This window comes from Nyctereutes procyonoides, unplaced genomic scaffold (assembly GCF_905146905.1).
Source record: "Nyctereutes procyonoides isolate TBG_1078 unplaced genomic scaffold, NYPRO_anot_genome, whole genome shotgun sequence".
Classification (NCBI taxonomy): Eukaryota; Metazoa; Chordata; class Mammalia; order Carnivora; family Canidae; genus Nyctereutes; species Nyctereutes procyonoides.
In genome coordinates this window covers 11,583,862-11,655,950 of record NW_026575140.1, presented here as the reverse complement: position 1 = coordinate 11,655,950, position 72,089 = coordinate 11,583,862, and the positions used below count along the sequence as shown (strand labels likewise).

The following is a 72,089-nucleotide window of genomic DNA, read 5'->3' as shown; positions in this document are numbered from 1 at the left end:
GGTCCGGAACCCCATTGCCCGGACTGCACAAATATATGAATATGTGAGATTGAAATTCTTGCCTCATCTCCAGACCTGGGTGTACAACATCACTCGAGGTGAGGGCATGGGTAATCATGCCTTCCACACTAATGCCAGGAATGCTCTCAACGTCTCCCAGGCCTGGCGCTGGACTTTGCCTTACAAAAAGGTTTCTCGACTTCAGAAAGTCTGCAGTGATACCATGACTTTGCTGGGCTACCAGCTTGTTAGATCAGAGCAAGAGCAGAGAAACCTGTCACTGGATCTTCTGTCTACATAGACTACCTCCAAGTAAGTCTACCAAGAGGGTTGAAGAGGCTGTGTGTCCCCACTTGGCACCAGCCTTGGCCACATTAACAAAGGCTTCTTAGTCTTAATTACATCTCTTTTGGTGTACATGTGAGCATGAGTTGTGCCTATATGTGCTTAAGCTGAGAAATCTTCATGTCTCCACTCAGGCCTAGAAGAGATTGAGAAACATACGAGCAGCATGTTCCACCACCTAAAAAGGAGTATTGCCTTTCTTCTCTTCTTGGTCTTCCCATCTGCGTGTACCTCAAAGACTTTGTGGCCTGGGGTCCTAATTGGCACCACACAGTATCAGTGGGATAAATCCATAAACTTCTCTATCCACATCTTGCCCAGTGGGAAAGGAGAGAGACAGGAAATGGGTCTTCTGCCAAAGAGCCCACCAGCACATTCCACAGGGATATGAACTTTGAGCCCATGGAGCTCCTGGTGGATTCACAAAGGGAACAGAGAAAAGAGTTGGATGCTTACGGTGGGCTTGGCCATTACAGTTATCAGTTATCACAAATACAAAATAAGATCTCTGCATAATAGAGCAAGCTCTTAAATTCATGGAGTGGCTAGGCCTGATATGGACATTGTTTCCCCTCAGTGTTTTCCTATCGCATAGAAGATTTTGATTTGTGAAGCTGCTATCCATTAACACTAAAATTCCAAATAGGATTCTGTTTGGGGTTTTCCCTTTTATGCTTTCTAATTACTTAGTAGTAAATGCTAATTCTTATGGGATCCTAACCTGATAGCATAAGCATCTTTAGAGACTTTTTTTGTGTACTTTTACTATTATCTATTACCCACACACAAAAATTTCTAAGACAATATTTGGTGTCAGATGATGAGCTGAGTCTAAACTGATCAATACTGACGATCACATTGTGCTCTTAAGAATCTGTAGAAAGTAGGCAACTAGCAACACGCCCTTTCTTTCTTGTGTGAGGTGTGAGTTGCAGTAACACTCTAGGGTCTGGGCAAAGGGTTCTTCTAATGTGATCCTCAGCCAGAGGACCTCAGGGTTAGTATGGCTAGTGATGTTCAGCTCTTCCTGGGTCACCTCTCCACCTGATAGATGCTGTTTCTACCAATCTTTGCAGTACTCCCCAGGTCTACTTATGCATCAGAATCCACTGTCAGAAATTCATTTTGCCATGCCCAACCTCAGATCTACTGGAATTGGAATCCACCAGGGTGGGGGCTGGGATTCTATACGTTGATCAAGCAACCCTGGTATTTCTTTCAAGACCAGCCTAATAACGCCACACCCTCCATTGGGCAGCAGCACTGTGTGCCTTCCCACTCCAGAACAGATGCCTTTTCAGCACATGCCAAGTATCCATGCTGCTTGCTCCTGACATTGGTCCTGTCGTCAGGTTAGAAGGAATAGGAAGAAGGGGATCCCTGGGTGGCTCAGCAGTTTGGCGCCTGCATTTGGTCCAGGGCACGATCCTGGAGTCCTGGGATCGAGTCCCACATCAGGCTCCCGGCATGGAGCCTGCTTCTCCCTCTGCCTGTGTCTCTGCCCCTCTCTCTCTCTCTCTCTCTCTCTCTCTCTCTCTCTCTCTCGAATAAATAAATAAAATCTTTGATTAAAAAAAAAAGGAATAGGAAGAAGGTCTCTATCGGTCTGGAACTCCAGGGACCTCTGAGTCCTGACTTGCTTAATATTTCACTGTCCAAATCTGAAAGATATCATCATTTCATCTTTCCTTTTGTTCCCACTCTGGACATGGTCCTTACCTCATAAAGTGCTCTCAGTGTCAGATGGGAATTCTCATACTTGATTCTGCCAAGGAGCTCTTGGGCTGTGGCATCACTTAAGATATGTGAGCAGCTACCTTTGCCAGCTGGGTCTAGCAAAGTTAATTTATATGTGAATCTAAATGAGTGGATTTATTCTAACACATAAACCTAAGCCACTCCTCAAGAACCTAGCCAGGATCTCCCAAGCAAATGTTTCTTGCTTCTACAAACCTTCCAAAACTGTGAAAAGTTTCCCCAACACTGAAAATAAGGCCAGGGCAGCAGGTATGGTGCAAACAGTGAAGAAGGCAAGTGAGGGGGAAAGACAGTGAGAGACTCAACCACCTCTGATTTCCCCTCTGAAATTCCAGCCTCCACCTGAATTGTCTTAATGCTAGCAACTTCCTTAGGAACCATTTTTATGAGATGCTGGAGTACAAAGCTGTTTGCTTTTCTATCTCCAAAGGAATCATTATGTGCTCATGAGCGCATGGGCTCTGGAATCCTGCTGCCTGGGTGACTCTACTATTACCAGCTGGGCAATCTCCAGCAAGTCCCTAAACATTTCCATGTCTCTGTTCCCTCAGCTGTAGGGTGGGTTGAATAATGGTGGCACTGACCTCTTGGAGTTGCTGGGAGGGCTGATGAATTAATAAATGGAACATGCTTAGGAATCATCTGGCTCATAAGCAAGCACTCACTAAGTGGTAGCAGTGAATATATTGGTAACAACACTAGTTTTAGCTCTCTCAAGGACCATCTTCCATCATTCTGGTAATATCCTCATTAAGGTGATACTCAACAGCAGATTACAAGCCGTTTGTGGCATGTCTGATCATACTGAAACAATTAGATTTACAGCTGTCTAATATTCCAGTTTATCCACATCCGTTGTTCTCCACCCAAGGTGATTTTGTTCCCTAGGGAACATTGGGCAATGTCTAGAGACATTTTGGTTATCACAACCGGTAGAGTGTTAAATCTCCTATAGTGTACAGGAAAACCCCTATCCCCAACAAAAATTCTCTGATCCAGTATGTCAACAGCACATCTGTTAAGAAGACCTACTCTAGGGACGCCTGGATGGCTCAGCAGTTGAGGGTCTGCCTTTGGCTCAAGGTGTAATTCCAGGGTTCAGGATCGAGTTCTACACCAGGCTCTTTACAGGGAGCCTGCTTCTCCCTCTGCCTATATCTCTGCCTCTCCCTATGTCTCTCATGAGTAAATAAACAAAATCTTAAAAAACAAAAACAAAACCCTATTCTAGGGGTGCCTGGGTAGCTTAGTCGGTTAAGCATCTATCTGCCTTTGGCTCAGATCATGATCTCAGGGTCCTGGGATCAAGCCTCACACTGGGTTCCCTGCTCTGCAGGGAGTCTACTTCTCTTTCTGCTGCTCCCCTTGCTTGTGCTCTCTCTCTTTGTCAAATAAAATCTTAAAAAGAAAGAAAGAGGAAGAAAGAATCCTACTCTACGTTCATCAGATGATGCATATATGCAAGATGAAGAGTCAATGATTAAAACAAATTTCTCTTCTCCTTTTTCTCAGTCTCATACAGTCTTAAACAGTATACTCCCAGGCCAAGCATCCTGATGGGGGAGATGTTGCAACCAACCAGTGATCTGGCACCCACTCAAGTCATGTCAAAGGGAGTAAGTAGTGAAGCAGACATTATCAAAATTCAGAGCAGAGGAAGCAAGCAAAGCCAGGCTTCCTGGGACCAGTCATGCACTGGCCAATCTGTGCCTTAACTGATCTCGGCTTATGTCCACCCTAATTCAGTCCACTGTGGCCAGAAGAGGAGTTTAAAGTGGGCAAAACATGGGATCCCTGGGTGGCTCAGTGGTTTGGCGCCTGCCTTTGGTCCAGGGCGTGATCCTGGAGTCCTGGGATCGAGTCCCACGTCGGGCTCCCAGCATGGAGCCTGCTTCTCCCTCCTCTGTGTCTCTGCCTCCCTCTCCCCCCCCCCCGTCTATCATAAATAAATAAATAAATAAATAAATAAATCTTTAAAAATATAAATAATGTGGGCAAAACATAGTCATTGAGGGTCTTGGGGAAGATGGGCAGGACAAATGAAGCCAGAAGCAGACACTGCACTAGACAAATGAGCTAACATTTCTGGAAACAAAAGAATCACTCATGAATGTCAAAATATTCCACAGACACTACAAGATTTAAACCATGGCTCCCCAATATTTTTTTCTGTTATCACCTCCTTCCCTTAGCAAGCCTATGGTAGATATTTTTGTTCGAATCGTCCTCTATCATGAAATGTTAATACCACAATAAAAACTGCATAAAAATATATGTAGCCCTCCCAAAAGCTACAAATCACAGTAATGCTTTCATTCCCCCCCCCCCACCCCGCCCCAACAAACCACTTTTTACTGTCGGTGGTAACAGCAGCTCCACTGAGAATGTATGATCTTAGCTCCCTCCCTGCTCCTATTTTCCTCATCATGCCTTTTGTCATGCCCCCAAACTATGTTCCTTGCTCTCACCAATAAGACTTGTACCTTGCTCAACTGTAATTAAATGTGATCATGCAAAATAACACATATGAGAGCAACTTGTAAATTATAAAGACCTATGAAAGTGTTGCTTATTATTATTAGAATAATAATAATAATACAAGTAACTCTCATTGCCACCCTCTTAGCCCCTACTCCCACTAGCACTAATCTTAACTATTTGGGATGGCCACTGGCCTTGTTTGCCTTGCCACGTTTTGAGAGGACTTCTTATGATCCTGGAAGAACATTTTGTTTGTGTCTTAAGTGTATGATAAGAAGTGAACAAGTAGAACAGGCACATAGGGCTACTGTCCATAAAGAATGAGGTGTGTTTCAGGAAAAGTAACCTATTGTTCCACCCTAAATCAATATGGATTTAAATGGCTAACGACAGATAATGTAAACATGTTGGATGAAAGGGATAAAGACTCCTGTCCTTTTAGGTAGGGGTGAGGTAAAATCCTGATTACCTGATCAAACAATGAATAAACTAAACGATGAGACTTTAATAGATGTAGTACACACATACATGCACGCACACACACAGCATTCTGGAAACAAGCTTGAAAAAGTTGACAATACTAAATTTAACCAGGTTTTTAAATGCAAGACCCTCAGAACTTTCAAATATGTTTGTGCATATTAAGAATGGGAAAGAGCAGAAAGTGATTCTCCCATATTTCTTTGACCAAGAGGTTTTTTTCTTCAATATACCTATTAACATCTGTCAGGATAATATCTGGAGAAAGGCCAATCTGGGAAATGCGGAGTTGTCTTCAGCAATCCTAACTCTGGATGATGACCCCAACACTTTGGTTTCTTTTTGCCTCCTCCTGAGCACAGGCAGGTGAATGCTGAATTGAGGGCATTGCAGGCAGGCATGTAATTCACAGGGGCTTTATGATAGTCCATATCAATTTATGATCACTTCAACACAACTCTTTCCCTCTCAGCATAAGAACTTTCCCTACTCATCTTCTGGCTGCATACTTTCCCAAAGAAAATAAAAGTCATCTAATATTAGACTTCTCTACTCCTCAATGCAAACATCTGAACCACTCCATGCCAGTATCCATTCTTCCTCCTTATACTGTATTACAAGATTGAGATTGTTCTGTCTTCTATTGAAGGCTAGCCTCCCCTCTATTGGAGCTTTGGATTCTATCCACTCACCTTTTCAAGAATTGTATATTTTTAGTATTCATTCTCTTTCAACTCAACTTCTCTTCAACTGAATCCTTCTCTTTGCCCTTTTAACTTAGTATACTCCCATTTTGAAAAAACTCTTCTTCTCCAACTACAGATCTTCTTCCACTTATGATGGAGTTAAACTCATCCTAGGTCAAAAATATCATAAGCCAAAAATGAATTTAATACCCTTAACTAAATGAACATAGCTTAGCCTGGCCTACGTTAAACATTTTCAGAACACTTACATTAGCCTACCATTGAACAAAATCATCTCCCACAAAATCTATTTTATAATAAAGTGTTGAATACCTCCTGCAATTCACTGAATACTGTATTGAAAGTGAAAAATAGAATGGTTGTATGGATACAGAATGGTTGTCAGTATATCAGCTCTTTACCCTTGTGATGGTGTGACTGATTGGGAGCTGCGGCTTGTCCCCCTGTCCAGGCTCACAACAGAACTGAAGCACATATCCCTAGCCTGGGAAAAGATAAAAATTCAAAATTTCATGTATGGTTTCTACTGAATGTATGTTGTTTTCACACATTATAAAGTCAAAAGATAATTAGGTTGAGCCATTAGAAGCTGGAGACCATCTGTACTAGCTTCTCCTCATCTCACAGCCAAATTGCTCTTACGAGACGTCTATAGTCATTGGCTTCTTATTTTTTCACCTTCTACTTCATATACTTCAATCTGGATTTTGTCCCCTTTTCTAACTGTTCTAGCTGGTAACAAAATTCCATGTTATTCATTCACTCAATGGACATTTTCCAATTCTCATTTCACCTGACTCAACAATAAACTTGATTGAGAATTTCTCCCTTCTTGAGACACTGTATCCTAGTTTTCCTCCTATTCTCTTCTTTCTAGCTATTAAATGTTGGAGTTACTTAAAGCACAACACAGATCCTCTTCTTTTCCCACTTTATACTTTCTCTCTAGACTATCTCATTTATACCCATGTAGTTTTTAAAAAACACCCACATATAGATGATCCATAATTTTATATCTTTGATGTTTATCTTCTCTGATCTCCAGATCTGTAAATCCAATCACCAACTGACATCCCTAGAACATCTCAAAAGATGTTTTAGACTCGGTATGTCTAAATATCACATTCACAATTTTCCCCTCCTCCACCCTAGATGCCAAACATCTTCGTCCCTTCTGGGTCTCTTCCCACCTTTTCAACCTGTTGCCAAATAAAAAAAATGGACTTTGCCCTTGACTTCTTCCACTAATCAATCAACAACTGTTGACTCTATCCCATCGACATTTTTTTTAAGTTCATTTACTTCTCTTTTCCTGGTCCCTCCAAATCCTCACCCCTGTTTTATTCATGCCATCACCATCTCTTTCCTGAAGCACTGACTGGTCTTCCTGCCTCCAAGCTTCCCACTTCAATACAATCTACACTGTATTGAAAATTCAGAAAGTTCAAATTTCTTATTATAGTTGAGATAGCCTTTCATGATCTGGCTCTTGCATCTTTCTCTTGTCACTCCCTCTTAGACTGTACTTTCCTAACATCTCAAATTTGTAGTTTTACCAATGTGCCACATATATGTCTAGATCCTAGATCATGCTATTTCTCCCACCTAGAATATGCTATTCTGCCCCATCCCCAACTTCTCTGACTCATTTTTTAAATTCCTTCTCAACTAAAATATCTCCTCTGGGAGTTTTTCCCATCTTAACCTTCAGTGCCACTTGTACAGGCTTTTCTATCATCACAGCACATATTGCAATATAATAAAACCACCCAATGTATGTGTCTTTGAGCTCTTTGTTTTTTTTTTTTTTTGTTTGTTTGTTTTTTTCTTTGAGCTCTTTGAAGGCAGAAACTATCTTTTTCACTTATTATAACTGATGCCTAGCACAGTCCCTGCTACAGTCTCTGGCATTCATTAAATGTTTAATAAATGAAATGTTAATCTTATCTGCATTATATGTAAAGAGCTTATTCTTTATGTAAGACTTAGGAAAAAAAGGCTAATCACAGAACCTTCTATTCTGAGAAACAGAGTTATATGTTTAAAGATTCAGATAAGAAAGAACCAACATTTAAAAGTTTCCTGTTTAAGAAAAATAAAGGAAGTTGAATCTCAAAGCCAACATCTCAGAAGTGCTGGGTCAAGTGGGGTGGCAGATGGGAGGTAGAGGATAAAGCAGAGATTCAGAAATTAAGTTGACATGTATTTCTAATAGTGCTTTACTATGGCAAGAAGAGATGCAAATTATGCTGGTTTCTAAAGAGTTGCATGTGTTCACAGGGTGTAGAATATGAAAGAATCAAGTGCCACCTGGAAGCATTTGGCAAATACTTGCTTAGTGGTTGCCTTCTGACTGATTTTTAGCCAAATCTCCAAGCAGAAAAAGTTACCAATCTTAAGCCAGATGGAAAAATAAAAAAAAGACTAAAATTACTAAAATTGAGAATGAAAGTGGGGATATTACTACTGACTTTATAAAAATAAAAAAGATGATACGGGAATGCTATCAACAACCATATGCCAACAAATTAGATAACAGACAAAATGAACAAAGTCCTAGAAAGACACAAATTGTCAAAAATAACTCAAAAAGAAATAGAAAGTCTGGAAAGACTGATAAGTAAAGAGACTGAACTGGTGATTTACAACTTCCCACAAAGAAAATCCCAAGCCCACATGGCTTTACTGATAGATTCCACCAAACATTTAAAGAATTAATATAAATTCTCTTGAACTCTTCCAAAGTAAAGAAGAAGAGGGAATACCTCCCAACTTGTTGTATAAGGCCAGTGTTACTCTGAGACAAAAACCAGAAAAACTTGTTACAAAAACCCCTACTTACCAATACCTCTTATAAGTATAGATGCAAGAGCTTCAACAAATAATAGTCGGGCAGCCCGGGTGGCTCAGCAGTTTAGCGCCACCTTCAGCCCAGGGCCTGATCCTGGAGACCTGGGATCGAGTCCCATGTCGGGCTCCCTGCATGGAGCCTGCTTCTCCCTCTGCCTGTGTCTCTGCCTCTCTCTCTCTCTCTCTGTCTCTCATGAATAAATAAATAAAATCTTGAAAAACAAATAATAATCAACTGAATCTAGCAACATGTAAGAAGGACTATATACTATAACTATGTGAGAATTATCCCAGGAATGTAATTTATGTCGAAAAATTAAAAAATGCAATACACCATATTAATAGAATAAAAAACAAAAACCAGGGCACCTGGGTGGCTCAGTCAGTTAAGCGTTCAACTCTTGATTTTGGCTCAGGCCAAGATCTCAGGGTAGTGAGACTGAGCCCTAAATTGGGCTCCATGCTGAGTGTGGAGCCTGCTTAAGATTGCCTTTCTCCCTCTGCTCTCCCTGCCAGCTCCTGTGCATGCTCCTGTGCATGTGCACATGTGAACACTCTATTTCTCTCTAAAAAACCAAAACCAAATAAACAAAAAAACATTTGATCATCTCAATAGATGTAAAAAAAAAAATAAGTACTTGACAAAATCCAAAAACCTTTCATGATTAAAATACCCAATAAACTAAGAGTAGTAGAGAACTTCCTCAAACTGGAAAAAGTGTATCTATTAAAAACCCAGAGATAACATCATACTTAACGGTAAAAGAATGAGTGCCCCCCCCCACCTCCAAGACCAAGAATAAGACAGTGATGTCCATTCTCATCCTTTTATTTGATAATGTATTGGAGGTTCTATGCAGGGCAAGTGGGGAAGAAATAAAAGGTAACCAGATTGGAAATGAATAAGTAAAATGATCTCTATTTGCAGATACCATAATCTTATATATAGAAAATCTTGAGGAACCCACTAAAAATATTAGAACTAATAAAAGAGTTTAGCAAGTCTGCAGGATACAAGATCAATAAACAAATAACAAATTCTGTTTCTATTACTAGCAAACAATCCAAAATGTCATCAGGCTTCTTTGCAGAAATTGACAAGCTGATCCTAAAATATTGTTGGAGAAGAAGTCCCAATTTCAAAACTTACTATAAAGCTACAGTAATTAAGACAATATGGATGGCTCAGCCAGTAGTAGAGCATGTGACTCTTGATCTCAGGTTTGTCACTTTGAGCCCCATGTTGGGTGTAGAGATTACTTAAAAATAAAATCTTAGGAGTGCATTGGTGCACAGTCAGTTAAGCATCCAACTCTCAATTTCGGCTCAGGTCATGATTTCAGGGTCATGAGATCGAAAAAAAAAGTATTCTAAAATTGATAGTGGTAATGGTTACACAATCCTGTGAATATACTAAAAGTCACAGAATTGTATAATTCATCAGTTTTTTAAAATATTTATTCATTCATTCAATATTTGACAGAGAGTGTGAGCACAAGCAGGCAGAGTGGCAGGCAGAGGGAGGAGAAGCAGATTCCTGGCTGAGCAGGGAGCCCCAAGTGCCAATCGCAGGACTTTTAAATCATAACCTGAGCCTAAGTCAGACACTTAACCGACTGAGTCACCCAAGTACCCCTACACTATTCTGTTTTAAGATTTTATTTATTGGGACACCTAGGTGGCTCACAGGTTGAATGTTCACCTTCAACCCAGGGCGTGATCCTGGAGTCCTGGGATCGAGTCCCACACTGGGCTCCCTGCATGGAGCCTGCTTCTCTCTCTGCCTGTGTCTCTGCCTCTCTCTGTGTCTCTCATGAATAAATAAATAAAAGCTTTTTAAAAAAAATTTTGAGAAAGAGAATGTGCTCAAGTTGTGGGGGAGGAGGGGGTGGACAGGCAGAGGGGGAAGGAGAAACAGACTCTCTGCTCAGCAGGATCCTGAGATCATGACCTGAGCCAAGGCAGAGGATTAACCGATTAACAAACTGAGCCACCTTGGCGCCCCTGAACTGTAGACTTTAAATGGATGCATTGTATAGGAATTATATCTCAAGAAAGCCATTAGAACAAACAGAAGAGAAACCTCCAGGGGTTTCCCAGTCCACACAGTACTTCTCCCTTCATTCATTCACTTCTATCCATGCTCTCTTCTTTGTACCAATTTTCCAACCTTTGCATCTGTGGTTTCTACTTAGAACATTCTACCCCAAATTATCAGAAGCTGATCTCTTTCTCATTATTTAGCTTCAATTCAAATGAATCCTCCTCAGAGACATTTTCCCACAAGTCTCTCTCTCTTCAAACGATGTCTTCTATATTCTGTCAAGGAACAAAAATTAGTTGAAGTGACTCAGGTTAAAGTGACTCAGGTATTTATTTAACTGATTGTATCAGGCAGTCCCTCAGGATGACAAAACTCCCTGAGCTGAAGCAGGATTGGAGTTTTTACATAGAGGGCACAGAGAGAGGGGCCTATGGTTAGGATATTGTCCCAGTTGCAATTTTCTTTATCTGTAACTGCTGCAAAGCTTTGCAGCTGGAATTATGGGTTATGTTGGGGTTTTTCATGATTGTTGTTGCAATCTTACTTTGGTAGCTGTTGAAACAGTTCTTTTGAGAGCTATCTTTGTAAGTCCTGTGAGTCATCTAATGCTAGTTAAGGTTCAAGGGAAGAGGAGGTAGAAAGGGGGAAACAGAGGGAAGGAGAAGAGAGAGAAAAAGAAAGAAAAAAGAAAGGAGATGAAGATTAAAACAAGGAAAACCAGGGTCTGTTTTAATTCTTTCATAATTCTTTAAGATTCTTCTCAGTACATAAAAGTTGTCTTAGTTATTTGCATGTTTATCTTCCATCTTTCATCCTCTGACAGGATGTTTCCACCTTGTTTGTCCACATAGCAGGTGCTTATTAAATATTTGATGGCTGAAGGGACAAATTCCACATCGACATGATAAATCCAGGATGAAACATGAGCAAACTATTTGACTTTTTCTAACCACACCTCTCATTTCTCCTGAATATAACTAACTTCTAAGGAAGCTATGGGCTGAGTCTCCATCATCTGGGTGCTTGTTAAAGCTATAAATTCTTGGGCTGCACCTCCACAAATAGGTTCATCTGTGCTTTTTTTTTTTTTTTTAAAGATTTTATTTATTTATTCATGAGAGACACAGAGAGAAAGAGAGGCAGAGACACAGGCAGAGGGAGAAGCGGCTCCATGCAGGGAGCCCGACATGGGACTCGATCCCAGGTCTCCAGGATCATGCCCTGGGCTGAAGGCGGCGCTAAACCGCTGAGCCACCTGGGCTGCCCCTCATCTGTGCTTTTAACTACACTTCTGCCTTGCCTGGAGAAACAAATATATATTAAAAAGTTAAGATCAAAGTCTGTGTAATAGTCTGTGCAGTGCTTCCACTTGGGGACCTGTGTGTTAAGAAAAACAAGAAAGACTCAAAAAATAAAACTCAAAAGTAATTCCAAAGCTTTGAGTATGGTTTTACTTTCAGATAATATGAAGAGATTGTATTTTTTTTAAAGATTTATTTATTTATTTATTTATTTATTTGTTTGTTTGTTTATTTATTTATTTATTTATGATAGACAGAGAGAGAGAGAGAGAGGCAGAGACACAGGAGGAGGGAGAAGCAGGCTCCACGCCGGGAGCCCGACGCAGGATTCGATCCCGGGACCCCAGGATCGCGCCCTGGACCAAAGGCAGGCACCATACCGCTGAGCCACCCAGGGATCCCCGAAGAGATTGTATTTAATTTTGTTAGACATTATGACATCATGGTTGTGTTGTATGTATATATACATTTATACATACATATATTTTTACATATATACAGTCTTTGTTAATGATGTACCACACTGAAGTACTTATGGATGAGTTTATATATTTTGGATTTGCTTTAAAATGCACCAGAAAAAAAAGGGGGGAGGGGACAAACTGACAAAATGGTGATCATTTGATGATGAATACACTGAGATTCATTATACTACCCTGTATGTGTGAAATTTTTATAATAAAATATTCTTTTAAAAATAGTCTCAAGTCAGTGATAACTACCAGTTCCTCCCCCCCCCCCGAAAGGCACTTATGGTGGGAAAGTATAGTTAGAAAAAGTATAGTTAGAAATGTTGTGTATTTGTCCCAAAGTGAAAGATGAAGGGGAAGGAACAAGAAGTAAGGTTTATGGGCCAGACCCTTTGGGTACATTCCTCCATTGAATCCCCCCAACACAACTCTGTTACAGTTAACACCCCCTTAACTGTGTGATGGAATTTAGCATGTCTCATCCTGTGACAAACTGGTATTGCATGCCTCCTGGTGGAGTATATGGGGAAGTACAAATCATCTTGAAGTGGTCCTCTTGCCAAAAAATGTTTAACTTGAATCTAATCATGAGGCAGCAGTCAAGTGCTGAACATGGATATTCAACCAGACAATAGGCCTGGACTCTTCAAAACTGTCAATATCACCAAAGACAAACATTTCTTAAAGACAAGTATATTGCTTAAAGAAGACTAAAGACATAGGACATCAAAATGCAATGGGTGAACTTCAATTGGATCCTAGATACAAAAAGGCAGAAAAAAGACACTTATGGGGACAATCAGAAATTTTCAAAATGGACAATATATAATATTTTTGAAAAATATTAAATGTAGTGACTGTGATGGAAAAAAAATAACCTTATGAAGTAAGTGGTAACCCTCTTTTCCAGACTAAGGTTCAGAGAAATAAAGGGACTTGCCCAAGAATCCAGAGCTAGCAAATGTCAGCACCCAAACAAGCCAGATATCCCTGCCTCCAAACCATAAGCTCTTGGCTAGTGGATGCTTCTTCCTCTGCATCATCCCCAGTAAGTAAGAGATAAGACTGTGATCTACATTACCTCCCAGGGTATGGTAGTAGTGAAAGGTGGTAAAGAGGCACCCCTCACTCTTGTCACCAGCAGTAATTAATTTATTCAGAATTTAATTGGTGTGTGACAATGATAAGAAAAAAACACAAGCCAGTCCCTACACTCAAGATACTTCCAGCCTAACGAAGGAGACAAATGTTAATCAAATATTGGAACCACCGAAAGGAATATATAACGAAAGAAGGTAAAAACAATGAAGAAAAGAAAGCTGATCAAAGCTGGGGATCTATGGAAGACTTCTATGAGTTGTACTTTGAAAAATGAATAAAAATTAATGATACAGACAGAGGGAAGAGTGTGAGTAAAAGGCCGATGGCAAGAGGGAACAGGACTTTACAGTAGGAAAGCCCCAAAAGCTTGCCTGGTGCAAGGTGAAAATGGAGGAAAGCAGGCAGAACAGACAACATAGGACCCCAAAGGCCATGCCAGGTATTCTTTTTTTTTTTTTTTTTAGATTTTTTGTATTTATTTATTCATGATAGATACAGATAGAGGCAGAGACAGACAGAGAGAGAAGCAGGCTCCTCACAGGGAGCCTGATGTGGAACTCAATCCCTGGACCCGGGAACATGCTCTGAGCCAAAGGCAGAGGCTCAACCACTGAGCCACCCAGGCATCCCCTTGCCAGGGATTCTGTTTGATCTTTAAAGCAATGGAAATTGATAAAACCAAAAGACAACCAACAGAATGGAAGAAGATGTGTGCAAATGACATATCAGCTAAAGGACTACTATCCAAAATCTATAAAGAACTTATCAAACTCGGGATCCCTGGGTGGCGCAGTGGTTTGGCGCCTGCCTTTGGCCCAGGGCGCGATCCTGGAGACCCGGGATCGAATCCCACGTCGGGCTCCCGGTGCGTGGAGCCTGCTTCTCCCTCTGCCTGTGTCTCTGCCTCTCTCTCTCTCTCTCTCTCTCTCTCATAAAAAAATAAAAAAATTAAAAAAAAAGAACTTATCAAACTCAACACCCAAAGAAAAAATAATCCAATCAAGAAATGGGCAGAAGACATGACAGACACTTCTCCAAAGAAGACATACAAAAGGCCAACAGAGGGGATCCCTGGGTGGCTCAGCGGTTTAGTGCCTGCCTTCGGCCCAGGGCATGATCCTGGAGTCCCCGGAGCAAGTCCCGCATCAGGATCCCTGCATGGAACCTGCTTCTCCCTCAGCCTGTGTCTCTGCCTCTTTTTCTGTGTCTCTCATGAATAAATAAATAAAATCTTTTAAAAAATGGCCAACAGACACATGAAATAAATGCTCAATATCACTCAGCATCAGGGAAATACATACCAAAACCACAATGAGATCCCATCTCACACCAGTCAGAATGGAGAAAATGAACAAATCAGGAAATGACAGATGTTGGTGAGGATGTGGAGAAAGTAGAACCCTCATACACTGTTGGAGGGAATGCAAATTGGTGCAGCCACTCTGGAAAACAGTATGTAGTTCTTCAAAAAAGTTGAAAATAGAGCTACCTGGGCAGCCCCAGTGGCTCAGCGGTTTAGCGCCACCTTCAGCCCAGGGCCTGATCCTGGAGACCTGGGAGGGAGTCCCAGGTCAGGCTCCCCGCATGGAGCCTGCTTCTCCCTCTGCCTGTGTCTCTGCCTCTGTGTGTGTGTGTGTGTGTGTGTGTGTGTGTCTCATGAATAAATAAATAAATAATCTTAAAAAGAAAAGAAGAAAATAGAGCTACCCTACTACCCAGCAATTACACTAATGGGTATTTACACCAAAGATAAAAATGTAGTGATCCAAAGGGGCATCCACACCCCAATGTTTATAGCAGCGATGTCCACAATAGCCAAACTATGGAGAGAGCCCAGATGTCCATTGACAGATGAATGGATAAAGAAGATATGGTGTATATATATATATATATATATATATATATATATATATATATATAATATATATATTATATAACACACACACACATACACACAATGGACTACTACACAACCATCAAAAAATGAAATCTTGCCCTTTGCAACAACATGGATGGAACTAGAGGATATTATGCTCAGTGAAATAAGTCAGTCAAAGAAGGACAATTACCATATGATCTCACTCATATGTGAAACTTAAGAAACAAAAAAAGAGGAAAAAATAAAAATAAAAATTTATGGCAAATAAAGATGAAATCAGAGAGGGAGACAAACTATAAGAGATTCATAATTAAAGGAAACAAACTGAGGGTCACTGCAAGGGAGAGGGGTGGGGAGATGCAGCAACTGGGTAATGGACATTAAGGAGGGCACATGATGTAATGAGAACTAGGTGTTATATAAGACTGATGAATCACTGATCTCTACTTCTGAAACCAATAATACATTATACGTGAATTAATTGAATTTAAATTTTTAAAAAGACAACAAAATCAAAAAGTAATAAAATAAAAGCGATGGAAAGTTATTATTTAAGCAGATGACAAAATCAGATTTCAGGTTAAAAGACAACAACTAGACTTCAGCTGCAATGTTGAGAGGATAGTGGAGCAGAATAGATGTTGTTAGACCAGTTAAGAGATTATAGTAGCCGGTGGTAATTTGGATTAGAGTGAGCAGTCTGCAAAGATGGAAGAGGCCAGATCTAAGGGATAATTGGAAGTATATAGGGAAATGCAAATGAAGGAGGTGTTGAAGAGTTTCTTAGGTTTCTAGATTGTGCAGTTGGATAGAGATGCCATTTTCTGAAAGAGGGAACAGTGGAAGAAGGCCAGATTTGGGAAGATACGAGTGGAATTGAGGAATTGATGTATTTCTTAGGTCTCCAAGTGGATGGGAAGAGGGAGTTGGATGTGCAAGTCTGAAGTTCAGAAGTCTAGACTGAAATGTTCATTTGGGAGTCATCAACTTATAGTTACTGAAATAAGGGTAAGATGGCCTCAGAAAGGGAGGAGTTAGAAGTTAATTCCAATTCCCTGGAATTGGATGGTTCTTAAAGAGAAGGCAGCTGAGACAGAAATACTGGAAGGTAGCTGTGGAAGGGAGAAGGTTGAGTGAGGAGCCTGAGGGAGAAGTGGTGGGCTGGAGAAAAGCTTTAGTGTCATTCTCACTACTTCTACAAGTGCTGCCTTCTGCCACCAATGGCAGAAGTGTTTCACTAGTGTTGGAGGATGGTTTCACTAGAAGTTGGAGGATGGTTGATGTTCTTCTCCACCTGGTGGGCTCTACCATTCACCCTCCAGGTAAACCTCTGGTAGCCTCCACATCTGCTGCCATTGCTTCATGGGGAAAGTTGCTCTATCGCTGGGCTTCTCTCCTGGTATCCTCCAAATAAGCAATTAACTTATTTATTAGCTAATCCCTTAGTGATGTGCAAAATTTATGGGCAATAATTATGGTATAATCATACTATGGAATACTATGTAGCAGAAGAGAGAGAGAGAAATTTCTCTGTGCACATATATGGAGAGCTCCCCAATTCATATAATATATATTTTATATATTGTACATTACATTATACATTATATACTTATACACAAATATGTATTTTTAAAAAATTTTTAGAAGATTTTATTTATTTGTTCATGAGAGGCACAGAGATAGAGGAAGAGATATAGGCAAGGGGAGAAGCAGGCTCCCTGCAGGGAGCCCGATGTGGGACTCATCCAAGGACTCTGGGATCATGCCCTGAGCTGAAGGCAGACGCTTAACTGCTGAGTCACCCAGGTGTCCCACATATATATATTTTTAAAGAAAAAAAATCAAAGCACAAGATCCTGATTCATGCTTTTATATTTTTTTCATGCTATCTTTTATATTAAGGGAAGAATATATAAATCTATATTCGAATGTGTTTGTATACACCTACACACCATGGAGAATACATGAGACACTAAAAGCAGTGACCCCATAAGGAATAAAGCAGGTTGGATTGGAGATGAGGAATAAGGATGAAAGGACAACTTTTACTGTATGACTCTTTATACTTGAAATTTTCTGACCTTTATGACTATATCACCTATTCAAAAAATTAAATCAAAAAGCCTGGAAAAATGTCATTTCCAATTTTCATGAGTTCATGTTCTATATTTTCTAATGAAACTGATTTTGGCTGGTATGATATTTTTGTAATTAATTTTTAAAGATAATTAGATTGTAGATTCACAAACAGTTAAGAGAAATAACACAGAAGGATCCAATATACTTCTCATGCATCTTCAATATTTTTAAAATGGCACATAGGAGTGATGAAACGTGATGAAAATTGCGTGTATTTTGACTGTATTAGTGTTAATATCCTGTTTGTGATGTTGTATTGCAGCTTTGCAAGATGTTTTTATTGTAGGGGAAAATTAGGTGAAAAGTATATTGGATTATGATTCTGTATGATTATGGATATATATATATAAACCTGCAAGTAGAACAGCTATAGTTGTATGTTTATCTTTCCGAGAATCAATAGATTGTTTTCCATAGCAACTATACCATTTTGGGACTGGCGAGCGCGGGCGCCGGCGGACTCGCCGCCTCTGTTCGCGAGTCTCCGCTGATGGAGGCGGAGGCGCAGCGGCCGCGGCGCGGAGCAGGAGCAGGAGCCGGAGCCAGAGCCACGCGCTAGAGGGTCAGCCCGCCCCCCGCCCCCGCGCCCCGCGCCCCGCGGGCCCCCCACTCACCGCGAGCTTGGCTGCAGGGCGCCTGCTGGCCCTGGCGCTGGCGCTGGCGCTCGTGCAGGCGGCGCTGGTCCGGTCCGCCGCCGCGGAGCCCTTACCTTCTGCCGTCACTATCAAGTCATGGGTGGAGAAGATGCAAGAAGATCTTGCCACACTGGCAAAGACAGCAAGTGGAGTCAATCAGCTTGTTGATATTTATGAAAAGTATCATGATGTGTATACTGTGGAACCAAATAATGCACGACAGCTGGTGGAAACTGCAGCCAGGGATATCGAGAAACTTCTAAGCAACAGATCTAAAGCTCTGGTGGTTCACTTTCCTTGATCGCAGGGGATAATCTTGTCTCTTCAGTGAAGAAATGGAAGAGCTAGCAGAAATGAAATGAATACTTCAGTAAAGGTCACAACAAATTTATCAGAGCTTTGCTAGATTAAAAAACATCTGTGAAGGCAAAACTCATCTCTGGTGTTAGAGCACAAGGGATGTTAGTGGATGCTAGTAATTTCTGTTTTTTCGATTTATATGCATCATATGAAAACTTCTACCCTGTTAGAATCATGATTCATACACTTTTTGTATGTATGCTATTTTCAACAGTAGGTTAAACTAGGAAAAAAGTTGCAAACACCTGTATAAAATTATAGAATTGGTCATATTATGAAAATATTGATATATTGAGGTTAAAATGTTCTTTGAAACATAGTTCTATATAGTATTCACTCTAAGAGGCTTTAGGATTATTTCACCTAAAATAAATTTTTTACAAAGTGTGTTTTTCCCCTATAATTAGCTAAAAGCCAGGAAAGAAAACGTTGTCTTCATATGATCACTTAAATGCCTCTATGTCATAAGAAATTAGCTAACTGGTTTTACATGTTTCAACACTTCTGCTTGAAAGTGGTCCTGAAGCATCTTTGTAATTAGTTTGTTAATTTTTGTCTTGCTTATTTAGGCTGTTATAGTAGAAACAACATGAGCTATTCTTTACCCCGAATTTTGTAAAAATAGAAGCAGCTTAAATTAAGCATGCCTTAAATTAGATGGCATATGAGAAAAGTCTGTAGCCTAAGGTGTGGCACATGATGTATTTTCAGTAACAGGTTCTTTTGTTTTTTTTGTGTTTTGTTTTTTCTTTTTCCTCTGTGGAGATCTTATTTCAGTCTGCTGTTGGAAATGGGTGGATTTTCTGGCTTGTTGGCAATACAAAGAAATGAACATTTGTTACTTTGAAATATGCATCATTTTATGAGAGCATTAGCCAGATGAAAAATCTGTGTTGTAGATGGCGTTTCTCAGTGTGTTGAGTATGGGCTAAATGGACATGGTATCTTAATTTCATCTGCTACTTGGTTTTACATTCTAATCCTGTGACTATGTAATATGTAAAACTGGCAAAATTATTTTAGGAACAATAAATACGTTCATTCTCTTTGAAAAAAAAAAAACTATACCATTTTGCATTCCCACCACCAACAAACAAGAGTTCCTATTTCTCCATGGCCATGCCAACACTTGTTACTTTATTGTTTGTTTTTGTTACAAGTCATCTCAGTGGATGAGAAGTGATATTATACTGTGTTTTGACTTGCATTTCCTTAATGACCAATGATGATGTCAGTCATCTTTTTATAAAATTGTTGGCCACTGCATATTTTTTTCGAGAAATGTCTATTCAAGGGTATATGTTTGTTTTTTTTTTTTTAAGATTTATTTATTCATGAGAGACACTGAGAGTGAGAGAGGCAGAGACACCAGCAAAGGGAGAAGCAGGCTCCATGCAGGGGGCCCGATGTGGGACTCCATCCTGGGACTCCAGGATCATGCCCTGAGCCCAAAGGCAGACACTCAACCGCTGAGCCACCCAGGTGTCCTGATGATTTTTTCTTTAAGATTTTATTTGTAAGTAGTCTCTGCACCCAATGTGAGGTTCAAACTCACAACCCTGAGATCAAGAGTCACAAGCTCTACTGACTGAGCCAGCCAGGTGCCCCCCAGGGGTGTATGATTTGTAATTGTATCATTAATGATATATTTTAAAACAAAGGGATTTTTAAAAGATTATATTTGTTTATTCATGATAGACACAGAGAAAGAGGCAGAGACATAGGCAGAGGGAGAAGCAGGCTCTCTGTGGGGATCCTAATGTGGGACCCAATCCCAGGACCCCAGGATCACTACCTGAGCCAAAGGCAGATGCTCAACCACTGAGCCACCCAGGCATCCCTGGGGTAGGATTTATAGCTTCTCCAGTTTAAGACCAGCAGGAGGCCTGGAAGTTAGGGTATTAGTCACAGGAATGTTGAAATGTCCCACGTCTCAAGGTCCTAAGTAAACAAAGGAAAGTGCACAGAAAGGGTATAAAATAATATAGCCTTTATTTTAAAGAAGGATGGTTGGGATCCCTGGGTGGCGCAGCGGTTTGGCGCCTGCCTTTGGCTCAGGGCGCAATCCTGGAGACCCGGGATCGAATCCCATATCGGGCTCCCGGTGCATGGAGCCTGCTTCTCCCTCTGCCTGTGTCTCTGCCTCTCTCTCTGTGTGTGTGTGTGACTATCATAAATAAATAAATTTAAAAAAATTAAAAAAAAAAGGATGGTTATCACAGGACTCTCTCAGAGAGATAGTTTGAATTGGCTCTAGGCATGGCAGTGTCTCTGGGGGAACAGCCAAGTTACAGTTAAGGCAAAGAGGTAAAGGAACATTCTAAAGAATCTGGGAATGACCAGGAATTTTATCTGCATTGGAATAAGGATTCCAGGGTGAAAGAATGGAAGGAGGAAGCATCAGATTAGAGGGAGCTACGAGTATGGGAGTTTCTAGAGCCATATCAGAAACTAGATAACATATGAAAATGTTTTGCCTTCAAAACACCTAGATATGCTGGATCAACTCTAACAAACATTTTCAGATTAGAGCTAAACTTGCAAGACAATAAGGGAATCTCCCAAGGCACACAGGTAAAGAGGAACTGAAAAGCAGGACAATAAGAGTACACTTAACACTGGTACTAGCTCAGCAACCCAAGGGTTTGGATTTTAATACTAGGAGGGGAGACCTTAGGCCCATGTAAGGCAGGGAGTTAAAATTTAGACTGTGCACAAAGTCAGGACCCTCCAAATACTAAGCATGAATGAAAAGATGGATTCAAAAGAAATCTTCCTTGATCTGGGTTCTGGGAAGGAAAAAAAAAAACCTCTCCCCCTGAGAATCTGTAACCATGAGTGTTCCTTCACATGGGCTTGATGTTCAAATTATCTGAATAGTCTGGGACCCCAAGTTGAGAAATTCACATGAAACGGGGGTCCTGTCCAGGTATTTTACTACCGAAAAAGAGGAGAAATGGGTGTTAGGATATCTAGCAGTCTGCCATTTCAGTCTATATTTTTGTTGAAGAGAAATATGATCAATACAACACCTTCGGCGATAATAAAGGACTACATTAACATAAAATTGGGGGCAAACATGGACTCGAAATACAAGATTGAGAGAGAAAAGGAATGATGTAAATTTTCTAATATCATTCCTTTGAAAATGCATGTTCTAGAGTTAAAATTCCATTTAATGGACATCTGGGGTTTAGAAGAATGAGTTAAATGACAGCACAAGGAAGCAAACAAACACACTTAAAATGAGTGTAGGACATTTCACAGGACAACAATTTCTGCAACAAGTCAATGGCATGAAAAGATTAAAAGAGATTTAAGAGAACTAAAAGTAAATTTGAACCTTGTTTGGATCCTAATTTTAATTAACCAACTATAAAAGACATTTTGAAGACAACTGAAGAGATCTAATTATTGGTTTAATGCATCACTGTGACTAAGCAATTATGGTTTTGGAGATGCATACCAGGAGTTTGAGGGAAAACAACACATGCCCAGGATTTACTTTATAATCCTTCAACAAAGGCAGCAAGCAGGAAAAAAGAAATACGGCAGTCTTGATAATGGATGACGAGTGTATGGGTGTTAATTATACTTTATATGTGTTTAAAAATTTCAAAGTCAGAACTCAAAATTATTTAGAGAACACATGAACCAAAATTCTTTTTTTTTTTACAGGTTTTATTTATTCATGAGAGAGGTAGAGATATAGGAAGAGGGAGAAGCAGGCTCCCTATGGGGAGCCTGATGTGGGACTTGATCCCAGGACTCTGGGATCACAACCTGAGCCAAAGGCAGACACTCAACCACTGAGCCACCCAGGCATCCCTGAACCAAAGTTCTTAAAGAGGAGTAGTGTAGCATGTAAATTACACTGGAAATTTCTTATCTTCCAATTGTGGAAGCCAAACTGACAGTCTACTTCTTCTTCTTCTTTTTTTTTTTAAGATTTTATTTATTTATTCATGAAAGACACAGAGGAGAGAGAGGCAGAGACACAGGCAGAGGGAGAAGCAGGCTCCATGCAGGGAGCCCGACATGGGATCCTGGGACTCCAGGATCATGCCCTGGGCCAAAGGCAGGTGCCAAACTGCTGAGCCACCTAGGGATTCCCGCTTTGTCTACTTCTATTATAAAATGTCAGATCAGTGATCACCTGGGTGGCTCAGTGGTTGAACCACTTAACAAGTGTTAAGTAACCACTTAACAAGTTTACTTAACAAGAAGATAAAAAGTAATGGCAAAACATTAGTCTTTGTATTTTTCATTCATTCATTCATCCAATATGGTTTGAGTACCTATTATGTGTCAGAGGCTGTTCAGGGCACTGAGCATATATAAGAAAATAAAACAGACAAAAAAACTACATTTTTGTGCTTTCAATTTTTTTTCCAGTTTAATTGAGATATGATTGACGTATAGCACTATGTAAGTTTAAGGGGTACAGCATAAGATACATATTGTGAAATGATTTCTACAGTAAGTTAACATCCATCATCTCATATAGATACAGCAAACAAGAAAAAAAATTGTTTCCTTCCGTATGATGAGAACTCTTAGGATCTACTTTTTTTTTATTAGATAGAAAAGAAACAGCATAAAATTTACCACCTTAACTAAGCATAAGTGTACAGTTCAGTAATGTTTAGTATATTCACATTGTTGTAAAAGAAATCTCCACAACTTTTTCATCTTGCAAATATGAACTCTATACCTACAAAACAAGATGCCTGGTAATCACCATTTTACTTTGATTCTGTGAAACTGACTACTTTAGATACCTCGTAGAAGTGGAATCATAAATTCTTTGTCATTTCGTGACTGGCTTATTTCATTTCACATAATATTCTCAAGGTTTATCCATGTTATAGCATTTCCTTCCTTTTTTAAGGCTGAATAGTTTTCTGTTGCATGTATACACCACCTTTTGTTTATTCATTCAATCATCAGTGAACATCTGGATTGCTTCCACCTCTTGACTCTTGTGAATAATGCTGTTATGAACATAGATTTACAAATATCTCTTTGATATCCTGCTTTCAATTTTGGATATATACTCTGAAGTAGTATTGCTGGATCATATGGTAGTTCCATTTCTAATTTTTTGAGAAACTGCCATAATGTTTTCCATGGTGGCTGTACCATTTTACATTCTTACCAACAGTGGACAATGGTTCCAATTTCTTCATATCCTTTCCAGCACTTTTCTTTTCCTTTCTTTCTCTTCTTTCCTCCTTCCTCCCTCCCTCCCTCCCTTCCTTTCTTTATAATCATCCTAATGGGCATGAGATGATAGCTCATTGTGGTTTTGTTTTGCATTTCTCTGATGAATAGTAATATTGAGCATCTTTTCACTTTTCATCTTCTTGGTTAGGTTTATTTCCAAGTATTTTATTCTTTTTGATGCTAAATGAGTCTCTTGATGTCCTTTTCAGATTGTTGTTAATATACAGAAACAAAACTGATTTGTATTGATTTTGAATCTTGCAGCTTTGCTGAATTCAATTGTTAGTTGTACTAGGTTGGTTTTTTTTTTTTTTGATGAATTTTGCTTTTTTTAATTTTTATTATTTTTTTTGTTGATGTATAGTTGATATGCTTTAGTTTTCTCATGGACTATTTAGGGTTTTCTATCTATAAGATCATGTCATCTAATAATAGAGATAATTTTACTGCTTCTTTTCTAATTTGGATGCCTTTTATTTCTTTTTCTTTCCTATATGCTCTGGCTAGGACTTCCAATATGGTGTTGAATACAACTGTAGAACTGGTGAGAGTGGGCATCCTTGGAAAGGCTTTCAGCCTTTCACTATTATGATGTTAGCAATGGATTTTCATGGATGGCCTATAATACGTTGAGGTCATTTTTTTCTATTTCTAGCTTGAGTGTTTTTAGAATAGAATGTAGAATATTGTCAAATGCTTTGTCTGCATCTATGATGTGTTGTTTTGCCCTTCATTTCGTCGTGGTTGTGTATTACGTTGATTGATTTTCTTATGTTGTAAGATTCTTGGATTTCTGGAATTAATCCCATGACCAAATGGTGTATAATCCTTTTATTTATCTATTTTTAAGATTTATTTATTCATGAAAGAGAGGTAGAGACATAGGCAGAGGGAGAAGCAGGCTCCATGAAGGGAGCCGAAAGCGGGACTCGATCCCGGGACTCCAGGATCACGCCCTGGGCTGAAGGCAGACACTTAACTGCTGAGCCACCCAGGCGCCCCGGTGTATAATCCTTTTAAGGTGCTGTTGAATTTGCACTGCTAATACCATGCTCATCTCTGTATTGTTTCAATTTTAGTATGTGTGCGGCCAAAGTAAGAACTCCTGAGAATTTATTTTTTAAATAAGAAATAACCTACCTCCCTTGAATTCCAAAAAGTACTTTGCATTTCAGTTACCAAATGAGTAGCCGTCTCAAAGAGCAAGAATTCTTTCCCATGCTTGAAACACTGACAAAAATTAAGACATACTTGCTAGTTCATCTCATTGTTTCCTTAGCAGAAATAGCATCATCTCCCACATGATACACTTTTTTTTTTTAAATTTATTCATGACTGACAGGGAGAGAGGCAGAGACGCAGGCAGAGGGAGAAGCAGGCTCCACGCAGGGAGCCCGACGTGGGACTCGATCCCAGGACTCCAGGATCACGCCCTGGGCCAAAGGCCGGCGCTAAACCGCTGCGCCACCCCGGGATCCCATATACCTCAATTCTAATGTCGGAGAGTGTCTGCTTCTTTGGAAGGTGCTGTGTAACAATCTGACCCACGGAAACCACGCAGATTTGTAGGTTCTAGGAAACCCTATGAAACTTGCTTGTAAACATACCCAAGTTGTTTAAAATAAATGAGCGTGAATAAGAGGCACCGGGAATTCAGGTCGACCTTTAGGGTACTTAACATACAGCCCTTCTGGTAGTAATATGGATAGTGTGCGGAGCCTAGCGGTGGATTCATTTTCCTGCCCAAGTAGAGATCCAAACATACAAGCCAGGTGCTCGGGATCATTAAGGACACCATTCTTTGGGGGGAAAAAGTTCCAGGGACCACACATTTGCCGTCAGCTAATAACAGCTACCGGGAATCCCTGTTTCTGCTTCTCATCGGACTCGCTGGGGCGGCCCAGGGTGAGGAAAAGAAAAACGTGCAGTTCACTTATTTAACAGGTGTTTACAATACCTAGGGATGTGTCAGCTTCCGGGAAGCGTCCTGCCACATGTGGCCCAGACAGCGGGCAAACGAGGAAGAGAACCTCTCCACAGGGTGCGGGTCCGAGAATGAAGCTGGAGGAGGCAACAGAACGGAAACCTCCTCAACTGAGGAAAACCCAGCACCTGCCACCTAGAGCGAGGCTCGGCGGCTGCTCGCGTTCTGCGCCTGCGCCCTGAGCGGCCCTTCGGCGCCCGGGACCGCGCATGCGCCCGGGGCTGCACGGCCGCCTCCCCCCCCTCCCCCACCGCCCGCCCTTGCATCAGCGCCTGCGCAGCCGTAGCTTCTCCTCTCTCGGCTTTCGGCTTTGCTCCCGCCCGCTGCCTGGGCGTTGAGGGCTCCCGGGGGCTGGGGTGGGAGGCAGGCTGGTACCAGCCGTGGGATACTGGCCAGTTACCTGGTGGGCGGTGCTCTGGCTTAGAAAGAAGGGTGAATGCACAGACTTGAACGCATTGCTTTCTCGGGGACGCTCAGACGCCACCCCCTCTCCTGCCGCTGCTGCCCGCGAAGCGTCGAGCTCTCTCCGTGGGGGATTTTAATCTTGTTTGCAAGCAGCCCGGCCCTGGGGTTCTTTTTATCTGGAAACACCCAGGAGGTGATGGACGCCTCAGAAATATAATTTCTTTGTCTTCCATAGAAAGCTGAATTATAAAGCTGGGTCATAGTTACTTTGAAAAAGGAAAAAAAGGAAAACACACACACACACACACACACACACACGTTTACGGATGCACAGAAGAATCTCCAAGAAGGGACCAGCAACTGCTAACTGGGCACATCAGGGGACAAGCGTCTGGGAGGCCGGAGGACAGGCATGAGGAATGTTTCTGGGTTTTGTTCGTTTGCATCTTTTGAAATGTGCTGTGTGCATGTATTATTATTATTATTATTATTATTATTATTAATGTTTGAGTATTTCCTTGACTCCTTTATCAAAACATAGACATGAAATTCGGATGTTTAAGAAGTCTGAGTAGAATTCAGTAAAGCTGGATAGAATTATATGTACATGTTAAGATCAAATGTCTTGTGTAAACCACCAAGTGTTCCTGTGGATTTCTGGACGGAGATCTTTCAGGGGTTGGGGCCAAGGAGGTATAGGGGAAAAGGCACTTTGGGAAAATTCTTGGCATTGATGGCATACAGGAAACAAATCTTTATCATCTCAATTGTTCTATGTTCCCTCTGGATTTGCCAAAGAAAATTAAAACGTAAATTTTAGTGGGAACTCACTCCATGCGGACATTCGATGTTTATTTTTGTAAAGGAAACTAAGTGGGTGTGACTGGCAGGGTTGAGACCTGATGTTTCTCTTCTATAGATAAGGAAAATTTCTCTTAGTGACTAATCTCCAAACTGAAGATGGTATGCTCCTCCTCCCAACCTCGCAAGATAACTTGATGCTTTCCTCTAAGGGAAGTTGTGAGGGAAAAACTAGTCAACTGTGCCTAAGAGGATATGCAGGCAAAAGGCCCCTAATGAAAGATATTTGATACCTCTCATTTCCTGGGTCAACTGAACCCATTCAGTTTCATTCACTAATGAGTGGTTAGTGGATCCAGAGCACAGGAATTTGGGACCAGAGATTGGAAATTCCTTTTTTTTTTTTTTTTTTTTTGAAATTCCAAAGAGTTGAAAGTGTGAAGTCAAAGGCCAGAGGTTTATGATAATAAACTTCTTAGTTTGCCTTGTTTGTAAAGTAGGAAGCCAGAAGTTGAACTCCCAAATAAAATGTTTTAGGAATAGTGTTTCTTAAATAGCTCCAAAAGTCAGTACATGGACAAAGAAATAAATGAAGCATCAATCAGACTGAACAATGAACAGCACCTGGAAATATGAATTCCCCACAGAGGAGAAAAACCACACCACAAAAGAGCATACTTAGTAAAATTTATTTTTTTTAAAAAAAGAAGAAAAACAATAATTTATGCCCTTGGCAAAATAAAGGATCTTGTCAATACAAATGTTTCTTAGAAAACATATGAAAAGATAATATAATATATATATCAATAAATCAATATCAACATTACAGCAAAAGCAATGATTCCATAAAAATGATAGGATATTTCTGGACCTTATACCACAGTATTTCTGGAAGGTCCTATGATTCCTCCTTTTTTTTTTTTTTTTTAAGTATAGATGTGCCTTCATTTTAAGTAATCCTGATGTACACATATCTAAATTTAGAAAGTCCATTGATTACCTTTACAATCAATAATTCTATTTATGTATGTATGTGTGTATGTAATCTCTGCACCCAAAGGGGTCAAACTCATGACCCCAAGATCACGACTCACACGTATGGACTGAGCCAGCCAGGTGCCCCATGTAATCAATCATTCTTCAAAAAAAATCAATGAGAAGGTTTCTGTAAGGGATCCTTCAAATCAGCAAATTTTGCTAATGTGTTTAAAATCCAATTAACCAAATATATGTGTTCCCAACGTCTTTCGTTATAGTTCTATTGCATAAAGCGAGGTATATACCTGAAGTGAAGCAGTAACAGAATTGGGCCTTAGTCCTGACTGGAGAGTGTGTTCTTACTGATATAATATGAGGAAATGTTTGGGGACACAAATTTTCTCAATCTCTTTTTTTCTCTCATCATGAGCTTTAACTTTTCTTGTCTCTTCCACTTTCTAGTAAATTTTGCTCACCTCGTACTCTCAGGAGAAAAGGAGGAAGTCATATAGGAGGGGACATATTCAGGAATGAGTGAGTCACTCCAGAGCAGAGTGAGAGGAGAATCTGGGATTCAGAGTGTGTATGTGGACATAGCTAGGGGAAAGCACGAGCCATTCTGAACCCTTGATGTGCTTTCGAGGCCCCTCTCCCAGTAGGGGTGCCTGATTCCTCTTAAGGAACAAGAGCAAGGCCTAGTCCAGCCCTCCCCAGATGGGGCGCCTACTCAAGAGAATGGACTTGGGCCTATTTGTCACACTCCTCCTGGCTCCCTTCAGCACAATGGTAGTGCAGCTCGCAGAACTCCTGGATCCGGCTACAGGCCTCCAGCATCATCACTTTGGGGACTGTGATTACCACTCGGAAGAAATTCGGGTACTCGAAGCACTGCAAAAATAAGAGCCCATTATTCTCATAGCAATTGAATCTGGTACTAAACTCCCCTAAAATGACCAGGGTCCTAATCAGCAAGAAGCAGCGATGTCATTTATTCAGAGCTATCAGTTTACTCAGTTACACTGTGGAAGGTGAAATGAAATGGTGTCACTTAGGTCACAAGGTGTTTTTGTTTTTGTTTTTGTTTTTGTTTGTTTGTTTTTTAATGTCACGAGGTTTTAAAATGGAGCCAGGAGGAGGTCATTAAGGAGATGGACTGTATGCACCTCTTCACCAGTGAAACTATGAACTTTTGAACGAGGCCAAACCACAAATCTTACAAGGACTCCTTAGTTACTTTTTACTGCAACTTGCTATAGTAAGAGACTGCTCAGTGATAGTCTTAGTAACCAATTATATTTAGCCAAGATTAGTTTTCTGTCACCAAACAATCAAAATTCCTTATAAACAATATATACAAGCATTCCCTTTTGTCTTTAAAAACCCTTGACTTTGGGCATCTAGGCTGGCCCAGTCCATTAAGCATCTGCCTTCACCTCAGGTCATGATCTCAGAGTCCTGGGATCGAGCCCCATATCGGGCTGTCAACTCAGTAGGGAGTTTGCTTCTCCCTCTCCCTCTGGGCTTACTCTCGCTCTCTCTCAAATAAATATTTTTTTTTTTTTATTTTAGAGAGAAAGGCAGAGACACAGGCAAAGGGAGAAGCAAACTCCCTACTGATGTGGGACTCAATCCCAGGACTACAGGATCACACCCTGAGCCAAAGGCAGTTGCTCAACTGCTGAGCCACCCAGGCATTCCAAATAAAATCTTAAAAAAAAAAAAAAAAAAAAAAAACAACAACAACAACAACAACCTGACTTTCATTCCAGGGGGGTTTGGGGGCTGGAGGGTGGGAAAACTTGTGGGACAAGCTTGTTTCCCTTCACCTACAATGTATGGCCACAACTTTTCTTCCCAGTACAGATGGGATAATGATGGAGGAGAAACAAATTTTAAATAGAGGCCACAAGACACATCAGTTTAAATCTTATCAAATAAGAATACATTTTCTTGGCAGATGAGAAAAATCAGGTTAAAGACCAGCTCAGGGAGAGCTCCTGAGGCTCTAGAAATGGTTGAGAATGTCCTGAGAGAGACATAAACACTCACTGTGGCTGGGAGGCAGTGGACTGATTGCTCAGCAACTAACCGCTCTGTGAACTCCACATCATTCTCAAATTCTGGGAAATGTTCCATCTCAATTCCAACCTATACCAATAACAGAGAGAGGCAAACTTATCAGAAGGAGGGAAAAAACAGGCCAACTCCCTAAGCTATAAATTAAGGTAGGGACTGCTCTAAAAAAAATATCTTGGAACTCTACTACTAGTAGCTAAGAGTTCTAACACTTAGGAGCTCAAGGAATTTTTCATAGGGAAGAGAGGATATATTTATATTAATATTTTAGTTTTTTGAAGCATCCTTTCTGGACCATGATAAACGAGAGCTACAAACAGAATGCCAGTGTTTCTCTAAAAAAGGCAATATAAGCATTATGGGCCAGGCAATTCTTGACTGCATGGAACAATCCCACCCATTGCAAAATATTTAGTATCTCCAGTGCACAAAATGCCAATAGCATCCCCTCACACACTCGCCCCAAGTCATTCTGCAAACAAAATTCCCATATATTCTCAAACACCTCTAGGGAACCAGTATCATTCCTAGTTGAGAAGTACAATCATGTGGAAAACCTCTTATTTGTGTCTTATATCTTCCCTGTATCTACACATAAAATGATTTTCTGAATTGAGGCATTAAGTCATTTTAAGAGGGTTCTTTTTTTTTTTTTTTTTAACACTGAGGTTAAATCATTTTAGTGGGACAATTCAGAACAAGGTGATTCCTAAACTAACTGGCCCAGAAACTTAGCTGGTTGTCTCCGTGAGTGCTGCAGACTGGATTCTGCTTGCCCCACAGCAAATGCTTGCCACCCACATACTTACCATGAGGTACATGGCCCCGGAAGGGCGGACTGGCCGGAGTCCAGGAATGGCAGCCAAAGCCCCATAGCAAAGATCAGCATTGGACTACAAGAGGAGGCAGAAAGAGGTCAAGGATCCAGATTTAAGTAAAAGAAAACCAAAAATAGAGCCAACACTGAAGGCAGGTAATTTAAGTCTGCTCTGCTGGCATAAGGAGTCAACGAGAAAGTCCTATCACCTGAAGCCTTTGGCCAGGAGCAGAGTGAATTGCCAATGAGAGAAATGTAAGGGTAGATGGTTGCACTGATGCCACATAATGGAACACCGGAAGCCCCATAGTGGAATATTGCTGCAGAAATGAGGACCCATTATTCCTAATTCCACTGGTGGCTTTCCCCGAGACTTCCAAAGTGGAAGGCCACAGGCTGCCCTTACCTTCAGGAAGCTCAGAGTATTGTGGTAGAACTCCTGAGGGGTGCGACGCAGGATGCTTTTCAGAGCTCCCTGGACGATGGTGCAGGGCCCCAGGATCCTCTGACTCAGCTTCACCAGCCCATCTCGGATCTAAAGTGCCCCAGCAAATGTATTAATTATTTAGCCTTCCGTAAGCATTCCAGCTTTGGGGACTTTTGTTCTGACCTTTTTTTTTCCCCATTGGGTTTTTAAACTCTGGGGAAATGATGGTCCTAGTGGATCAGACCACCTGGGTTTTTGCCCAGCTCTGTCACACACCTCCTGTGTGACTCAGGGGAAATTAGACAACATCTCAGTGCCTCATTTTTCTCAACCATAAAATGTAGATAATACTAATCCTGGCCTTGTGGGGTTGTTATGAGGATTAAATTAAAAAGTATATTTTGAAGCACTGGAACACTGTAAGCCTGCAAACAATACTTGGTATTATTAGAGCTACAATTTCCTTTTTTGTGATCCTAAAATTAGAAGCAGATGGAACTTCTTCACAGAACCAGGTATAAGAAAACTGAGATCTGGAGAGGAATAACTAGCACCATCTTTAGGGCATCTTTCTAGGCACTCAGAACTACAGGGCCAAAAACAAAGAGGGAAAAAACAACTCTACAACAATAAAATCACCTCCTAACCACTGTGTATACAAAGTATAATACACACACACACACACACACACACACACAACTAGACATACCATTTCACCACATTGCTCTTACCTCATTGCCAAAAATGTCTCTTCGGTCATGGATGAGGATCCAGCCCAACCTCCAGCCAGGAACCAACCAGCGCTTGGCCAGCCCTCCACAGGATAGGATGGGGACATTGCTGCTCAGGGTAGCCAGAGGCTCAAATTTGGAATCCGAAAACACCTGAGGAGAGGAGATGCTTGTTAGAGTTGTCTTCTGGCTTACTTTCCTCCAAACCCCATGCCTCCCACTCTTTAAATTGTAAAACTAGGGAGAGGGCCTTTCTCATTTCTGGGCTCATTTCTACCCTGAAGCATGACTGGGAGCCCAACAGACTTTAAAGGAGACTATCCTAAAACATTTAACCTGGTGTTTGGTCTGGATTAAAGGAAGCCTACAATGAGGACATTGACCCTAGCCTGGGAATATGTACAACTCAGTGAAGCTTGCTCTAAGAAATGAATGCCTGTTGGAATTAGAGATCTAAAAATAAAATAGAGGCCCACAACGTGTTGTCTGAAATTCCTGGGCTCATATTTATTGCAGAATGCAGAACTGTTTGGATTTTGGAGAAGTTATGTAGCACATGTATCATATATTATGTAACACTCCCAAGGGCAGTGTGGGACAGCACTTTTAATCAAGCATATTAACGTTTTTCTCTCCCTTTCCCTACATTTTTGACAAATATATGGATCTGTGAGACACATAAAATATCTACAAATATCTTTATTATCACGTTAAATCAGGTTTTTCTACCAAATGAATTTCAAAAATAATCAGACTTTCATAGCTTTTTGGACTTCAAAAAACTGGCTAAGGGGTCGCAGATCTATATGTACTTTTTTAAGGGGAGAAACAGGAGCAGAGGGAGAGAGAGAGAGAATCTTAACCAGGCTCCACGACCAACACAGAGCCCAATACAGGGACTAGATCTCACAACCTTAAGATCACGACCCGAGCTGAAATCAAGAGTCAGATGCTTAACCAACTGAGCCACCCAGGCGCCCTAATCTATTTATACTTTTAAGAGTGGAGGGATACTGGGACTCCTGTGTGGCTCAGCGGTTGGGTGTCTGCTTTCTGCTCGGGGAGTGATCTCAGGATCCAGGATTGAGTCCCACATTGGGCTCCCAATGGGGATACTACTTCTCCCTCTGCCTACGTCTCTGCCTCTTTCTCTCTGTGTCTCTCATGAATAAATAAATAAATCTTAAAAAAAAAAAAGACTGGAGGGATACTGATTTGCTGCACTGAAATGATTAAGAATTACTTCTGGTTATTCTAGATGCCACCTCTAAAGGCCCCGTGAAATAATTTGGAATTGAGATTATTGTATTGATATACCCTGCCCAGGACTTACCATGTCTCCATAGATCTCATCAGCTAAGATGGGGACGCACTGCCTTGCAGCCACTGCAAATAAGAGAAACAATCATTTTTAAGGTGAATTGCCTTAGCAATTAATATTCACCAGGACTTATTTTACTTTGCATTTCATGTTTGTGTGTGTGTGTTTGTGTGTTTTAAAGATTTTATTTATTTATTCATGAGAGACAGAGAGAGAGAGAGAGAGAGAGAGAGAGAGAGGCAGAGACATAGGCAGAGGGTGAGCCAGGCTCCATGCAGGGAGCCCGATGTGGGACTCGATCCCAGGACTTCAGGACCAAGCCCTGGGTCGAAGGCAGGTGCTAAACCGCTGAGCCACCCAGGGATGCCCTGTTTTCCTCTTTAAGAACTATAAATTCTTCTTATACTCTTCCAGGGTACAGAGCCTAAATCTGCCATTTAGTCAATGGATATTTCAAACCTTCACTTCCACATATGGGGATGAGGCAAATGTTTCCTTTTCTCCTTGTAGACAACTTCTACCATTCCAGTGGCACACTATTTACTGGAGACCCCAGTGGAGCTCCTGTATTTCCATCCTCAGCTAGGAACTGACTCTTTTCTCATTCCAGGAAACAGATAAAGGATTCCATCCCCATATCTACTCCTGTCAAATGAGGACTGATGCACTTACCAGCCAGAATTTTCTGGAGATGACTTTTACTGAACACTGACCCACAGGGGTTTGATGGATTATTAACAATGAGACAAGCTGTCTTTTCATCAATCAGAGATTCCAGTTGTTTCAAGTCAATTTCCCAAGACTTCTCTGGCTGGGGAGGGAGAAAGGGCGAGATTAAGATGATTCTGAAAAGTTTAAGGGGAATACTCACCTAATAGTGTCTTCTAAATAATAAAATGTGTTTCTGATCCCACCACCCACTTCCAGATCTTTCTGTGCTAAGATAATGGTCATATATTTTTATGACGTAGTAATTGAGCACTTGAGTCTAAAATTAAAAAGTTGGGCAGCCCTGGTGGCGCAGTGGTTTAGCGCTGCCTGCAGCCCGGGGTGTGATCCTGGAGACCCGGGATCGAGTCCCCACGTCGGGCCTCCTGTGTGGAGCCTGCTTCTCCCTCTGCCTGTGTCTCTGCCTCTCTCTCGCTCTCTCTGAATGAATAAATAAATCTTTTTAAAAAACTAAATTAAATTAAATTAAAAAGCTGTTTACCAATAAATTGTAGAGTTTGACCTCAATTCCCATCGATTCAGCCAAAGTCCTGTAGAGAGAGAAACCAGGTCTCGGAACTAGGATGTTTTGTCCTGGATTAGCCAATACAGCTAAACAAAGTTCAATAGCCTGACTGCAGCCACTGGTCAGAATGACATCCTGTGAAGAAATAAAAGGTTTAGTTTGTTAGGGGTTCCAACAGCAACAGGGGAAAAGAGATTGTCAGGTGAGTGGGAAGCAATAATAAACTTACTTTCCAAGTTCTCAGTAAAGTGGTAAGGACTGTACTAAGCCAAAATTGAAAGAAATTAATATATTTATGTATGTCCATTTCTAAATTTTGAAAATGTTGACCACTTAAAAGACAAAAATTACTTGGGGTACCTCATTCAGTTAAGCAGCTGGCTCTTTTTAAAAAAAATTTTTTTTTTAAATTTATTTATGATAGTCACAGAGAGAGGGAGGCAGAGACATAGGCAGAGGGAGAAGCAGGCTCCATGCACCGGGAGCCCGACGTGGGATTCGATCCCGGGTCTCCAGGATCGCGCTCTGGGCCAAAGGTAGGTGCCAAACCACTGCACCACCCAGGGATCCCCAAGCAGCTGGCTCTTAATTTCAGCTTGCACTATGATCTCAGGGTCATGGGATTGAGCCCTGAGTCAGGCTCCACACTCAGAAGGGAATCTGCTTGAGATTCTTTCTCTCCCTCTTCCTCTGTCCCTCCCTCTCTCTCTCTCTCTCTCAGATAAATAAATAAATCTTTTTTTTTTTTTAAAAAGAAGTAAATCACTTTGAAAAAGACATGCCAGTTGTGACTCATAGGCTTCCATGAGAGATCATTATGACCTTGGACTTTTTCACTTGGTTATTTATTTATTTTTGACCAGAAATTTGAAGCCTGACTCTTCTCTGAAATGCAGACTGAGGGCACTTCTGTTAAAAAATATCAAACGCACACAGTAGACAACAGAGGGACAGTGGCATTTAAACTTGGCACCACCATCAATTCAATATGCCATAGCATCTCGATCTTCCCAACTGAGTGAAATTCAGGGGAATGAGGGAAGCTACAAATTTAAGAAAGATTCTATTGGTAAAATTTTAAAAATGTTGTTTATGTGGTGTTTATAAATTACATTTTTTTAATGATCTTTTGCAAAGAATCAAATATAGGGGAGCCTCTGAGTTCTTTGAGTCTCCTTAAGACAGGACACCACATAAGTTGTATGCAACATCATTATCATACTATAATATTAAATATGATCATGGATTAGTGGCCTCACTATATGAGAAGTCCTCAAATTGCTAAAGGGAAATTCTCCACACCTTTTGTTACTACCCCTGCGACCCTTTATTCCTTGTGAAATAGAAATGAGGAAAAAGGTACAGTTTGCCCAATACTGTTTCAGAGCTGATACACTGTCTAAGGCATACCTTAGCTTCCAGGGGTGCCTCGGGCCGGTGGTAATACGAAGCAATCTCCTCCCGACTGGATAAGTAGCCTGAAAGAGTGGAAGGAAGAGCCGGAAGTTTGCATCTGGCAACTGACCACTATGCCCTAGAGTCCAGAGGGCTTCCAGCTACCTTCTGACCCTGCTTAGAGCACAGTTCTATTCAGGTTAGTTCTCACCCACAATAGAAAAGAGAGATTGACTTTATGTTTTACATTTTTATAATAAGTTCAAATGTATGAATAATAACAAGGAGAACTTTCCAAACTATGAAATACTCTGCACCATCTTGGTTACTGTGATTGTTTTATTTTTCATAAAACCAGAAAGATTTAGATTATTCCTAATCCCTTCCAGGGACTATGTTTTTTGAGAAGTTATAATCAGGATGCCTGGGTGGCTCAGTGGTTGAGCATCTACCTTCGGCCCAGGTCGTGATCTTGTGGTCCCAGGATTGAGTCCTTCATGGGCTCCCTGCATGGAGCCTGCTTCTCCCTCTGCCTCTGTCTCTGTGCCTCTCTCTCTGTGTGTGTGTCTCATAAATAATATAAATAAAATCTTTTTAAAAAAAGTTATAATCAATGCATTCAATACATTGGGTCCCTTTTAAGTTTTTTAGATCATATAAGATACCGATTAGGGATTTTGTACAATTTTTTCTTTTAAATTCTATTCTTGGACAACATTTCCAAATGTTGGCTTATGACCTTGAAGTAGAGTCAGCATCACACAAATTATGTTTTGCAAAATTGCTTTCCAAAAAGATTCCATTCAATCATAAAGTCCAGATGCAATATTTCACAATATTCCACATGGTAGTTAAAGATAAATGTCTTGAAGTTATATAAATCAGCACTTCCTTAATTACTAATAAGGAAGAACATTTTCCTAGATATATATTATGATCTATATTTCCATTAGCATGAAATGTTCATATTCTTGAATATTTGTCAATTGGAGAATTGGTTCTGGTTTTTCAGGTTGAATCAGTTCCCTAATACTTTGGGGATAAAAGTTATAAGCTTGTTTTATTTTTGGTCTTATTTTGTTTTTATTTTTGTTTTATGAATCTGTATATATAATCAACCTAAAAATTATGTCCCTCAGACCTCTTTGAAGTGTTTTTGAAATTCTATTTTAGCATAAAACTGGATTTGTATTCTATGTTAGAAATATGTACTTAGGGGACACCTGGGTGGCTCAGTGGTTGAGCGTCTGCCTTCAGCTCAGGGCGTGATCCTGGGATGCCAGGATCGAGTTCCGCATCGGGCTCCCTGCACGGAACTTGCTTCTCACTCTGCCTGTGTCTCTGCCTTTCTCTCTGTGTCTCTCATGAACAAATAAATAAAATCTTTTAAAAAAGAAAAAAGAAATATGTACTTAGGTTTTGCATTTGCAACAACATGGATGGACCTAGAGAGTATCATGTTAAGTGAAATAAGTCAGAGTGAGAGAGACAAATTCCATGATTTCACTTATAAGTGGAATTTAAAAAAACAAATGAATGAACAAACAAAAAAAGCAAAATTAGACCCACAGAGAACAAACTGATATTTGCCAAAGGGAGATGGGTAGGAGGATGGACAAAATGAGTGAACAGGACAGGAAGATACAGCTTCCAGTTATAGAATGAGTAAGTCATGAGAATAAAAGGCACAGCGAAGGGAATATAGTCAATGATATTGTCATAGCGTCATATGGTGACAGATGGTAGCTACATTCTCAGTGAGCACAGCATAACATATAGACATTTTGAATCACTATGTTGAACACCTGAAACTAAAGTAATATTGTGTGTCAATTATATTCAAATAAAAAATAAAAATAATTTTTATTTTTTAAAAATAATTTTTAAAAAAGAAAACATGTTGCTAGGTTCACAGTATAGACAGTGTGGAACACTGAAATAAAGTCAAAGGATCATGTATTTTATTAAAATGTCTAATGTGGAAATATTTAATAGATAGAGACAGTTACACCTAAGTAAGAATAGGATATGGGCAAAATGGGTGAAGGGGTCAACTGTATGGTGATGGATGGTAACCAGGCCTTTGGTGGTGATCACTTTGTAGTATGTACAGTTGTCATATTATAAAGCTATACATCTGAAACATATATTTTAAAAACACCTAAATAAGAATACTTTCTTTCTGTCAGAAACAACTTTCTAACCTTCAAGAAGACAGCCTATTCTTTAATTTTTTTTTATTTATTTATGATAGTCACAGAGAGAGAGAGAGAGAGGCAGAGACACAGGCAGAGGGAGAAGCAGGCTCCATGCACCGGGAGCCTGATGTGGGATTCGATCCCGGGTCTCCAGGATCGCGCCCTGGGCCAAAGGCAGGCGCCAAACCGCTGCGCCACCCAGGGATCCCCCAGCCTATTCTTTATATTCTAGTTTATTTTTATCTCTTTAATCTGAGACAGTTACGACTGCATTTGAATGTGATTAGAACCATAGTTAACTGTCGAATGTATAAAGAAGGAGATATAAAGCCAAGAAGCTATTAACATAGTGCAATAAGTAAATTAATTTAGGACCTAGAGGACTCAGTAGACAAGCAGCTGCAACTAACCTCAAGGCCTTCATATGAGAATTAGCAATGATAGGATAGGAGTGCTATGTGAGAAATAAGTATGTGAAGGGAGCCGAGAGAGGAGCGGCTGGTGCGCCAAAAAGACCAAGAAAAAAGCTGGACTTTGCTGGCTGTGTTTGTGCATTCTGAGACCTCCCCAAATCCAAATGACCATTTTATTTTAGCCTCTCTTTAGGAATCATGCATCAAGGAAGCAAGGGAGAACTGCTAGAAATTTATTCCTAATAGAAGAACACTAAAGATTTTGAAGCCACCAGAGGGAGTCTCAGGAGAAGCTTACCAATGGAGGGGGCATAGCCGTTATACTTCCCCGAGTCCAGGGCATCTTTCATTGCCTGTGTAACTTCAGGGTCTGTAGGCAGGTTTCCGAACACAGTAGGGTCGCCTTTTCATGGGAGAGAAAAAAAAAAGCCACCAAGATGTTACTCTTCTAGGCCCAGTGCTCAGACATCCCCTCTACTCCTATCTTCTCCAAACAGTTGTGAGGATGGGGATAAGAGACACAACAATCGCCCCTCCCCATAGTGTCCCCAACTCACCAATAGACAGAGCAATTGTGGCTTTATTTGGATTTGGCTTCACCTTCGAGCTGTCCACGATGGCCCGGATGGGGTTGAAAGTTTTGTTAGACATGTCTGAAGGCCTCACAGACCATCTGGCCTTCCTGCTTTTCATTTTTCCTGGCAAGGAGCTTCTCCCACCAATGTTGACATGCACATCCAGGACTGAGGGGAGGTTGCTGTTGCTGTTCATCTCAATCACATATGGGTCCATCACGAGCGAAGCCTATGGGTAAAAGGATGTCCCTGAGACACTAAGAACAGAGCACCATCCTGGGAGGCTATGTTTGGACCTAAATATCAGGGTGATTTCACTAGACATCTTTTTCCAAACTGCACTGTTTTGCTACATTTCTCATGCTTTCTTGTGAATGAGGGGAGTTTTAAGACTTTGTCCTGAGACAGAAAATAAAGTAAGAACCCACTGTATAATGTTAGCAAAGACCATCCCATTGCATCCTTATCTACTGTGAGACTTGTTGTGTGCAAACCCAATGCCCATAAAAGTGCTCTGAGTGAAACCGAGGGGAGACGACATGAAAATCATGAAACCATCAAAGACTATGTGTTGCCTCCTTTCAATGCGAAGACTACTCAAGAGTCTCCCTAATGCTTCAACAGACTGTATCTTGCCCTCTGCAAAACCATTCTATCTGCAAAACCATTCCACATTGTTAGAAATTTAATGTTAATCTTGTCATGAGTAAAAATAAAGCCCTATCCCGTAAGTATCTTACTGCTCTGTGGAAAAAGAAGTTAATACACCATAAAGAAAAAAGCAAACATCCCAATCACCACCACCAGATTAGCTGAGGCTTGAGATTTTACCTTCTAACTAAAGGACAAACAGCCTCCAAGTAGATAAACCTGGAAGCTCTCTTGATTCTTCTTTACCAGGTCACAGCAACAATGGCCTCAGATGCAATTCTTGACTCCTGAAATAGTCTGCACAAATGGGCGTTGGGCCTGGAACTTTTGTGCTATTGGTTAGGGTGAGAACTGGGTGGCCAGCCCTCCCTTCCCTCCCCTCTTCACTTTCTGCTACTTCTCACTTCTAACCCTTCCACCACCCCCACCACCAGATCAGGAGTTTGTCCTCACTTCAAACATCTGGAATTCTCGGTGTTAACTCTTTCTGGGCACTTTGTGAGACATTTGAGAGGGCTGTCAGAGGTATAGTTATGATTACAATTGGCAATTTTTATTAAATCTCTTTTGGTATAAAACAACATATTAAAAAATGTTTACAGTACAAAAATGTGTAAAATAGAAAGTGAGAGTCCTTCCTTGTACCTCTATATGCCCTATTCTCACTGCCGGGGATAGGCAGTGGTAATGATTTGGCCATTTCTATCCATTCACCAAGATGGAGTAGGAGGTGGGTAGGTAGATATATGATAAATACATAGATACAAGATAGATACAAAGACATAATTTCATAGATTTTCAAAACACCGAAGGGATCAGGTTCTACAATTTGTTCTGCAACCTCTATATTTACTTCCTATATCTTGCACTCCTTTCCCTGTCCACGAGATTCTATGCCAGTCACAACAAAGTGGGCGGTTGAAACAAATTAAATCCTACTCAACAAATACCTAGAAGACAGTGTGGTCTTCGAGGCAACTAAAATCTGTGCAATATTATCTTGTCCTGTGAATTCTCCTTCATTTACCTGTATGGAGTTATTGGGAGAATAAGATGTCAGGTGAGGTCTAAACAAAACGACTTTGCTAAGCACACACAGCAGAATTCTCAGCATTCTAGTGAGCCTATGACTAATACCGTCCATTCAAGGGTTAAAAGAAGCCTCAGGAACTCCATGGCTCAAATCCTATCTGTTTATTTATTGGAAGACAAAGGGTTGTTACATAAGTTCTTTCTTCTCCATTTACTTTTGGGTGATTCGAGTCTCCAGTGGGGTTGAATAACCTTTTATTTTTCTGGACCTTTCATCTCTTAGTACTTTGAAGAACTTATCTAACACATTGCCTTCCCCACTCCAATGAAGCAAGCATTTGCCACTTTGTCTTACCAGTGGAGCAGCAGAAGCACAGGCAAGAACAGGAAGCCTGTCAGGTCAAAGAGAATTTAAGTTCTAAAGCTGGAAGCCAGATACCCTGAGCTAGAGACCCAGGGCTGTTCTGTTTCAAAATGCAAGTACACAGCCCTGTTTGTACAACATCCAAAGACACGAGAAGAAAAGGGTTGTCAGTTCTGCTGTTTGGCACCCTACAGCAAAAGGCAAATGGCTTCTTTGTTTTACTACACAGCAGGTAAACATTGTACAGATAAGTGTATATACTTCACAGGCTGGACAAGGCCTAGCCTTTGTGTAGCTGCCAGCATAATGAGAACATGGTATTGTTTCCAAAGTCCACAGATTTTTGTCAAGAGAGAAGACTTTTCTCTCCCAACTGCTTTTATTCCACCACCACCTCCATTTGAAATATAATACATACGTACCAGAGAACAGTAGAAAAAAATTAAAAGCATTTATAATCCCATCACCATTGTTAACACATTAGTCTTATTCTTCCCCTACAAAGTTGATATCTTCTTCTAAATCCATATTTTTTGAAAGTGAGATAAAATTCACGTAACAAAATATTCACTGTTTTCTTCATTTCAGAATATAAGATTCAATGACTTTTAGTACACTCGCAGCATTGTACAACCATCACCACATCAAGTTCCAAAATATTTTCTTTTACTCTTAATTTTTAGTAATTAAAATCCTCATATAATAAATTCAAATAGGGATGTTTATAGACAAAGCCCTGAACACCTTTCCCCACAACCCCACTCCATAGAGATGGTCGTGTTAGTCATTTCTTGTATCTCATTAGTGTTTTCTGTTTCTATGCAATACTATATATAGCTGGTTTTAAAGCTGTTTGAAAATTTGGGGAAAAAAATTGAATACTATACATCTGTCCTATAGCTGCACTGTCCCTTATGGTAGCCACTAGTCAAACGCAGCTACTGAAAAAAAAAAAAAAAGCAGCTACTGAGTACTTGAAATGTGGTTTGTTTAAATTGAGACATGGTGGAGGGAGGGGGAAAAATAAACCGAGACATGGTGTTGGTGTAAAACACACACCAGGTTTTGAAGACTTATATAAAAAGAATGTAAAATATCTCATCGATAATTTTATATTGATTACATACTTAAATATTTTGGATATATTGGGTCAAGTAAAGTACACTATTAAAATCAATTTCACCTACTCCTTTTTACATTTTAAAATACTTCTGCTAGAAAATTTGAAATTAAATTATTACGTGGTTTCCATTCTGTTTTTTTTTTTTAAGATTTTTTTATTTATTCATGATAGTCACACAGAGAGAGACAGAGAGGCAGAGGGAGAAGCAGGCTCCATGCAGGGAGCCTGACGTGGGATTCGACCCCGGGTCTCCAGGATCGCGCCCCGGGCCAAAGGCAGGCGCCAAACCGCTGCGCCACCCAGGGATCCCTATTTGTTTGTATCATTTCAGTTTTTTTCATCGATGTTTTATGGTTTCCAGAGTACAGGTCTATCATGTCCTTGGTTAAGTTCACCCTAAGTATTTTTTTTTTCTTTTGGTGCAATTGTGTTGTTTTTTTTTTTTTAAGATTTTATTTATTTATTTATTTATTTATTTATTTATTTATTTATTTATTTATTTATTTATTTATTTATGAGAGACAGAGAGAGAGAGAGAGAGAGAGATTGAGAGAGAGAGAGGCAGAGACACAGGCAGAGACTGAAGCAGGCTCCATGCAGGGAGCCCCACGGGGGACTTGATCTCGGGTCTCCAGGATCACGCCCTGGTGGGAAGGCGGCACTAAACCGCTGAACCACCTGGGCTGCCCCCTTTTAGTGCAATTGTAAATAGAATTATTTTCTTAATTTCTCTTTCTGCTATTTCATTATTAGTGTATATAAATGCAAAAGATTCCAGAATATTTTGTATCTTGCAACTTTATTGAATTTATTACTTCTAATAGCTTTGTGTATGTGTGTGTGTGTGTGTGTAATCTTAAGTTTTCTATGAATAGTATCATGTTATTTGCAAATAGTGATGGTTTAACTTCTTCCTTACCCATTTGGGTGCCTTTTATTTATTTTTCTTCTCTGATTGCTGTGGCTAGGACTTCCAGTACTAAGTTAAATAAAAGTAGTGAGAGTGCACATTCTTGTCTTGTTTCTGAGCTTAGAGAAAAAGCTATTTTTTCACCATTTTGAGTATGATGTTGCTGTGGATTTTCATATATTGCCTTTATTATTTTGGGGTATGTTCCCTCTACACCCACTTTGTTGAAAGTTTTTTATCATGAATCAATGAATGTTGAAATTTGTCAAATGTTTTTTCTGCATCTTATTGAGATGATCATATGATTTTTATCTCTCATTTTGTTAATGTGGTATATCACATTGATTTGTGGATATTGAGCCATCCTTTCATCTCCAGAAAAAATCCCACTTGATCATGTTGAATGATCCTTGATATTGTTGAACGAATCACCACTATTTTGTTGAGGATTTTTGCATCTATGTTCATCAGGGATATTGCCCTATTGCTTTTTTGGTTTGGGTTTTTGTTATTTTCCCTTTCAGTGTCTTTGTCTAGTTTTGGTATCAAGGTAATGCTGGCTTCATAGTATGTATTTGGAAGCTTTCTTCCTCTCATATTTTTTTGGAATAGTTTGTTAGAATTCAACTGTGAATCCATCTGGTCCTGGACTTTTGTTTGTTGGGAGTTTTTTGATCACCAGTTCAATTTCATTACTAGCAATTGGTCTGTTCAAATATTCTTTCTTTGTGATTCGGTTTTGGAAAATTGTATATTTCTAGGTATTTATTCATTTCTTCTAGATAATCTATAATCCAGTTTGTTGGCATGTAGTTTTCCATAGTAGTCTCTCATAACCCTTTGCATTTCTGTGGTGTCAACTGTTCTCCTCTTTCATTTCTGATTTTATTTGAGTCTTCTCTTTTTTTTCTTTGATGAGTCTGGCTAAAGATTTATCAGTTTTGTTTATATTTTCAAAGAACAAGCTCTTAGTTTCATTGATCTTTTCTACTGTGTTTTAATCTCTCATTTGTTTTTACTTTGATTTTTATTACTTGCTTCTACTAACTTTTTTCTTCTTTTTCTAGTTTCTTTAGGTATAAGGTTAGGCTTTTATTTGAAATTTTTCTTGATTCTTGAGGTAGGCCTGTATCACTATAAACTTCTCTCTTAGAACTGCTTTTACTACATTCCAAAGATTTGAAACCATAGCAAGCATCTATCATGTATGATACTAGAGATCAATTACAAGAATAAAACTGGGAAGAACATAAATATCTGGAAGATAAATGACATGCTCCTGAACAACTAATGAGTCAATAAAGAAAAAAGAAAAGAAAAAATACATGGAGACAAATGAAAATGAAAACACAGTATTTGATTTTTTTCAAGATTTATTTTTTAAAAATATTTTTATTTATTTATTTATTCATGAGAGATACACAGAGAGAGGCAGAGACATAGGAAGAGGGAGGAGAAGCAGGCACCATGCAAGGAGCCTGATGTGGGACTCAATCCCGGGACCTTGGGATCACACCCTGAGCCAAAGGCAGACGCTCAACCACTGAGCCACTCAGGGGTCCCTATTTATTTATTTTAAAGAGCAGAGCAGAGGGGCAGAAAGAGAAGGAAAGAAATCTAGGCAGACTCTGCGCTCAGGATGGAACCCGACACAGGGCTCAATCCCACCACCCCTAGATCAGACCTGAGCCAAAACCAAGAGTCGGATGCTCAACCAACTGTGCAACCCAGGTACCCCTAGATTTGCTTTTAAATTGAAGTACAGTTGGCACACAATGTCACGTTAATTCCAGGTGTACAACATAGTGATTCCATAAGTCCTAGAAATTTTGGTAACTGAAGATTCTCTAGGTCATTCTGACTTCAATATTGCCAGAAATGGAAGTCTCTCTCCTTGTTAACTTGAAACGGCACTTTCATCTTGTTCTAAATTCCTCTTTCTGAAACTTTTATGGAATATTCTATTCTAGAACAAACGTTTTTACAGTTCCTGATGTGATCCACCAGCTTGCTTTCAGAAGGGCCAATTAACTTTCTATCAGTAATTGTTTGCAAACCCTGGAAATGGTTTTCTAAAGAAATCTTTGCCAAATTGATTGCCAGGTGAAAAAAAAATGGTATTAAGGTGTTGCTATTATTTCTGTCCCTTTTTACTTTGATGAGAGTGGTCGCTTTTCATATGTTTTTTTTTAGTTCTTGGTATTTTGTGAGTTACCTGCTCATGCCCATCACCTGTCTTAGAGGGAGAACTCATTTTTTTCTTAGGTGAGGTGTGGACCTAGGAAGTGACTGCAGGGCAACAGAACAGCTGCTCTGAGATCATCTGGCCAGCCTCCTCTGTCTCAATCCAGCTGGCTCAGACTCAGGTTTACAGATCAAAGAACAGCCAGCAGCACAGGATTTTGGTGGGTGGTCCTGCAAATAATACAGCTGACGCAGAATTTGCAGGGTTAAGGGGGTGTGAAGGGGGCAGGGGCTGCTGTATCAGGTCATCCGCATGGACACGCCTTCAGATTCAGTAGCTAACAACTGAACCTAGATCAGAAAGAAAAACAGCCAAAGCAAACAAGTTTTGGTAATACCCCTCTTCTGTAGCTCATGTTTTTTCTCAATAGAAATCTGAGGGGGAAAACAAATCAGAGGACTCACGTCTACTTAGGAAGCCTTACTGTTCCTGGGCAGTCAGGGTGCAATAAAGTGTAGAAATACCCACAGAAAGCTACACCAGTCAACCATTGTTATGACCTTCACTTAAAACTCAAACAACTTTTACTCATTTTTTCCCCTTAAGTAAGTTTGCCATAGAAAAGTTTTTTTTAATTGTGATAAAAAACATAACATTAGGAATAAATAAATAAAATCTTAAAAAAACATAACATTAAATTTACCATCTTAATCATTTCAAGGGTACAGCTTAGTAGTATTAACTACATTCACACTGCTGTACAACAGATGTCTAGAACCTTTTCATCTTGCAAAACTGAAACTCTGCAACTATTAAACACTAATCCTCCCACACCCTCTCCTCAGCCCTTGGCAACCACCTCTCTAATTTCAACCTTTCCACTTACTGATAGAAGAGTATTTTTTAAATAGTTCCACCACCCAGAGATAACTGTTAGCCATTTTACCCACATCTAACATTTTGAAATATTCTTATATTTTTCTAGGTACACATCCAATAGCTCTTATGTAAGAGTTTTGCATTCTGTGAGCCTCATTTTACATAATATTATGAACATTTTCCTAAGACTATAAAAAGTGTTATAAACTTGGCTTTATAATGAGTGCCTAAAATCCCAGTTCTTTCATTTTTATACACCTTTTTCCCACAGCCTTCCTTTCTCTACCCATGCAGAAAGGCATAACAGCTTGCACTTACTGGGCACCTAACCCATACCAAGCACGGCTTGACACACTCTACTTCAATCAACTCATCATCCTCCCCTCAATCCTAGGAGTAGGGCCTATTTCATTTCTACTTTGCAGGTAAAAAAGAAGTCACATAGTAGCAAGTGGTGATTTGGAGTTCCAGTATCACCATGTGGCTCTACATTTGACCCCGCAAGTCTGCCTCTCCCTAAGGACAAAGGGAGTTGAGAACTATAGTCTTTTCTTCCCAAAATAGGGGAAAAAATAGAAAATGAAGAGAGGCTCAGGTGGAAACAATTTTAAGAAAATAATTAACTATGTGGATTAAGCATTGACTAATTTGCCTGCCTTTGATTGCTTATTGCCTTATTAGTTACTTTGTATCTTTCTATCCTGAACCATTATCAATGATTACTCATCTACTGGGTACAGAAGAAGGCACATGTTTTAATTCCCCTGGAGTCCTGGAAGCTCCCCGAAGAAGTACAAGATGGGGAGCATTCCTTCTGCTTTTCCACATCCTCCTTCAAGTCTAGCATGGCACTTTACATGAGCCGTGCTCAATCCTTGCTAGCCAGTTGGCAATAAATAGTACATAAACTAGAGTACATGGCAAAAGGTGTAATAAATGAGGAGATACCAGTCTTTGTATAGTTATGGAAGGTGGAGTGGGGAATTTAGGAGTGATGAGGTAGTTATGTTGGACTTTGATCATTTATAATGGCACCTTACGTTTACAGAGAGAGCTTTGGGGTTCGTTCCCACATTCATTATCTCATGCAGTATTTATTAAACCTCCCCTCTCCCCAGATCTGTAAGCTAGACAGAAAGAAGTCTGTCAGAAGAGAGGTGAACCTGGAGGAGCTTTTAAAATTCTAATTAACTTTTTATTTTAGAACAGTTTTAGAGGTATAGAAAAGTTGTGAAGATAGTACAGAGAGTTCCCCATACCCTTCACCCATTTTCACCTGGTATTTTTTTTAAAGATTTTATTTATTTATTCATGAGAGACAGAGAGAGAGAGAGAGAGAGAGAGAGGCAGAGACACAGACAGAGGGAGAAGCAGGCTCCATGCAGGGAGCCTGATGTGGGACTCGATCCCAGGACTCCAGGATCACGCCCTGGGCCAAAGGCAGGCACTAAATCACTGAGCCACCCAGGCATCCTTTCACCGGTTTTTAACATCCTATGTTACCATGATACATCTGTAGTCACAAATAAGAAATAAACACTGGTCCATTAACATTAACTAAACTCCATATTTCATTTGGACTTCACAAGTTTTCCCACTAATATTCTTTTTCTGTTCCAGGATCCCATCTAGGATACCAAATTACATTTTGTCATGTCTCCAGAATTGAATCTAATCTGTAACAGTTTCTCAGACTTTCCTTATTTTTCATGACCTTGACATACAGAACATTCTTCAATTTGGCTCTGTCTATTGTTTTTCTTATGGTTAGAAGGGAAGACCAGTTGAACTATTAATGTTAAGGGCTCTGAAGGCCAAAATGAAATTATTATTATTATTATTATTTTAAAGATTTTATTTATTTATTCATGAGAGACACAGAGAGAGAGGCAGAGATATAGGCAGGGGAAGAACCAGGATCCCTGTGGGGAGCCTGATGAGGGACTCAATCCCAGGACCTGGGATCATAACCTGAGCTGAAGGCAGACCCTTTAAAAAACATATTTTAAAAAATTACACATGCCCGTACCATACAATCCTAAGAAAAGATATCCCATGCTTAGGAAAAGAAATAAAAACTTAAGTTGACACAAAATCTGTATGTCAATGTTTATAGTGGCTTTATTCATAATTGTCAAAAAATGGAAACAGCCTAAATGTCCTTCAGTTCATGAATGAACAAGCAAATTGTGACACATTCACATAAAGGAAAGCTACTCGGCATAATAATAATAATAATAATAATAATAATAATAATAAATCTCAAATGCATTAGGCTAAGTGAAGGAAGTCTGATTCAAAAGGCTATATACAGTATGATTTCATTTACGGAATAATTGGAAAAGGTAGAGTTATAGGGATAGAAAAACAGATCAGCGGTTTCCCAGAGGCTGGGAATGAGGGACAGACAGCTGTGCATGGGAATGTGGGAGGATGAAGGAACAGTTCTACACCTTGACTGTGGTGCTGGCTATGTGACTGTATGCATTTGACAAACACAGTAGGACTCTACACCAAATAGAGTGAAATTTACTGTTTATAAATTGTACCTCAATTTTTTTAAGATTTTATTTATTTATTCAAGAGAGACACACACAGAGAGAGGCAGAGACACAGGCAGAGGGAGAAGCAGGCTGCCTCTGGGGAGCCTGATGTGGAACTCGATCCCGGGACTCCAGAATCACACCCTGAGTCAAGGTGGACGCTCAACCGCTGAGCCACCCAGGCATCCCTGGTACCTCAACTTTTTAAGAAGCATGAATAGGTTACCTCCAAACAAACAAACCAAACCAAAATTACCTGTGCTGAGAAAGGTGCCACTGAAACTTGGTCTCGTAGCTCATCCTTTAAAGTAATTTTGCAGAAACAGATAATCACCTAAACAATGGTTTGTTGCTTCTTTAGAAAGTAGAAGTGTCTTTATTGAACAAAATATATTTTTTGCACATTTTGGCTGCAGTATTGGTGCTAGAATATACTATTTTATGGGCCATCTCAATTTCTATTTCATATTTATTTATCGCTAGACCTCGACCACACTCTTATTTTTCTCCTTCCACTTCTTTGCCTGTAGGATGTACTGTACATACTCATGCCCTTTGTATTAATATATTAGGAATCTACAAGGGCACTTGAGTGGCTTAGTGGTTGAGCATCTGCCTCTGGCTCAGGGTGTGATCCCAGGATCCTAGGATCCAGTCCTGCATTGGGCTCCCCAGAGGGAGCCTGCTTCTCCCTCTGCCTGTGTCTCTGCCTCTCTCTCTGTCTCTCACAAATAAGTACATAAAATTAAAAAAAAAAAAGAAATCTACAAATCTGTTGTATGCTTTTTATATGGTTGGATACTTATAATCAAAACCTTTACTAGGGTATCAAATAAATTTAGTCTTACTAGAAAATAAACAAATCCATATCCAAACCTCCTCCTCCAAACTTTTGGATGGCTTCTCGTTGTACTTGGAAGAAAATCCAAACTTTTCCTAAGTCCCCACATGACCTGGCCCCTACCAACAGCCTGGACATCACATTCCTACTGCATACCCCTCATACTTCACATTTGACCACATTGGACTTTTGGGTCCTTAAATGAGCCAAACTTATCTCCACTTAAAGACCACTGACCCAGACAATGTGGATCACAGTTCCACGCCTTCTCAACTACATAAATTGGCAAATTACTTAGTCTTGTGCTTCAGTTTCCTCTTTGGTAAATATGAGAATAATGATAATACCAACGTCATAGGGTTGTGGTAGTATCTAGGAAATTAACACACATAAATCACTTTAAACAAAGCTGAGCATGTTGCAAATGTTCAATAAATGTTAGTTATTTTTATTTCTGGTTCTGGAAGCCCTTGCCTTTTGTATCCTTTGTTCTTATGATCCAGAACTGTTTGTATGCATGAGCATGGCTACTGGGAAAAATATCTTACAGAGGGGCTGTGGTTTCAAGTATACTAGTAACAATGTTCTGGTTAAACTTTTTCCTTGGGGATAATATTAGATATACAGAAACACTGTAAAGATAGTACAGAGATTTTTTTTTTTTAAGATTTTATTTATTGGGACACCTGGGTGGCTCAGCGGTTGAGCGTCTGCCTTCAGCTCAGGGCGTGATCCTGGAGTCCCGGGATCGAGTCCCACATCAGGCTCTCTGCATGGAGCCTGCTTCTCCCTCTGCCTGAGTCTCTGCTTCTCTCTGTGTGTGTCTCTCATGAATAAATTTTTTAAAAAAAGATTTTATTTATTTATTCATGAGAGACACAGAGAAGAGGCAGAGACACAGGCAGAGGGAAAACAGGCTCCCTGCAGGGAGCCCGATGTGGGACTCCATCCCAGGATCCCAAGATCACAACCCAAGCCAAAGGCAGACGCTCAATCACTGAGCCAACCAAGCGCCCCTATGAGAAAGGGGAATTTATCATAAATAATCAATAACCCGGACAGTAATAGTTTTCAATACCTCGGCTAACCAGAACATAAAATTAAGCAACTGGAAAGAAAAAAAGGAGATTATCAAAATATTTCTTTAACAATGAACTGAAAATTAAAAAACAAAAATTTTATTTATTAATAAATTTTGATCAAGCACCTCTCTATTCTTGGCACTTTTGCAAGTTCTAAATACTTTACAGATGTTAACTCCTCTGATTCTCACAATAGCAGTAAACAGGTACTAACACAAGGCACGGAACCCAGACACAGAAAAGTTAAGGAACTCGCCAAAGATCACACAGCAATTAAATGGCTGAGTCAAAACTTAGGCCAAAGCAGCCTACTCTAGGTCAGCATTCTTACCCACCAGGCTATACTACCTCATAGCCACTAAAACGTCCTATACTGTATTGATGGTACTTAAGTGACAGTTAAAAAATCAATAAAGCAATAAAAATCATTAACTTTTGTTACTAAAGTGACACTCCCCCACCCCCCACCAGCCCCTGGTTAATTAGGCCATTCAATTTGCTGGCCAATTATCAAATGACAAAGGAAGGCAGAGCCAAACTGCTCTGGTTGGCTTTTGTTCTATTGACATTTGTTGAGTGCCCTTGATGTGACAAGCACTGTGATAGGCACTGGGGACAGATAAATAAAGGGGCTCAGAGACAGATAATCGCCACCATGGAAGCCTGTAGAAGGTTCAAGATGCATCCAGGGGGACAGAGAAGACTTTACTGATACTCGTGTTGAATCTTGAAGGAGTCAGGAGCAAAGAAAGGCTGGACTCACTGCCCTGCAAACCTCCTGCCCTCCAGACATGAGGCCAGGTATATTCCTTCCCCTCTTTACAAAACAATTTTTGGTTCCCTAGAACATGAGAACAGCTCTAGTTCCCTATCTCTGCCAGAGCAAATATTGAGAAATGTCCGGCTCAATGACTTCAGCGTTGCACCTTATTGCGTGTGCCACAGAATGGATCTATTCCCCCCTCTCCCCCACCACCACCCAGATGGGAATCATGTGGCTGTGGCAGAGAGATGTCCCAGTAAATCAGAGTGGGGAACAACCAGGGACTGCCAAAGAATGCAGATAGTGAGAAAAGAACAGAAAGAGAATGACCAGAGACTGACTGATCCTGCAAAGTTTCCTGCATACCAGGGCACAGGGAATGCACAGATGGTCGACTATTGCCTGACATCAGATCAATAATCCATAAGTACAAGGCATGTGAATGCCAGCTGTTCTGGGGTCTCCCAGGAACTCCTGTCTCCTTTCTTAAAAAATAAGTAATGGTTACAAGTACACACATGAACATACATCAGTGTTTTCTTAAGAGATTTTATGTATGACCAACCTTTCAAAGCGACCAATAAATTTGCCTACAAAAGTTACTGATTTTTACTGCTCTATTGATTTTTTTAACTACCATTAAGTTAAAAAAAAAAAAACTACCTCTAAGTTCCCACTCAGATGTCAGTGAGCCATAACATGAAAATTAACTGCAATGCTTATGTGTCTTGTGAGTATTTGATCAATGTGTTCTTGGCTTGTGCCTGTGCCAAAGCGTGGACTCTGGGAAAGTGTATATATTTCTAGTTCTTTTCATGTTTGTGCATTTCTGAGGGCAGGGGCTATACTTGTTTAACTCGTTTTAAACAGTGCTAGTTCCATGACAAGGGAATACTTAATTCAATTTAATCAAGAGGTGGATGCTTATTTCCAAAAAGGGGTTAAAATACAAGCATCACACATCTCAATGTACACATTCACAAATCTCAATTTTTAAAAACTCATAAAACAAATATAATTTACAAGTGCCAAATAAATCAGACCAAAATATGTATCCTAACTAATAAAAATGACAATCTGGGCAAACTCATATATTTTGGCTTGTTAACATTGAGTGACCATTCTCACCTGGGGACAATGACTTGGGTCTGAGGTAGAGAGGGTCAGAAGAAAATTGCAGCATAGCAGTAAAGCTTCAACTTCCAAAATGCTCCATGCATCTTCAAGTCATGTCTATCGATGATTTTTCCCTCTCTTTAAAACAAAACAAAACAAAAGGTATTTTTCATGGTTATGCTTTCTGTCTCATGTGAAATATGGGAAGGTTCAGGTGTAAAGGTATACAAGAGAAAGTAAAAATGGTAGCTAACACTGACATAGAACTTATTTATTTATTTGTTTATTTATTCATGAGAGACACACACACACAGAGAGAGAGAGAGAGAGAGAGAGAGAGGCAGAGACACAGGCAGAGGGAGAAGGAGGCTCCATGCAGGGAGCCCAACTGGGTCTCCATCCTGGGGCTCGGGGATCACTCTGAGCCAAAGGCAGATGCTCAACCGCTGAGCCACCCAGACATCCCTAGACTTTATTTTTTTAAAGATGTATTTATTTATTTTAGAGAGAGAGAAAGAGAGCAGGGGGAGGGGCAGAGGGAGAGAGAATCCCAAGCAGACTGCCCTGACGTGGATCTCCATCTCACAACCCTGAGATCAGGACCTGAGCTGAAATAAAAAATCCGATGTTCAACCAAATGAGCCACCCAGACGTCCTTATGTAAAACTTACTATATGTCAGTCTGGATTCTAGGTGTTGTATATATATTAACTCATTTAATTCTCACAACTAGCCTATGAGTTCAGTTTTATGCTCACTTACAATGGAGAAAAACTTTCCATTTCATTAAAGGAAACTTAGGTCCAGAAAAATTAAATATCTTGCTCAAGTTTACAGATCTATCAGGTGGGAGGAATCTGGGATTCAAACCCAGGTAGGCTGGCTTCCAGATTTATCATAACCACTAATCAACGACCAAAAAGAACTCCTTCAAGAACATTCCAGTCACTTTAATCATGAGTGGCCGTGGACTGGATGCTTAGTAGCTGGAACAATTAACCTCAAAACTTCTTAAAAACCACAATAAAGGGGCACTGGTTCAGTCAGTGGAGCTTGCAACTCTTGATCTGAGTTGTGAGTTCAAGCCCCACGTTGGGTGTAGACATTACTTAAAAATCTTTAAAAAAGCTTTATCAGATATGTTAGTATATATGTCATGTGCATTTTTGTAACTTGATAGTTAACAGAGACTCCTGAAAGCCTGGGGACCTCTGATGATATTCGATCTATTTTTCCAAATTTTCCCAAGCATCTGGTACCTGCAACTGCTTCCTCCATATCTGCTATCCCAGAGGTAACTTAAACTTAATATGTCCCTATTACCCATAGATGCCTGGGTGGCTCAGCGGTTGAATGTCTGACTTTGGCCCAGGGCGTGATCCTGGAGACCCAGGATCAAATCCTGCATCGGGCTCCCTGCATGGAGCCTGCTTCTCCTTCTGCCTGTGTCTCTGCCTCTCTCTCTCTGTGTGTGTGTCTCTCATGAATAAGTAAATGAAATCTTTAAAAAAAAATGTCCCCCCCCAAAAAAAATGTCCTTATTACCCAGATCGATCAGCACTAACTGCTCTAAACAATCTCCAGTCTCAGTGGCTTACTGAAATTAATGTTTATTTATCAATCACCTAAACTTCAAAGAAGGCATTCATGGTTGTGATTTCTCATAAGAAGCTTTCTTGCAGCAGTGATTCAGGGATCCAGACTCCTTCCATCTTGTGGTTCTGATATTTTCACCAGATACCCTCAATGACATCCTGGTTTGGCGGAAATGGAGGTAGGGAAGACAGGGAGTGAATGTAAAAAGAGGCAGAACCATTCTTAATGGTTTCAAACTGGAAGTGGCACATATCATTTCTCTTTAAATTCTATTGACAAAGGCAGCCCTGGTGGCGCAGTGGTTTAGCGCTGCCTGCAGCCCAGGGCGTGATCCCGGGATCGAGTCCCACATCAGGCTTCCTGCGTGGTGCCTGCTTCTCCCTCTGCCTGTGTCTCTGCCTCTCTCTAGCTGTGTCTCTATGAATAAATAAATAAAATCTTAAAAAAAAATAAATTCTATTGGCAAGAACTAGTTGGATGGCCCCATATATATTATATTCTCCCCTGAAACCTAGTTCTGCTTCAGGATTCACTTACTCAATGGATAAATATCTCCATTCGGGTTAGTTATCTATTAATGCAAAACAAATTGCCTCAAAACTTAGAAGCTTAAAACAACAATAAAAATTTATCATCTCTCACAGTTTCTGTGGATCAGGAATTCAGGAGCTTAGTAGAGAGAGCATGCCTCAGAGTCTCTCCCAAAGATGCTGTCAAGATATATCTTAGGACTGGGGCACCTGGGTGGCTCAGTTGGTTTAGCATCTGACTCTTGATTTCAGCTGGAATCGTGATCTCAAGGTCATAGACAAAAGCCCTGCACTAGGCTCTGTGCTCAGCAGGGAGTCTGCTTAAGGATTCTTTCTCTTCCTCTCCCTCTGCCCCTTGCCTCTCTGTAAAAGAAGAGAAAATAAAAGAAAAGATAGAGTATCTGGGACCACAGTCATCCACCTCCAACCAAGATGGTTCACTTGCATGGCTGTTGTCAGAAAGCTTCAATATTTTGGGTGCTGGCTGAAGACCTGAGTACTTTTCCAAGTAGACCTCTCCAGAGGGATGCTTGAGTATCTTGACAACACGGCAACTGGATTCTCTCAGAGCGAGTGATTCAAGAGAAAGAGGAAGGCAGAAGCCCAGTGTCTTTTTTGATCTAGCCTCAGAAGCCACCCTCTGTCATTCCTATGGTATCTTACTGGCTACATAGATCAACCCAATTCAATAAAGAAGGGCACTGATGTCAGGAGGCAGGAGTCATTGTGGGCCATCTTGGATTATGGCTACTTTCCATTCATCAAGTTATACAAACTAGATACCTAAGCTCATCACTGACTCCTCTTTCTCCCCCACCCTTATATCCATTATTGGTATCTCTTTCTTCTTTTAATTCTGTCAGTTTTGCTTCTCATATTTCAGGGTTATATTTAGTAAGTATGTGTTTACAAGTGTTATAGATCCTTTAACCTTTTAGGATTGAGATGCCTCTCTTTACTAATATTTTTGTCTTAAAATTTATTTTGTCTGATATTAGTATAGCCACTTCAGTTCATCTATGGTTACTCTTTGCATGTATATTTTTCTTCCATCCTTTTATTTTCAACTCATCTGAATTTTTCAACTCGTCTTTGAATCTGAATTATGGTCTCTTGTAGTTGGCATACAATTAAATATTTTTTAAAGATTTATTTATTTGAGAGAGAGAGAGAGCACAGGGGGAGAAGAGGGAGAAGGAGAGAATCTCTAGGAGACCCTGTGCTGAGCACAGAGTGCAACACAGGACTCGAGCTTGAGATCATGACTGAGCCAAAACCAAGAGTCAGATGCTCAACTGACTGCACTACCCAGTTGCACCAAATTGAATCTTTAAAAAAAATCAGTCTGACAATCTCTGCCTTGAAGTTGGGTAGTGTCATTCCTCCAAATCTGATTCTCTTTCAACATTGTGTTGGCTCTTCTTGGTCTTTTATTTTCCAAATAAAGTTTAGAATAGTTTGTCAATATTCACAAAATAATTTACTGGGATTTTGTTTGGGGTCCTATTGAATCTACAGATCAACTTGGGAAGAAATGACAGTTTGACACTATTGACTTTCTATCCATGGGCATGAAATATCTCTCTACTTATTTAGTTCTTTGACATTTTTCATCTGAGTTTTGTTGTTTCCCTTATATATATATTTTGTACCTATTTTTTTAAAGATTTATTTATTTATTTATTCAGAGAGAGCGAAAGAGAGGCAGAGACACAGTCAGAGAGAGAAGCAGGCTCCATGCAAGGAGCCCGACACGGGACTCAATCCTGGGTCTCCAGGATCACTGGCGCTAAACCGCTGCGCCACCGGGGCTGCCCCTATTTTGTACCTATTTTGTTATATTTGTGCCTATTTCACTTTTGTAGTACTAATGTAAATGGCATTGTTTTTTAATTTCAAATTTCACTTCTTCATGGCTTTATATACAGGAAAGTGGTTAACCTTGTATCCTGAAACCTTGCCATAATTGCTTGTTTTGTTTTGTTTTGTTTTGTTTGGATATTCTTCATAAATTATCATGTCATCTGTTAACAACGATGGTTTTCTTTCTTCGTTCCAAATCTGTATGCCTTTTATTTCCTTTCCTTGTCTTAATGCATTAGCTAGAATTCCAACTATGATGTTGAAAAGCAGTGATGAAAGAAGGAACATCCTTGCCATGTTCCCACTCTTGTGGGAAAGCTTTGAGTTTCTCATCATGAAGTATGATATGAGCTGTACATTCTTTTATAGATATTCTTCATCAAGTTGAAAAAGCTCCCCTCTATTCCAGGTTTACTGAGAGTTTTTATCATGAATGGGTGTCTAGAGTTTATAAAAGGTTTTTCTGCATCTATGGATATGATCATGTGACTTTTCTTCATTAGTATCTTTATGTGATAGATGACATTAATTAATTTTCAAATGTTGAACCAGTCTTGCATACCTGAAATAAATCCCATTCGGCCATGGTATATAATTCTTTTTATATATTGTTGGATTCAATTTGCTAATATTTTGTTGCTAATTTTTACATCTAGGTTCATGAGAAATATTGGTCTGTAGTTTGTCAGGTTTTGGTATCAAGGTAATGCTGGACTCATGGAATGGGTTAAGAAGTATACCCTCTGGTTCTATGTTCTGAAAGAGAGAACTGATATACATTTCTTCCTTAAATATTCAGCAGAAATCACCAAGGAACCCACCTAGGCTTGGTACTTTCTGTTTTGGAAGGTTATATATTATTGAATCAACTTCCTTAGTAGATATAGGCCCATTCAGATCATGTATCTCTTGCTGTGTGAATCTTGGCAGATGTGTCTTTCAAGGAAATGGTCCATTTCACCTAAGTTATCAAATTTGTGAAGAGTTGCTCATAATATTCCTTTATTATCTTTTAAATCCTTGGAATCTACAGTGATATCACTCCTTAACATCCAGTGATATCTCCTCTTTAATTCCTGATATTAGTAGTTTGTGTCATCTTTCTTTTTTCTTAATTAGCCTGGCTAGAGTGAGAGCAATCTTTTCAAAGAATCGGCTTTCAGTTTATTGATTTTCTCTACTGATTTCCTGTTTTATATTTCATTGATTTCTCCTCTAATTTTTATTGTCTCTTTTTCTTCTGCTTACTCTATTTATTTGTTTGTTTGTTTATTATTTATTTGTTTATTTATTTATTTATTTATTTGGCAGAGAGAGCAAGCACAAGCAGGTGTAGCAGTAGAGGCAGAGGGAGAAACAGGCTCCCTGCTCCCTGGACCCTGGGATCATGACTGAGCTGAAGGCAGACGCTTAACTACCTAAGCCACCCAGGCACCTCACTTTCTGCTGCTTTAGATTTGCTCTTCCATTTCTAGTTTTCTACAGTGGAAGCTTAGATCGTTGATTTTATATCAATCTCTCTTGGTAAATGTTCCATGTGAGCATGAGAGGAATATGCATTACGTACATTGGTTGGATGAAGCAGTTTATGGATGTCTATTATATTCCTAATCTTTTTCTTTGTACATAAGCATAAATACAATCTTTATGTGTATATATACATACAACATACACATACCAACAATAGATACAATTTGTGTAAGGTTCCTTGAATAATAGATATAATTTGCATAGGTATAATCTGATGGTATACTCTATGCATCAAGCTTTTTATCACACATTTTCATATTTTACCTTAACCTGCATATTCATGACTTTAATAACCCCAACTGTTGACATTTTCTTGGAAAACTTTACTTGTGCCTGAGTACTACTAAAATCTTTTAAAAAACAAAACAGGGATCCCTGGGTGGCGCAGCGGTTTGGCGCCTGCCTTTGGCCCAGGGCGCGATCCTGGAGACCCGGGATCGAATCCCACATCGGGCTCCCGGTGCATGGAGCCTGCTTCTCCCTCTGCCTGTGTCTCTGCCTCTCTCTCTTTCTCTGTGACTATCATAAATAAAATAAAAATTAAAAAAAAATAAATAAATAAAAAATAAAAAACAAAACAGAAAATCATCAAAAAGACTCTAAGTCCTATGGAGAGTACTGATTTCCCAAGATTCTATGACTTGTCAAGGTCCTACTGGGGTGATACTAGTTTACTAGGGCTGTGACACAAAGGACCACAAACCGGGTTGCTTAAACAACAGAAATTTATTGTCTCAGAGTTCCAGAGGCCAGAAGTCCGAGATCATGGTGTCCACAGGGTTGGTTCCTTCTGAGGGCTGGGAGGGATAATCTGTTTCATGCCTCTCTCCAGCTTATTGTGGTTTACTGGCAATCTGTGACTTAAAAGTGCATCCTCTTGCTCTCTGCCTTCACCTTAATATGTCACACTCCTTGTGCACCTGTCTGTGTCCAAAATTCCCCTTTTATTTTTTTAAAAAGATCTTATTATTTATTCATGAGACACACACAGAGAGAGAGAGAGGCAAAGACATAGGCAGAGGGAGAAACAGGTTCCCTGAGGGGGACTCGATCTCAGGACCCCAAGATCACGACCTGAGCCAAAGGCAGAAGTACAACCATTGAGCCACCAGGCATCTCAAAATTCCCCTTTTAATAAGAACATAAGTCATATTGAATTAGAGGCCCACTCTCCTTCAAAAACTAGTTACATCTGCAATGACTCTATTTGCAAATGAAGTCACATTCTCTGATACTGGGGAGTTAGGACTTCAACATATGAACTTTGAGGGAACAGAATTCAACCCAGAACAAGGAGCAAATAGGAGTATTGGTATGACAAACTGGAAAGACAACAGAATTTGGGTTCCAGTCTTAGTCTGTTATCAATCTGTTGCTGACCTTGAGCAAATTGGCCAAAGAGGGGAGATCCTATAGATGATACCAAGGCTTCTCTTCTGGTCCTGTTGTTCTTGAAATAGCACTTCTGGGGGCAGCCCCGATGGTGTAGTGGTTTAGCGCCTGCCTTCAGCCCGGGATATAATCCTGGAGCCCCGGGATCGAGTCCCACATCGGGCTCCCTGCATGGAGCCTGCTTCTCCCTCTGCCTCTGTCTCTGCCTGTCTCTCTTTCTCTCTCTGTGTCTATCATGAATAAATAAATAAAATCTTAAAAAAAAAAGAAATAGCATTTCTGTGGGAAGACTTAAAACATAAAGTTCTAAATTAGATGTTGGGTTTGAAACAAGTCATCAATTCAAAAGAGAGACCTTTTGAGAGGACTGTAGTATGAAGAGTCCCAGCAACACAAGGGGCAGGATCCCTGGGACTGATTTGCTAGAGTTGCCTTCATATACATGGTGTCATAGGACCATTGCCTTCAGGCCGTGATAATTTCCAGCCTTTTAGGAGTTGCAACACCCAACATGTTACAGCTGTTTATTTGATTTTGTGACACTGCCCGTTATTCTCCACCTCCCTGAAGCCTCTCTCCCCTCCAGCTCCAGCCCAAAAGAATGGCCAAACATGGACTTAACTTTAAAAATTAATTAGGTCTTGTAAATTCTATCATACCATAAGATAATCCTATCCCCTTTGTCAAAGATATAAACAAAAGAAATGGCCACTGGGCCCAGAAATGGATGTTGGAGAGAATACTTAGGACCACCCAAAAGACCATTTGCAGGAAATTATGAATTATTTTTTAATACCACCTTACACTATTTTAAAGCACTTTCACAATAGCAAGTATGTAAATTTGGATGTCAAAGTTACTGGAAAAAATATAAAACACTAATGTTAGTTGGAATAGGGGGTTATAGATTTATGGGTGATTTTTCTATGGGTGATTTTAATTGCATCTCTACGTTTTTCTCCATTTAAAAATATTTCTACTACAGTAAGTGCTGCTGCTAATTATCCAAAATAATATTTACTTTATTTATTTTAAAAGATTTTATTTATTTATTTGACACAGAGAGAGAGAGAGAGAGCACAAGCAGGGGGACCGGCAGAGGCAAAGGGAGAAGCAGCCTCCCCACTGAGCAAGGGGCCCAACTCTGGGGCTGGATTCCAGGATCCCAGGGTCATGACCTGAGCCGAAGGCATATGCTTAAGCACTGAGCCACCCAGGTGCTCCAGTAATATGAACTTTAAAAGATGAAGTTTATTCCTCTAGTCAACAAATGTTTATTGTGCACCTACTGCATGCCAGGCACTGTCACAGCAGTAAAAAAACAGCTCCTGTGGGGCTTCCATTTTTGGAGTGGGAGGGGGACGGCGAGTGATTTTATTAGGCACAGATCACTTGTTCTTCTGTGTAAATGTTTACTCTGAACAGATTTTTTTGGGGTAGGTGATATAAGTGGGGGGATAACATGTGCCCCCAAAGAAGGAAATGATGCTGAATGGAGAAGTCTGAAGGTGGTGAGCAACACCTTTCATCTGCATCCAGATTTTTTTTTAAGATTTTATTTATTTATTCATGAGAGACACAGAGAGAGAAGGAGAGACATAGGCAGAGGGAGAAGCAGGCTCCCTATGGGGAGCCCAAGGTGGGACTTGATCCCAGGGCCTGGGATCACACACTGAGCCAAAGGCAGACGCTCAACCACTGAGCCACCCAAGAAACCCAGTATCCAGATTTTACTGGAAACTGTCTCTTAAAGTCAGAGCTCCATCCTTCCTGGTCCCAGGCTGCCTCTTGTACTCAACTGCCCTCCCGGGGACATTGTGAAACTGAGTTGGGAATCACTCACAGCTGGGTGGTACTGGTCAAGGTGGCGCTAAGAACAGGACAGGGCATTCTGCTGACGTCACTGTGCAGAAAGCTAACAGGGCCCATACTGCAGTCCCTTGGCAGGTCAACAGGTTCTAAGCCACCTCTGAAGGCAACACACTGGATATGTAGTGAGACGACAAGATTGAAGGAACTGTTTTGGTTAGTGCACATATGCTGTTCCTGATGTCCTAAGATTTAGGCAACTGCTAGTTTTTGCCAGCACCTCACCGACTTTTTCACTGAGCACTATAACTGAAACTACAATGCTCAGAGGGCAGAGGCACTACCAAGGACACAAAGCCCTAGAGAGGTCCAGGACAGAGACGGATCATTACACAGAGCTTTGATTTGCCACGGCCAGGTTTCTGACACGGCCCACCAGAGCGGCCCTTCGGGAAAACAACGTGGTAAGACACATCCAGACACAAAAATATACATATTCCCTGACCCCAGAAATTCCACTCCTGACAATTTATCCTACAAAGAAAATTATCTCTGCATTAGCTGTAATATTGTGGCATTGAAAACATCCAAAGTGCCACAATTTCATAACAGCTAAATAAACTGATAATATCATTCATTTAACGAATACACATTATAATAATGAGTATAAGCACAGTTGCAAAGGTATATATCCCATCCTAGAAAAGTGTTTGTACTACTCTGCTAGTGCTGCTGTAACAAAGTGATCCAAACTGGGTGATTTAAACACCAGAAATTTATTGTCTCACAATTTGGGAAGCTAGAAGTCCAAGATCAAAGTGTTGGTAGGAAAGGCACCTCGGTGGCTCAGTGGTTGAGCATCTGCCTTCAGCTCAAGTGAGATCCTGGGGTCCCGGGATGGAGTCCCACATCGGGCTCCCTGCAGGGAGCCTGCTTCTCTTTCTGCCTGTGTCTCTGCTTATAGCTCCCCCTGCTCGTTCTCTCTCTCTCTCTCTCTTTCCCTGTGTCAAATAAGTAAATAAAATCTTAAAAAAAAAAAAAGACTAGTGATAATAACCATCAGGGATAGCCTCCACAGTGATCCTTGACTTCTGGTGGTCATGCCCTCGCATGGTTCTTCCACATGCAATAAGAGCTGACCTGTGTGACCAGTGATTCCACTGAGGAGGTGATAGCATGTGACTTCCAAGGCAAAGGTCAAAAAAAGAACTGCAGCTTCCACTTTTATTTATTTATTCATGAAAGACATACAGAGAGAAGCAGAGACATAGCAGGGAGAGAAGCAGGCTCTCTGCAGGGAGCCTGATGCGGGACTCGATGCCGGGACCCCAGGATCTCAACTTGAGCTGAAGGCAGATGCTCAACTACTGAGCCACCCAGGCGTCCCAATAAATAAAATCTTAAAAAAAAAAAAAAAAGGTGTTAGTAGGATTGGTTTCTTCTAAGGGCTGTGAACGAAAAAGAGTCTGCTCCAGGCTTGTCTGTTGGGCTTGCCAATGGCCATCCTTTCCCTCTCTCTTCACACGGTCTTCCCTCTATGCATGTCCATCTCTGTCTTCAAATGTTTCCCCCCTTTTTTTATAAGGACACCAATCATATCGGATTAGAGGCCCACTCTAACAGCATCATTTAACTTGACTATGTCTGTGAAGACTCTATCTCCAAATAAGGTCATAGTCTGAAGTACCAGAGGTTAGCAGTTCCATATATTTCCCCTCCCCTTCCTCCAACAGGAAGACGTAACAGTCTTTTACAATGACAGTGTTTTATGACATAATGCTAAGAGAAATGGTAACAACAGCAAACTCTCACTTGGCATTTTCTATATCCCAGGTAGTGTTATAAACACTTTAAATATGTTAAACTCATTCAATCCTCACAGCACTCCTATGAAGTATCAGGATCCTCATGCAGCCAATAAGGAAACTGAGGCATAGCAGAGCAGAGGTAAGTTATTTTTCAAGGTCACATAGCTAGCAAGTGGTGGAATCAGGCTTTGAACCCAGGCAATTTGGCTCCACAGACCACTTAACCTCCTCCTCATACTGCAAAATGGTATATATTATATTTACAACAGTATTAAAATATGTAAAAAAACATATTTTTACAAACAAAGTCTTAATAGAATATGCAAAAATTAGTTTATAATTATGAGGGGTTATTTGTTATATTACATTACTTATACAATTAATACATAACATGTATTTATAGACTTCCTAAAAACAAAGAATGCTTTGAAAATGCTTCCGCAACCTGAGAAATTTCTTAAGAATACCATAAATCAAAAGATCAGTGATAGGCAGCTGGGTGGCTCAGTTAGTTTAGTGTCTGCCTTCGGCTCAGGTCACGATCCCAGGGTTCTGCGTTGGGTTCCCTGCTCAGCAAGGAGCCTGCTTCTCCATCTCTCTCTGCCTATAGCTCCCCCTGCTTGTTCTCTCTCTCTCTCTCTCCCTATGTCAAATAAATAAATAAATAAATAAAATCTTAAAAAAAAAAAAAGACTAGTGATAATAACCATTGGGGATAACCTCCACAGTGATCCTTGCCTTTTGGTGGTCATGCCCTCGCATGGTTCTTCCACATGCAATAAGGGCTGACCTGTGTGACCAGTGATTCCACTGAGGAGGTGATAGCATGTGACTTCCAAGGCAAAGGTCGAAAAAAGCATTGCAGCTTCCACTTTGGTCTCTTGGATCTCTTGCTCTGGGAAAAGCCAGCTGCCATGTGTGGATACCCAAGCAGTCCTATGGACAGCCCCACTGAAGAGGAACGGAGGCCCCCCAATCACAGCAGCATTAACTTGTCCACCATGCGAGTGGATGACCTTTGGAGCTGATCCTCTGGCCCCGATAAAGCCTAGATGACTGTAGCCCTAACCAAACTCTTGGCTGCAGCCTCATGGGATTCTCATGAACCACCCAGGCAAAGCACTCCTAAATCTCTGACCCACAGTGCCCCCTGCAAGATGTCCACAGCCTACTCCTTGGAAACTGAAAATGTCACCTCACATAGCAAAAGCAACTTTGCAGATATGATGAAGTATCTTAAAATAGGGAAATTATATTCTGGATTATCTGGGTGGGCCTAGTCCCTGGAGCCTGAACTCTAACATGCCTGGACTCTAAATCTTTTAGGGGGGGTGGGCAAAAGAGGGCTCTAAACTTTTTGCAACCTTTTGAAATGGTAGAAACTGTAGGAAGGGTGATTCTTAATTATGTATGTGGACCGTAGGGCTCCCGGTGCATGGAGCCTGCTTCTCCCTCTGCCTGTGTCTCTGCCTCTCTTTCTCTCTCTGTGTGACTATCATAAATAAATAAATAAAAAATTTTAAAAAATTATGTATGTGGACAGCTTACACTGAGAGGAGTACCCCCCCCAGGCTCTGAGGGCTGAGCCTGCCCTCGATAATTTTTCTTCCTCTAGAGAAATGGGTGCTTGTGCATGAGGTATAGAAACTATTTTTTGTTTTATTTTGTAGAGTATCAGGAAAAAAAAATTTTAAGATTTTATTTATTCATGAGAGAGAGAGGCAGAGACACAGGCAGAGGGAGAAGCAGGCTGCCCGTGGGGAGCCTGATGGGGGACTCGATCCCAGGACCCCAGGGTCACACCCTGAGCCAAAGGTAGATGCTCAACCACTGAGCCACCCAGGTGCCCTGGGCTGTGAGCTTTAAAAGATAGTCTTGGGGCTTGGGTGACTCAGTTGGTTAAGGGACTGACTCGATTTCGGCTCAGGTCATGATCTTAGGGTCATGAGAGCAAGCCATGTGGAGGTCGGTGCTCAGTAGGGGGTCTGCTTGAGATTCTTTCCCTGGGCCCCTCCCCCTGCTCACAGGCATGCAGGCACACAGGGTTGCTGGCTCTTGCTCTCTCTCTCAACTAAATAAATAAATCTTAAAAAAGAAAAAGTCTCATTCACTTAGGAGTCCACACAGTGCCTGATAAATAATAACAGGGACAGGAGTAACAGCTAATACTTTTATAGTACTAATATATCCAACCACTGCTTCAAGTGTTTTACACATATTTACACATACTTATCTGATTTAATTCTAGGAGATGAATACAATTACCCCTATTCTGCAAACAAGGACACTTGGACACAGAGAAGTTGAGAAACTTCCAGGTCACTTATTATTCAGGGAATACTGAACTAAACAGAACTGTGTGCTTTCTGTATCACACCTGAGATGAGAGAAAGAGTTACCCAGGCCCAGGTGGCAGGGAAAGGCTCAGGCTGAGGGACAGGGACCTGCCCGGGAGGCCCCAACCTGAGTCTGTGCTGCCGCCTGCTGGCCAGCTCTGCCCTCGCTGCAGGCTTAACCAGGTCACAAGTCCCTCCGCCACCTGAGCTGGAGTCTGGAGTCTGGTGACCAGCATAGGATGTTCTAAGAGGGAGAGGGAGCCAGGGAATCATGCAGGGACTATGCAAGGATTGCCTCTGGATCCACTCACCTGAAGGACTTGTTACGGATGGCTGAATGAAACCACTCAGAGTTAAGAACAGAATTGGGAAAGTAAACCCTCTGCCCCAAATTGCCCTAAGAGGTACCCCAAACCAACAGAGATGTTTATTTTTATTTATTTATTTTTAAAGATTGTATTTATTCATTCATGAGAGACAGAGAGACACAGGCAGAGACACAGGCAGAGGGAGAAGCAGGCCACCTGTGGGGAGCCTGATGCAGGACTCGATCCCAGGACCCTGGGATCACGACCTGAGCCGAAGGTAGATGCTCAACCACTGAGCCACCCAGGTGTCCTGAAATGTTTATTTTTAAGAAAAAATTTAGGTGAGAATTTGGATTAGTCTCCCATTAGGTTAGGCTCTCCTTTAGGATGGAAAATTGAATGCTAATTTATATTAATAAATTAGTTCTCAAATGGGATGCTTCATGGAACTATTAAAAAATGCAGATGCACAAAAAAAATGCAGATGCGCAGGCTTTTGTGAGCCTGCTAAGTCAGAAGAGGCCGGGTATACTATTTCTCTTCAGGGCTAGCCTCTCAGCTACATTTTCCCAAACCCACAAAGCATCCCACTTTCCCAGTTTAAGTGAAGGCAATGCCCTTGCCTTTGTGCTTCAGCAGAAAACTGTTATTTTACAACTCTGCATTGTAGATAATTGATAGCAATGCAAAAGAAAAAAAGTTTTGCCTACAGAGATGCAAATTCTATTTTGTCTGGTAAAGGTTCAAGTGATTTTCCCTTTCCTCCTTGCAAGCAATCAGTTTTGCCTCCTTCGTATGCTCATTTATCATTCCTGATCTACACTGGGTATGTTCTTCAGATTTTTTTTGAATCTGTTGTAACACCTGCCTGATTCCCTCAGTGATGACTGAGTTACATAAAATGTTTAGCATGTGTCCATTTTATATCTGAATGAGAACTGTGATCTTACCTTTTTGGGACATTTCTTGTTAACACACCAATGGCGAGTACTTTCTTTTTCTGTTCTTTGGCCGTCTGCTCATGGTGCTCTTCTTTGCTTTGGTTGAACAATCAAGAAGTTTCCTCAGAAAAGGGCTCCCATCCTTGTTACCTTCCACCATGTGCATAATGTCAAGGGTTCTGGGAACACAGTAGATAACCCAAAGGTTTTACACTTCTAACTAAGGCAAAAGAGATGTCAGAGTATTGGTTCCTAATCTGTCTACAAAAACAAGAACATACACTAAACTAAAATTAAATAAACTCATCAGATTTTCATTGGGCTCTCACTCAGTCACCTTACTTACTCTTTTCCTCACTTGTGTGGTTGACTGATTTATCAAAAATTACATGTAGTTGGAAACTGTTATGCAGATGCATATGCAGATGAAACATAAGGCCCCTGTTATCCTTCTCAGAACACAGATTCATCTGTAAGAACTAATGTTATTTATCAAACAATTAGTTACTGAGCAATGCAAATTCTCTGTACAATGAAAATGGCAAAAACATGGGCAGCCCCGGTGGCTCAGTGGTTTAGCGCCTGCCTTTGGACCGGGGTGAGATCCTGGAGACCCAGGATCAAGTCCCATGTCGGGTTCCCTGCATGGAGCCTGCTTCTCCCTCTGCCTCTCTCTCTCATGAATAAATAAATAAAATTAAAAAAAAAAAACATATCAGTTCAGGGAGTTGACTGGCTAGAGAGACAGACTATACAAATAAATGTAAGTTTTCAAATAAAATGCATGTATTGAACCAAAACTGCAACAAATTTTTCAATTCAAAAAACTTCCCTACTCAGAAAAGGGAGAGGCCAAGATGAGCTGGAGTCAAGGAATGGACACTGGTTATCCTCTGCTAAGTAACAAATCCAATTTCTCCCCCTTCCCAACTTCGAAGCATAAGACAACCATGTTCATGGATCCTTTGGGTCAGGAATTTAGAAACAACCAGTGAAGATGGCTTGTCTCTCCTTCACAACGGAGCAGGAACTGAGCAGGAAAATTCAAAGGCTGGAGGTGATTCAAAGACTAGGAAGGGAATCATTGAGCCTTCATTCAGCAACCCCTGGCAGGTGACATGGGTGATCAGCTGGGACCACAGCTGGGGCTAACAGCCACAACACCCACACGTAGCTTTTTCATGTAGCCTAGGATTCCTCACATTACTGTGACTGGGGTCCAAGAGGCAGGATTCTCAGAGAACCAGGAGGAAGCTCCATGGCCTTTTATGACAGGCCCTAGAAGCCATGTTGTCTCTTTTGCCACATTCTATTCAGGGCCAGCTTCACAGGATGTGACCCGCTCAGTCACCTAGGACCCCATGCTTAGAACAGCCCCATCCCTGGTTTAATACTCTGCCTATACCATCTTGAAATTCCTATTAATATTTACACAAAGGGCTCCCCATTTTTATTTTGCACTGGGCCCCACAAATTACATAGCCAGCCCTGAATCTCTTCATCCAGGTAATCACAAAGGCCTGCATAGGCTTATGGGGGGGGGGGGGGCGTCATTAGATACTTTCTTTTTTTTTTTAATATTTTATTTATTTATTCATGAGAGACACACACAGAGAGAGGCAGAGACACAGGCAGAGGGAGAAGCAGGCTCCATGCAGGGAGCCTGACGTGGGACCTGATCCGGGGACTCCAGGATCACACCCTGGGTCGAAGGCAGGCGCCAAACCGCTGAGCCACCCAGGGATTCCCTAGATAGAGACTTTCTGTCTTGATGGAGCAGGGGCAAGGTTCTGGAAGAGTATGTGGGACTAGAGTTGTGACCTTTTTTAGAAAAGGTAAATTTGCCATAAAAGTTTTGTGGAGAAGTTAAGGCACTATGTGGACTTTGGAAAGACTTTGCTCCACAGTCTCCCACAAAGATATATCCAGGTCCAACTCGTTCCACAAAGCATCCAAGGAGAGTAAAAAAGGAATACTTATCTGTCCATCCTTCCACTCAGCAAACCCTTACTGAGCACATAAGGGGGAACATTTACAGGTGACTCTTAGAGACCTCAGTAGACCCGGTGTTCAGAGTGACAGGGTCTGTGAAGGCAGAAGAAAAAGCAAAGGGTGAATCACTGTTAAAAAGAGAGAGAGAGAGAGAGAGAGAGAGAGAGAGAGAGAGGAAACTAGGGGCCGCCGGGTGGCTCAGCGGTTGAGAGTCTTCTGCCTTTGGCTCAGGTGGTGGTCCCAGGGCCCTGGGATCAAGTCCCGCATCAGGATCCCCACAGGGAGCCTGCTTCTCCCTCTGCCTGTGTCTCTGCCCTCCTCTGTGTCTCTCACGAATAAATAAATAAAATCCTTAAACAGAGAGAGAGAGAGAGAGAGAGAGAGAGAGAGAGAGAAAACCCAAATTGGAGTCATCCGCCCCCCTCCCTGGCCTCCAGTAACAGACCAGTAAGAAGTGGATCAAGGTAAAGATACAAAACAAAACAAAAACAAGGGAAAGAAAAAGGTAAGGTGGTAAGGGCATTGGTTTATTTGAAAAGAGGGTTCCAGGGCCCCAGCACTTTGCCACCTCACTAACCATTCCGCGTCCGCTTGTTCGCCAGGTCTCCTACACAGTCACACCTGTCCCAGGCTCAGAACAGGATGCTGCTGGAATAAACACTGGTGGGAGGCCCTAGGATTTGGCCCGCAGTGCTTCTCTAAGATAATGTCGGGCAGGTAGGCCTGGGACCACCCCTCCTGGGGTTCCTCCTCCCTCACTCAGCACTTCTTAATCCTTTTCCAGTTTAGCTCTAAGGGCTCCATTTCCCTGGGGCTCTGCCCGAGGCCTTCCTAGGCATTCTAGTTCCTCCCTCAATAGGCCAGCACCTTTACGACGGCAGAGCACCTAGCCCCACCCCGACCCGCTCCAGACTCCTTCATCCATCCCTTTGCCACCGGACGTCTACACCCGCATGAATCCTAGCCACATCGAATTTAGCACATCCAAAATGAAACTCCCCGCTTTTCCCCCTACCTTCTTCCCTCAGGCTTCCCATTTTGGTAAGCAGTTGCTGCCACCCCTCTCACTCCTCCACATACTTTACGTTCTTCCTCCAAACCACAACTCGGATCCACTCACTTCTCACCAGCAACTGAGTCACTATCTCCCCTCACTCAGTTGCTCTGGTAACTTCTTAATTTTATCTCTTGCTTCTAAGCTTGGCTCCTTATCATTCAGCCTCTGCACAAAAGCCAGACTGGTCTTTTAAAACCGTAAATCAGGGACACCTGGGTGGCTCAGTGGTTGTGTCTGCCTTTGGCACAGGTCGTCATCCTGGGGTCCTGGGATTGAGTCCTGCATGGGGCTGCCCCTGGGGAGCCTGCTTCTCCCTCTGCCTGTGTCTCTGTGTGTCTCATGAGTAAATAAAATCTTTAAAAAATAAAAATACAGAAATAAAACCATAAATCAGGGGCACCTGTGTGGCTCAGTGCATTAAGTGTCTGACTGTTGATTTCTGCTTAGGTCATGATCTCGTGGTCATGAGATAGAGCACCTTCGAGCTCCATGCTGGGTGCGAAGCCTGCTTAGGATTGTCACTCTCGGGCAGCCCGGGTGGCTCCGCGGTTTGGCGCCGCCTTCAGCCCAGGGTGTGATCCTGGAGTCCCCGGATCGAGTCCCACGTCAGGCTCCCTGCATGGAGCCTGCTTCTACCTGTCTCTCTCTCGCTCTCTCTCTGTGAATAAACAAATAAAATCTTAAAAAAAAAAAAAGATAATCTCTCCCTCTCCCCTTCTCTAAAAAAAAAATAATTTTTAAAAAAGTGAATCAGAGCAGTCACTCTCTTGCTCGAAATCCTTGTGTTTTCCCCTTACTTACTGAATGAAAATGTGGACTCTTCACTGTGGAGACCCTATACTACCTGCCTGCTCTCACCTCTCAGCCTCATCCTATTCCCCACTCGCTCCCCTGGAACCTTGTTTCAGCTCTCTGCGTTACTCAGCTTCTCTTTCTGGAACATTCTCTCAGCCATCCCCACGGCTGCCTTCCGGGACTCAACTCAAAGACCCCTTCTCAGATCTGCAGAAAGAAACCTGCCTTCCTCGTTAACTTCTAGACAGTCTCTTCCCTTAGGGCCTTCTCTCTTTTCCCACACATGCTAAGAGGGAAGCTCCTTGCAGCCGCTAGAGGCCGCCACTGTGTCCCCAGGGCCTGCTGGGTGGGCGCTCGCGTATTCTGGTCTAAAGGATTAGTTAACAGGCGGTAGTTGTGTACGCTTTCAAATATCCTTACTTGGCAAAAAGGAAAAGCCGCGTGTTCTGTGTAGTCGTTTTAAAAGTCTAACACTGGGCAGCCCCGGTGGCGCAGCGGTTTAGCGCCGCCTGCGGCCCAGGGCGTGATCCTGGAGTCCCGGGATCGAATCCCACGTCGGGCTCCCAGCATGGAGCCTGCTTCTCCCTCTGCCTGCGTCTCTGCCTCTCTCTCTCTGTGTCTCTATGAATAAATAAAAAATCTTTTAAAAAAATTTAAAAAAAGTCTAACACTGTTGTAGTAGATGAACTGGCCTCAAGCCCCCTGGACGACACAGTTAGAAGGATGGCGGGGGGGTGGGGGGACCGGGGAGGGAGAGCGAGAGCGAGGTAGAGGAGGAAAGAAGAGACGGCTGGGAGGCGGGGCGCAGAGAACTGAGCGAGGGAGTGGGTGGGCACGCTCCGGGGACGCACACGCCCGTCCAGGGCCGTCCCTATGCCGCCCACCTTTCGGGGTCACCGAGAGGACGCGCCAGGGAAGACGAGGCGCGGCGGGCGGACGGGTGGCGGCGCCCCTCGGCGCGGAGAAGCGAACCAGTCCCCGGCCCCGGCGCGCCCCCTGCCGGCGCGCACGCCCAGGTGAGCGCCTCCGAGCCCGCCGCGCCGCTCGCACGCGTGCGCGCAGGTGAGCGCCCCGCCCCGCCCCGCCCCGGCCCGCCCCGCCCCGGCCCGCCCCGGCCCTGGCCACCTGCCCGGGAAAGCTGCGGTGGGTGGTTGCCCTCGGGTGGTTGCCCTCGGGTCGCTCCGGGGCGCGGACGCGGAAGCGCGCCATGGGAGATACGCCGGGGGCTCGCGAGCCCCGGGCCCGGCCGAAAGAGCGGGACCCGGAGCGGCAGCCCCGCCCGGACCGAGACCGTCACCCCGAGCGCCAGCGGGACAGACCCGGCGACCGGCGCCGGGAGAGGAACGGGGCCGAGCGCGGGGACGGGCACCGGGGCGGGGGCAGGGACCGGCACGCTCGCCAGGACGGCGGCCGCGGAGCGGGGGAGAAGGCCCGCCGGAGCCGGGCGCGGGACGCCCCCCGGAGGCCCGCCTGCGCCGCAGCCCCGCCCCCCTGGCCCGCGCCCTGGGAGAC

At 41.4% G+C, this 72,089-nt stretch overlaps 3 protein-coding genes across 4 annotated transcripts in view; 2 read left to right on the top strand and 1 right to left on the bottom strand.

Annotated features, from left to right (window-relative positions):
• CHST4 (carbohydrate sulfotransferase 4) overlaps positions 1–301 on the top strand; it is a 1,140-nt gene extending 839 nt beyond the window's left edge. The window contains exon 1 of the mRNA XM_055304674.1: positions 1–301. This exon is cut by the window's left edge and continues 839 nt beyond it. Coding sequence (XP_055160649.1) covers positions 1–301 — 301 coding nt within the window.
• A 27,335-nt stretch (positions 302–27,636) lies between these two features.
• Positions 27,637–40,072, bottom strand: TAT (tyrosine aminotransferase). Its single transcript, XM_055304690.1, has 12 exons — positions 39,963–40,072; positions 39,114–39,360; positions 38,855–38,959; positions 35,961–36,028; positions 34,527–34,685; positions 33,989–34,127; positions 33,329–33,381; positions 31,996–32,148; positions 31,244–31,372; positions 30,830–30,913; positions 29,994–30,092; positions 27,637–28,832 (listed from the first exon to the last, which is right to left on the bottom strand). Exons 2-12 carry the CDS (start codon positions 39,346–39,348, stop codon positions 28,692–28,694), a joined length of 1,365 nt encoding a protein of 454 aa, XP_055160665.1. The 5' UTR covers positions 39,349–39,360; positions 39,963–40,072; the 3' UTR covers positions 27,637–28,691.
• Positions 40,073–71,697: 31,625 nt separating this feature from the next.
• MARVELD3 (MARVEL domain containing 3) overlaps positions 71,698–72,089 on the top strand; it is a 13,547-nt gene continuing 13,155 nt past the window's right edge. For both annotated transcript variants that reach the window (XM_055305316.1, XM_055305317.1), the window contains exon 1: positions 71,698–72,089. This exon is cut by the window's right edge and continues 54 nt beyond it. In XM_055305316.1, coding sequence (XP_055161291.1) covers positions 71,785–72,089 — 305 coding nt within the window. In that variant the 5' untranslated portion in view covers positions 71,698–71,784.

Bases quoted from the DNA above. Each gene is read 5' to 3' on its own strand.
- TAT (XM_055304690.1), bottom strand. From the start codon at position 39,348: ATGGACCCATATGTGATTGAGATGAACAGCAACAGCAACCTCCCCTCA. The intron at 32,149-33,328 runs GTAAGTCCTGGG...TCCTCTCCTCAG, and splicing joins ATGAGATCTATGGAGACATG to GTGTTTTCGGATTCCAAATT. The intron at 30,914-31,243 runs GTAAGGGCAGCC...CTCCTCTTGTAG, and splicing joins ATACTCTGAGCTTCCTGAAG to TCCAATGCTGATCTTTGCTA.